The following is a 72,089-nucleotide window of genomic DNA, read 5'->3' as shown; positions in this document are numbered from 1 at the left end:
ATAGCAATACTATAATAACATCATACTGTACAATAATAAAATATATTTTAAGATTACACACTTTAGTAATAATAAAATAATTACAAGATTAAATGCCTGCAGGGAAAAAAAAACTCAGTGAAACACCACCCTGCAAACCCTCCCTGCACAGTTAAAAGCCCAGTTCTTCCCAAATTCCCATTTCTGGCACTATCACTTTCTTATCCTCCTGTAGTACAGACCCAGGTGTTATTCACGCCTTCGATTCACAGAGGTGATTTATTAGGAGATCTACTGGAATGCACTTGCCAAGGGAGGATGGTGAATTTACCTTTTCCTGATTATGGCCCATTCTTTAAGAGCTCAGTAAATATTTTCCTCATCCCTTTAACACACATTTGAAGGATAAACAACCCAAAGGAGGGAAATCAGTCAGATTAAAAAAAAAAAGGCCATGCAGGTTTCCATCAGTCTAAGTGTATATTTTGGCAACAAATAAAACAGATTGCAAGAATTGCCAAAAGACAAATGCACAGATTTGGGGGAAATTTGTCTATTAGTCTGCTCAGAGCACAGGACAAGCAGCATCCTCACTGAACTACAGGATATGTATGTGCCCATTCTATACATAAAGGGTCATAAATAAAAGAAAAAAAGGAGTTTGCTCCTTTTAGATGAGATAAAGCCGAGGCCACCTTTGGTGTTTGTATAATCTCAGCATTTTAGCACTTAACAACTTTCTCTCTTGCAGATGTGTGTGCAGGGAAGCAAAGCCCAGCCCTGTCCACAGAGTGTGGATTGGGAAGACAAAGCTGGGAACAGCTCACTGAGGGGCCCATGGACCAGGAAAAGGTATTTTCTGGCCAAATATTGAAAACCAGCCTTTTAGACCTGCCCTCATCCTATTTTCAAGCTTGCATTTGCACACACATTCACTCATGGAGAGCAAACTCACGGCTTCTACCCACCACCCAAACCCATCCCATTTCAGAGACTTTGAAATTACAGAGATTAGCAGCAGTAAAGCAAATTCTAACCAACCTTTTAATGATCACAACCCCTTCTGGATCCTCCCTACAGGATTTATGCTCATTATTCTCCATGATACTCCCCACAAAAGCCAAGCTTGCTTCCTTCACACCCTGGCTAGAGCAGCATTCCTGGTCTCTCATCATCTTCTCAGCTTCTGTCCAACTTCAGCTTTTTTTTTTTTTTTTTTTTTTTAATTAAACAGTATTTTGGTCTAAAGATGGAAATTAGATGCAGATATTAGCACAATCTTTCTCTTTATGTTATCAAAATCCATAACCAAGTGCTATTAGATGCAGATATTAGCACAATCTTTCTCTTTATGTTATCAAAATCCATAACCAAGTGCTACCTTCACGCTTACCACTGAAAAACTCTAGCAAGGGTTCAAAGTTGGGGGGTTTTGATTCCTTATTTCTTCCATCAGAACCAGAGGATTTCTGGTGCGAGGACCATGATCAAGGAACACCAGCTCACCTGCTTGGTTGTAGTCTCCATCAGAATTTTATTTCCTCAGAGCACAGGAACACTTTATAACATCACAAAACCTTATGCACGGACCCTAATGAACATAATCCCAGAAAACTCACATGAAACCCTCTGTGTGAGCCTGGAATAATAGCAACATGACTAAAATTAAAAAACAAGTTTAAACAGCAGTTCTTGACCCTCGAGTCTAAGCAGATGAGCAACATCCGTTCACCAACCACTCGGAATTGCCATCCTCTACTCCAATGCTTTCCACAAATCCCTGCTGGGTGCAATGGAGTTGCACTGCTGGAAACACAAACCTGGAGTAACCACCACCCAAACCTGACCACTCCCCAGCTCACCCCGTCCTTTTGCCCCGCTTGCCCAAGATAATCTCCTTTCAACAGACCATCGCGGAGGGTTAACAAAGCTCTTGTTACCTTCTGCGGGAATTTCAGCCCCAAAGTGTTTAGGAGCTTAAAAACCAGAAGGCAAACAAGCCGAACATTCACCACAGAGCTTGTAGCAGCCAGCAGGATTTACCATGGGTATTAAGGAGATTGTGGCGTGCATATGCCAACACCACAGCCCGCTGCCATCCCACCCCTCCAGCACCGCGGGATTCGGAGCTGCAGCTCCCTTTGTTTAAGCCCTTGCAAAGAAAAAAAAAAAAATCAAAAAAATCCCTCGAGTTACTAAAATATCCCCCTCTCTCTCTCTTTCTCTCTCTCTCTAATTTTTTTGCTATATTAGGTTGACACATCGGTGTCAGAGCGAACCCTCCGCTCTCCAGATGCTCCACCCGCTCCCGCAGCCCGCGCTGCGGAGGGGAAGGTGGCAGGGAGCCAGCTGGAGCGCTCATCCTGACAACATATTTTTGCAGATTATGCAAAAGCGGCAACATTTAGCTTTAGAGGAACATCACAGCTGTTCCCCTTCCCCTGTCAATCCCAGGCTCCAGCCAGCAACAGGTTTCATTCAGGAAGGGCCAAAAGTGGTCTCCAAAGTGGCGCTTTCCGCGCACGGGGAACGTGAGAAGTTGAAGAGCCACCCTTCCAAGGACAGAACCAACTCTCCCAGCCAGCAGAGATATCACAGGCTGCCAGGAAGGGACCAGAACAGAAAACTGATCTTTGTCATCACTTTAGGTGCACGTGCCAGATTTGCTTCTTGATGAATTATTAAAAAAAAATACAGTATCAGGCAGACTTCATTCATTCATAGTTGTAGAAATGCTCAGAGCCCAGAAGGCTCCTGCTCTAACCCAGAGGCTGAAATGGAGCCCTTTGACAACAGTGGCACCTTCCTGGCTCTGGCCGTGCTCCCAAAGAGCACAGGAAAATTCTGGAGGCAGAAGTCAGGGTGAAACTCCTATTAACAGAGACAGGGTGACTCCACAATGCATATTTTAGAAGATATTTTAATTTTAAAACAGGAGTGAGCATTGCACTTGCTGGTACACAAACTATTACAATGCTCCAGTCATCCATAACCTGTAAACTCTTTGGTTCATGGCTCATTTTGGACCAAGTGCCTTCACATGGTGCTAAAACCAGATTTTTGCCCATCAGCAGGAGGCTCATCTACTTATTAATGCATTGCTCCTAACAGCAGTACATGATGATTTTTCTAACATATTTCTAAAGGCCCATATGGGGAAAATAACTTGTGAAAAACTTGAATATTAAGCCCATAAATAAAATTAAACTTGACATCTTATTGCACGATAAACCAAATGGAGGTGACACTGAATGTGTAGGTGTGTTCAAAGGGAACAGAGATGCAGCAGAAGAAGCTGCATTCAGTGTCTCAATATTTCTCCAAACACCCTTTAAAATCAGCAAAAAAATTCTTCCCAGCTTCAGACAGTTCCTACAGTAACTTTTCCCCCTGCATAGAGCCTACAAAGCTTCCCATGCAGAAAGAAGCATTAGAGTCCCCACAAAACACCAAAAAATCAAATTACTGTGAAATCTGCAGGTAAAAGTGAGATCCCAGCCTCAGTTTCCTTTGGTATAAACCTGTATCTTCAGTGGGGCTTTACAGCAGGAGTTTATTCGCACAAATTGGGCCAGAGGAACTTGGAGCTGTGTCCTGCTGTGGTCCCCCTGCTCAGCTCAGGCTCTCCAACCATTCCTGCTGACACAGCTGAGCCTCCATTCCTCTCATTGATTATTTTTTATTGCCCATTAGTGCCATTTCTGGATTTCTGACACAAACTACCTCCAGGTCTCAGGTTTATGGCATTTTACAGTGCTCAGCTGCCATGGGGGACAAGACCACTGCAAGGGAGGGCACTGGGCCTAAAATCTTTAAACCAGAGCAAACCTTCATTGATCTTTTTATCTTATTTTTGTTATGATTTACCAAGAGACCTGTGAAAGAACCACGAGCTACCGAAAGATGAAAAAATATTGTAGGACTTGAAGCTTTGTGGCAGAGCTCCTTTCAGTGAGCTGCAGAACAGAAAGGACAATCACAGCCTCCTGTGTAATTCTAGGAAACCTTTGGACACGACTAATCATTTGAATGGTATTTTTTTCTACTAAGGAGTTTATTCCATGGTTGATTGCTCCTGGCGGCCAGAAGGCAATGGCTGCTCTAGAAAGAGCAGCTGATAACTGCTGATAAACCTGAACTAGATACTTTTTGAGGTCTCTTCCAGCCCAAACCACTCTATGAAGAAAAACCAAGGATAAACTCTGCTCACCTCATAAGGTTGGACTCAGAGGAAAACCCACTTCACTTTTAGGTACCGTTTATACATTATTTAGGTCTGATTACATTACTCATGGCCAGCTTAGAGTTTGTGTGCTGTTCCTGCATTTCAGCTGCATTTGCCGTTCCACAAAGTACGTCTGACCCCACTCCATGGAAAGAGGGCTACTTAAAAAGCCAGAAAGTTGCAAGTTAAACTTCATTTCTCCAAAAGAGAGTAGGAAGGGTGGCTGTGAAATGGAGCAGTACATGAGAGGAAAGGGAGCTGCACAAAGGTTTGGTTTCAGTTGCAGATTTGCAGGACTATTGATGTCCCCACTGTGTATGGAGGCAGAGCATTGCCAACAGCTGCCCTTGATGGGCAAAAGGAGTAATGAATTCTTTATCACAGAGGGACGTGAGTTCTCAGATCTAATCTTCACTGATATTGGCACAGAATTTTCGCAGCCTCTTCATCTACCCGTACTGAAGTCATAGGTTTAAAATAATACAGAAAGATTTATTTTTATTAGAGGCTGTGAGCCTGGTTGTCAGCTCCAGTTTGCCCAGCAATGGACATCCAGAAAAGGCGGAGTTCAGAGCCAAACCTCAGCACTGATATTCAATGCAGGTGATGTCAAATACCTCCTACAAGGCACAAAAAAGGCACCAGGCTGGAAATCTTGTGCTAAATAAACATGTCACTTCAACATTATTGAGCATGAAACACGAGCCTGGCACTGCACACTCCTAATATGTGTCAAGGTGTGCTGAAGGGCTCAGTGCAATGATTTTCTAAGGGTTGATATCAAGCACCAGGGAAAAAACCCATCTCTTCCCTTTATTCCTTGAAATGCACCAGGACTGAAACACCCTGTGAGTGGATTGGAGGGGTTAAATTGTTATTTCTGCTCAAATGTGTTGCAAAAGACGTTTGAAGAGGCTGTTCCGTGAAAGGAATGGAGGTGGTCTGGTTTGGTTTTGTTTTTTTTTTTTTTTTTTCTTTATTCAAAAGTTAAAACTAAAAATTCCCATATACTCTCGCTTCCCTTTGGAGGTCTGCTGGGCTTGGCTTATTCCTCTGCTTTGATATGCAAATGGGCAGCTTGCTTTCCTGCAGGGGACACTGGCTGGGGGCCAAGGAACACAGAGGAGATGTCCTGTCAGGAGAGCAGCCCGGCAGCCTCGAACGCTCCTTGGGCAGCTCCGGAGCCAAGCTTGTGCTCTGGCTTCAAAATAAAATACCTTTGTTAGTAGTTTCTCTTTCCAATATAAATGTTTATGTATTTACCCTTTGAGTCATCTCTGCTGGCCAATGGCAGGAGCACAACAGTTGAGCTGTTCCTTTTGGGCCAGAGTGGTGCTAAACTCAGATTCCCCTTTGAAGATACTCTTTAAGCTGCCCTTCATTTAAATCATAGAATGTGGGTTATTTAAGGAGCATTTAAAACCATCCAGCTGCAGTCGACAGCCTTATTTTTAGAAATGTGATAAACTTATTTCTACTGGGCAGTTTTCTCATCACTTTTCCATCTCGCCCATTTTGGGAGCATGGTAGAAGAGAAAGCCCATTTTAGTTTCTGTGTCCTGGTCTCTTTAAGTTTCCCTCTCTCACTTTCTTGTTTTTCTGCCTTTTCTTTCGACTGACATAATGGAGTACCTATAAAAAAAGATTAAATGGGACCATAAAGTTTTATTAATGCCTTACATCACTGATATCGTCTCTGTATTGATAGTTCCACTTCCATTATTGCTACTTAGGCATTTAATTAGTGATTCATACAGTATGTTGTAAACTACAGTATTAGCGTTAACCATCTATATAAAAGCCCTCATTATGTAAAAACTCTTCCTGATATCATAATTGGAGTATAGTTATCCACTTTAACTGACTTGAATTAGATTATTATAGATTAATTTATAAAAAGTTACTTGTAAAGGACATTGAAGATCATGGAATATTAAGAGTGGAACTTCATTACAATAAAATGGACTTCAAGAACAATGGCACTGTCTGAGTTTTATATAAATCCATTAAAATCTTCTAGTAATATGAACAATAACTGTGTTATCTGGCAACTCAGTGATACTTAAGGATGGAAAGACAGAAGGTAAAAAAAGAAGTGTGCAGAATTAAAAGGAGAATGTGCACTTAATCCTGGATAAAGCAGCAGAGAGATTAATTGCTCTTTGCAGAGGAAATTTGGGTAAGAGCATAAGATATAACAGGCATCTCACGTGGAAGAAGTGCATGGAAAACCATACTGTCCAGAGCATGAGGTTAAATATCAGAATCAGTTGAGATTAATATGAACCCTTGAGAAAGCTTTGATCCTAATGGAGTTGTTATTAAATCACAGTAAAAAAGAACAGAATTTGGGCCCCCTCCCCAAAAAGCCATTTATGTATTTTCTTGTGTCTGCTGTCACTATCTTCATTATTCCACTCAGCTCCTGAAATTACATGGTCTGAAGCCTGATTTGCTGACCTGGCAAAGAAAATGCTGAGTTCAGGCCTCAGTTTGGTCCCAGTGCAAGGGAAGATGTTGAAGTTCCTGTAAACTGAGTCTTCCCACACATCACTTCCTTGCCAGTGGATCCCTCCTGGTGCGCAGGGGATGCAGAACCTGTTTTTCTGCCCCAGCTCTGTACTTCATCCTTTATGTCCAAGCCATCCACTTTTGCCAGAGCCAAAAGATGAGCAGATACCTCTCTGCTCTTTTCTGCTGAGACATTTCCCAGAAAATCATCTCTAGTGGCTCTATAGAGGCTTGGCACCATCAAACCCAGTGGGAGGATTTCAGTGAGCTCTTGGAATTTGTGGCTGCATGTCTCTGCAATCAGCCCAGGCTTTTGGGTGGGCAGAGCCATTTTTCCCCTGCAGTTTTGCCCTTTTCAGAAGGATTTCACTTTTCTTGACAGATAACACAGTAATATTCTCTAAAATTTCCCAAGTCCATTTCTGTGTGGTTCAGTATTTGCCTGCTTTCCAAAGAAGGGCTCTTCTCCATATGTCAGATTTAATAGGCAGAGCATGCTGTGGGACAGCAATATCACATTTGTCACCTGGATCCTTGCAGGGTCCCTGAGTGGCCAGGCTGCATTTCCTCTGGGATGCAGGAATTCCAGGAGTCATTTCACTGGGTTAATCAACAAGCCTGTCCAGCCTCTCTAGCACCTGTCATGTGAAGTTGATGGTCAACAGGAAATTCCCTTCAGCACATACCTATCCCAAATGGGCCAAGAGAAGCCTATCAGAGCTGTCAACCCTTTGCACTGATTTCCCATCTGATATATCAGAGCTTCAGACTACAACTTTTATCTGGCTTTGGACCATTGTGCACTGAAATAAAAAGATTAATATGCAAAGGATGCCAAATAACCTTCCCTGGCACAGTGAGGTTTTTTAAGCGTATCTCTGTGGGATGCAACTTCCTTGGGAGCTGCTTCAGGAGTAAAGATCATGAGGGAAAGCTCCAAAAGAGAAAATGAAAGACAGAAATCGTCACTTTACATCACTTTACAGAACAGACATGGTTCTCCAACATCAACCTTCATACCCACACACCAAGGGGAACCCCCTCGAGTCAGACCTTAGTGGTGTCTGTATGGCTCCTGCTGCAGGAAAAACAAATCCTCCAGGATCTGGGGTGGTGGTTCCAGAGGTTAATGCCTCTGGAACAGCTGGAACAGGACCAAACAGTGCTAACAAGGGCAGTGAGGAGAAGGGACTGGGCTGGAAGAGCACTTGTCATCTCAGGCCACTCCAGAGCTCTAATTAACACCGAATGTTTTTCCAACACTCATTTCCCTGCCCAACAGCTCGTCTCTCCTTCTGATTTTGGCCAGGCTGACTAACGGCACTTCCATTACATCCCACCTTTATTAAAGCTGTTTTAAACCACAGTTTTTTCTGTCTCTGATGTATCTCAACCCCCAAAGTTTTGTTTTAATTAAACTAATTTGACATCTTTTCCCAGCTCTCTCTTTGCTCTCTGTTTCACTTTTCTTCAGCTATTCCAAACCCCTATATTTTTTTTAAAACCTGAGTGCAGTAGAGAGATTAGAATCCAGCTCTCTTTGCCCATACTGTTTCTTGCAATCTCTCTCAGGCCATAAATTTTGTAGGAAAGCAATAGGATGCAAAACACATTAGCAGTAACGTGCCGAAATCCCTGTGCTACAGGGTAAATAGGAAATGGAACAGCACATTTACAATTTTGGCCAGCAAAGTACCAGCACTATTCATTGATCTCATTAAAGACCAATCTACATTCAGGGAAGAATAAGATTGATGAGCCGTTAGAGTCTTTAAACACAAAAAAAAGTTACCAGCTATGTGCATGTGTAAACAGCCCAAAGAGAGGCATGAGGGGCTCTCTGTTCCTTCAGCCTAATGGCAATAATCACTGGGTAATGGAAGTGGTGCCTCCTGCCATTCCAAGATTTGGAAATGAACCTTCTCTGCAACTTTGGAATAACTAGTGAGCAGAAAAAAGGTGATATGTTAAAATTTCACTTATCCTGGAAATTCATAATTTAATTTAATTATTGTTTTGCAGTAAAAAAGAAAGAGAAAAATACTTTCCTTGAGATATTTCTCATCTTTCACTTAGCATAAACAGGTCTAAACTGCAGCATCTTCACCCACGCTCAACTCAGGCATCACAGGTGACTCCTCCTAGGAACTGGAATTGTTATCCCAGTTCTGCCACAGCCTTCACTCCCTCAGGAAAATATCTTTTTTTTCTCCCTCTAATCCGAAGTTTCCCCAGCTGAAAAATGGAAATGCTGATACTTGCACAGCTTTGGAGCCCAGAGATGTAAAGCAGTCCATTGGTGCAAGGTATTACTGTGTTGATGATGATGAAATAAGCTTTCATACACCACTAAATTATTCAGGAACATCTACTTTGGTTTCACCCCTGGCACTCCCAGAATGCACCTCCAGTGCCATTACTCTGCAGGGAACAGCAGTGGTGAGTAAATGCCTATGAAACTCATATATTAACCTCACTTGGTGGCTGGAATATTCATTTCTTTTTGAGTCATTTCAAGCAAGAAAGGAAAATCTTCACTCTTGGAAATCATCTTTAGCTGACACATTAAGGAGCGGAGCTGAACAAATAATTTCCAGTGAATAATGTGATGAATTTATTTTCCTCTTCTCTGTCCCCAAGCAGACTGGGATTTCCTCAAATGTATTTGTTATTCAAATGTATTCCACTACTATCCTTTGCAGTGTTTTTCTTCTGTGTTTACCGTGACTGAATGTGCTTAATATCCTTCTTCTTTCCTTCTGCTTCCAGCTCTGGGGTTTGTCTGGGGTTTTTGGGGAGCAGAGTGTGGGGTGCTTCCACTGAGTGCTTCCACTGATTATTCAGGTGTTATTTTAGGGATGCGAAAACATCTGATTTGCAATGTCCTGTTATCACAACAACATACAATGGCTGTGCATGCCTGTCCAAACTCTCATCCCAGGCCTCCCTGGAGAATGCACCAGGTTTTTGGGGGGATTTTGCAGTGCCCTCTGTGTCTGACACGATTTGTGTCCGACGTGGTGCCCAGGAGCTGCTCCTCTCCCGGCACCTGACATGTGGCAGAGCCCCGCAACTCCAAACACCCGAGCACAGACTCTGTGACAGAAGGAGAGGAACTGCCGAGGATTTTTTTCTCAGTTTGGACAGCCTCTTAATGTGTTAAGAGAGACATCTTGTCAAGGATATTTTCAGTTTTGTCGTTTGCTTTATCCCAAGCTCTGGAGTTGGCACGTTTTGGAACCATCCTAATGTATTAGCAAAAGTATGGCCTTGGCTGTTATCCTTAACTCTGCTGTAAACCTGGCACAGGACTCTTCCCTTCTCCCACTGTAAGTTTTGCTCCATAAAAGGTGGATTATATCACTTCTTGAGAGCTCTTCCAAGACCTCCCTGACCCAGGTATTACAGTCATTTGTAGGTGCAGACTTGGCTCAAGGAGAGACTTCCCAGCAATGAGTGCCCAGAGATGTATTTCCCAAGTTCAGTGAGTAAATCAAAGCTGGAGCTTGTACACTCCTGCTTAAGAAAAGTCTGAGCACATACTGCATATTTTAGCTGATTTTAGTACCCTCTGATATGTCCCATGGTGGCTCCTCTCTGTACCCAGAGATATTTGAAGTACAGGCTTGTTTTCTTCCTGTGACTTTGCTACTGAAGAGCCTGGCCATACAAAGGGAAATAAAGCAGCTAATCAATACTCTGGGATTGTGATATATTAACAGGCATCCCCAACCATTAGCAGAGAATTACCCATTAACAGATTAATAAGCAAAGAACAGCTGGAAAAAATATGTTGTTTTTGCTTGTGAGGCAGCGTTTTTTTCTCCCTACAGCTTAATTCAAAATAAGCAGCCAAATTTCAACAAACTTAGAAGTCTCTTATTCCAGAAAACTTCTTTTGCCTTTAATTACATCAGCAAATTCTCAAGAGCCACCCCTACCAGAACGAATCCTTGGCAAAATCTGCCTCTTTGGTGACTGAAATTGAAATAATTTCATTATTTAACTGAAAGAAGGGAATTTCAGGCAGTTGCTGGCCTATGCTCAAGGCAACCTCCCTTCTCCACATGCTGCCAGAGAGGCCACCTCTGGTTCTGTGAAAACTGGCACTTTGTACAGGTTATGCCGTTCTTATTTCTTATTCTGACCCTCCTTTTCATCTCTTTAAAATTACACGCCATCAAGTTTAGCCACACAGTTCCAAATTTCATCAAAACGTTTCTAACCAAGTCACCCAGAAATGTTTGGGGGGTTCCAAACCTGTCCTATTCCATGTGCCTCACCTTTAACAGGCGCCCAATATTCGAGTGAATGACTGCTTGAAACATCGTTTTTATAACAATTTTCAAAAAATATTTTCCTTATTGAAATAAACAGAGACTTCAGTGACTCCTTTCTGCCTTTCTTCACAGCCTCCACACCTCCCAAAGCCCAGGGAGTGGGAAGGAAACATTTCTTTCAGCGAGATGCTTGTTTCCCCTCGCCTTTGAATTCTTAAAAGGAGAATATTGTTTCATACTCTTCCAAATCTGCTCTGCCTTCCCCGACTCTCACCTTACCTTCTCTTCCTCCCTCTTCTTGATGACTATTTTCTTTCTTCCTCACTGTTTTTCTTTCCTCTCGTCCTCTCCTGCCTCTGCTGCTCTGGTTTCACCATCTGGTTCTGTTCTCCTTATCGCTCGCCTTCCCTCTGCCACAACCCGCGTTTTCCCCCTCTCGCACTTTCCCCATCCTTGTTTCTCCTCTCCTTTCCACTCACTCCTTTCCTGTCTTGCTTCCCCCAAGGTTTTCAAAGGGAAGCCCAGCCAGGGCCAGCTTTCCCTTCCTGCCTGCTGCTAATTGAGCAGTTCATGAATTCCCACTTCGGGCGACGGCTTTGCAACTTTCCAGTTCGCCGTTCAAGAGATGGGGATGGCACCAGACAAATCTCAACCAGAAAATTATCCTGGAGGCTGAAAGTCACAGTTCCCACTTGGGTTTTATTTTATTTAATTTTACCACTTACTTTTAAAAATTTCTTTGGCATTTTCTCTGTTTCTTGAACAGGCAAGTTGGACTTTAATATACAGTTAAAGAATTCTTATCAAGAACCTTTGTACATTTTCAATGCTGAAGCAACAAGTAACTAAATTGGGAGCCTTTTTGTTTCCTTATCAAGCAAATCTATTCCTGAATGCTAACAAGCAGGTCTTTATATACTTTGTCCACTTGATAATAGACTAATAATCTTATCATGATGTTTTCTTGAACTTGAACTAGGTGTACAAAGTTAAGGCTGGAAATGTGGGAAATTACTAAATTATATAACGTGGCAGAGGTATTACAAGGAATTTCTTATATTGCGCAGCGAAATATTGCCAATTATTGTAGCTGTCAATTTAACAATAGGCTTATTCACTATGGTGTTTGATTAATGTGAAATTATTCAGTTGGCTACCTTGTAGTTGGCCTATTTTTGTGTCCAATTAGTATGCTAATAATGGTAATTATGTTCTATACTGCATGTCTCATCACCTAGAGGGTTTTTAAAATGATAAAATAATGAGAATAAACAAGCTGATGCTGACATTCACTGGGCCATTCTAATTACTTACTGAGAGCACACTGGGGAATCAACACTCAACCAAAGAAAATGATTCTTGCTTACTTTGTTAAAACTACTCTTTTCAAAGAGCATTAATAGTTTGCTGCTGTTTTCTTTATTACAAGGGACTGCACTATTTTCCCTTTTATTTGCCCTGTTAATATACAGTACCAGGAAAAAGGGAAAAAAAAAAGATAATTTGATTATGTTTGACTGAAGCGATAACTGTTTGCAGGGGGGTGTCAGAAAAAACAAATAACTGTAATTGCTGAATTATACACCTTTGTAATGGCTCCCATTTATTTCTTGGCTGCGGTGATAAACATACCATCACCTTTCTCACCACGGGAATGGGGCGTTTTTCCAGGGCTGGGCTTACCGTGGGATGGAGAGCTGCCAGGGATGTACCCCAGGGTGGAATTCCCGCAGCAGCCAGACCCGCCGGCTCCACTTCCCCTCTATCCTCTTCCCCACACTTACACACCCCTCAGGGTTTGGGGGCTATGGCTGTTTGTAAAGATCATGCCCTACTCTTTCTTTTTATTTTTTTTTTAAATTTCTTTTCTTTTTCTTTTTCTTTTTCTTTTTTTTTTTTTTTTTCTGATAAAAGCTTTCACGTTGTGTGAGGGACGTTATAAATAAAAAAATAAATTATAGCACATATTATTGATTATAGGATCAGCTTTAAAAGAGTTCCTGGTACCTTGTGAACAAACACTCTGATATTTCTTTATTCTCCCTTCTCCTGCAGTAACAACATCCCTACTCACTGCTCCAGAAACCCCGACTGAGGATGGGACTCCGACATCTGTTGCACTGACACCGGAATAAAGAGTCAGAACTTTCCAGCTTCAGCACAAAAGAAAACAGAGCCAGGCACAGACGGTAAAGCTGGGCAGAGCGTGTGGGAATTCTGAATCCTTTATGGAGCAATTTGGGATTTGTGCACAGCTCTGTTTGCTTTTTTAAACGGAATTCAAGTGATAAATGATATAAAAGAAACAAATATGATAAAAAGAAAAATATCGTTTGAAGAGTCATTGTATCTGGTACAAGGGAAACTGTACAAAAACTTAGGATACTGGGCAAAATTCAAGGAAGGTGCAGACCTGAGGTAGACAGCTGCTCAGGTATGCCTTAGCCCTCAGATTAATTGATTCTGCAGAAGAGGGATGCTGAAATACCTCCAAGCTTTGCAATCCAGGCTGCCTTGGGAAGCCTATTTAAAACTATGAGCTGTGATTAAAAAGAATGTTTGAATGGAAATCCCTACAAAGACAATATAAAGGAAAAGACCCTCCATTACAACAACCTTGTGTGTTTATAGGGATGCTAATATTTTACTCCACATACAAGCAAGCTCCAGGACAATCCATCATAAAGCTGTGCTGGGGGATGGCTGGAAAAGCTGTTTGCCAACACGGAGCAGGGGCTGGTTTTAATAAAGGATGTAATACGTGACATGTTAACAGGGAGTCATTTGTGCACCGTGTATTGGTTACTCCTGTCCTGTCATTTTGAATTATGTCTCAATATATCCCACTGGCTAAAGGAACCGACTACCAGCAAACAAAAAGTTACTATAATCCAGGAAAAAACAACAACAACAAAAAAACGAGAATACAAAAGACTTTTTCTTTGCACAGTAACATATATTCAACTTGAAAATGGAGTTGTAGTGCTAAACAGAAAATCCATGGATGTACCTGTTCCCCTTTTCCACATCTTCCCACTCCAGCTGCAAAATCTCACCCTCATCTCATAGACTATGAGTTTAAATTTCTGTTTGGTGAATAATCCCCGTGTTTATTTTCCACCCCACTCTAGAGATGTTTATGCAATCGGAGAGGGTTTGAAGAGGCTCAGGAACATTTGGAAAATTGCAGTTTGAATTCTGCAGCATCCCTGCTGCCGCAGGAAATCTCCCTGACACCTCCTAATTATTTTGGACATGATTTTTTTTTTTTTAATTTCACAATGGCAAGCTACTGAAGAAAGGGGAAATTCTAGGAATTTGTCTGAGTTCAGCAGTTATTTGTGCCTTTTTCCTTGCTGGGAGATCGTCAGTATCTGTGCCACATGCTCCTAAAAAATGATCCCTTTAATAATTCTGGAGAAAAATTCTGAGCAACAGCTTCACTCCGAGGTGTGTTGAGAGAGCTCAGTGTGGAGTTTGAGTCACCAGTGCCCAAGATAAATTCAGCAGCCTCGTGGCAAATATAATCTTCAACTCTTTCTGAAAGCAAGACTGAAGGAGCAAGGAGGTAATTTAGAAGTGAAATCTGGTAGTGCAGGAGCTAATAATTAACTGCTGTACAAAGGTGATCTGGATCAACTCATCTGTAAATCCTGGAACTTTTAGTAAGAGTTGTAATAACTGATAAATTATGCCAAATGCAGATACATTCTGCTTGATAACCTCAGCAATTACCACCTCACAGTAAATTCTAGGGTAATGTCTTTGATTTACCATGGAATTTAGCATTATATACATCATTAGCTTTGTAAGTTTTTCCCAAATTAATTAGTCATTAGCAAGAACAAATAAGTACAGCCAACTAATAATAAACGTGTGTGCATTTGTATATAATGTTTATATAGACATTATTTATTTAAGCATTCTTACAGTATGTTCATCTTTGAGGAACAGGAGGAAGATCAGAAGTAAAGGAAAATCTCGCTCCAAAATCTTCAGATTTCAAAGCAATGATGAGCCATTAATGATTTGTAGGTACCCTGGATTATATTGTTCGATAGGCACAGTGTCAGAAAGCTGGGGACTTTTACAGATAGGTCAGAGTCTGATAAAGAAAAATACAGAAAAAGTGAACCTGGTAGTTCTGATACTTCACATCTCAGCAGCTACAGGAGATTGATCTGTAAAATCCAGATTGCTATCTTGGCATCAGCTGCTGCTATAAATTAGAGATTTTCAAATACTGGCTAGCAAGAGTAGCTGATATTTCTCACAACTGCTTTACTGATCACTATTTGCTAAAATTTCATAGATAGAAGTGGAAAACTTCCTGATTTTTTTTTTCTTCTACCCTGAAAGAATTAGAGAGGGGAAAGTGTTTTTCTCTTTGTGTTTGCTGAGCACTGCCTGATGAATTATCTCAGAGCCATTTTTTCTTTTGTTACCCACGGGTGAGGTTTGGAGGGTTTTTATTACTTACTTAAATTTGCATTGCTGTTATCAGTCGAACTTCTGAGTACTTTTACAACTAAGATAAGCCCCTCCATATCTTCCTCCGAGTCTGCTCCCTGTTAACAACTTCCCTAAAGTAAAAATATGGAGGATTTCAAAGGGGAAGGGGGAAGAAGGGAAAAAACAGTTAGGAAAAGTACAGAAGTAGCTCACAGTAAATGCAGAGAGGAGAATTTACCTGCAGACCATGACTGCATTAAACCAGGACATGATTTAATTAATTCTTCTCAAAATAAGGTATCCTCACATCTTTTAAATCCTTCATCCTCTTTAGGAGGCATATTTTGGGTTGAATTGACCTTTCGTACTGGTGGTGAACATCTCTGTTGGAGATACAGGGAAAACAGTTGAATTTAACACCCTCTCAGCTTTTCCAAATTGAACAGAGGTGTTAGAGCAGAGAAAGTAAGAGACAGGGTTTCCTCTGAGGCTCCTCTGCTCCCCTTCTCCATTAAAAATCAAAGGAGAGATAAACCAGATTTTTTTTTTTTCTATTCTTATCAGTATTCAGATGGAGCAGGAGAATGAAGCAGAAAAGAAGGGATGTGATCCTCATCCCCAAAAACCACCACCAGGACCTGCAGCCAGTCACAGGGACATTTATATTTTATGCCATTTTAAGCCTGGCCTCTCATGTATTTTTGCACTCTAACATCTGATTTCCCAGCACATGACATCAGCAAGAAGTGGAATAGATAAGTATCTTCCACCAAAACATAGTTCAGTGACCTAAATTACATATTCAGCAATGGGAACGCTGTGAGTCCTAAATCTCACAACCATCTCTCTGGGATCAAAGGCAGTTTCTGCTACAGCAGCACTTTTGGGATGAGGAGTGATCCCTTCCTGAACTCAGTCTCCTCTCTCTGCTTCCCAAGATCAGCCATAGCAGCATAATGGGAAAGGCAGTGCAGATACAAACAAATTACGCAGGATCCAATAATTAACAGGCAAACTTTGGATGTTTTCTTGTGCAAGAGTAATGCAAACATCAGGGCATTATGTTCCTTCTCTGGGTTGGTTCCTTTAGAACTGTAATTAAATCATAAAACACACTTTTGAATATGTATTAACGTATAAATTCACTCCTGATTCATCTGAACCTATACTGCTCACTTCAAAATGTGTAGCATATTATTAGAGTTAATCACTTAATTATTAGCTAGGTTGGGCTTTTCTCCTTTCAAGTCTGAAGATGTAATGCACTAAAAATAACACTTTTAGTGGACGTGACAGACAAGCTCCTGGCCTCCACTGACACATCTGATATTAAGATACTGAATTTATCCACCAGGATTTTGGAAACTTTTAGGGCTGTCCCAGCCAAGTCAGTTGGCTTCTCATCTCTGCAACATGTGAGAGGTACAGGAGAAGGTTTGGGCTGGTGTTGCTTAATTCCCCCTGCCCCGGTGATGAGCTGGGTGGATGCCCCAGGACAAAAGCCTCCAGAATGACCAAAATGGGCTTTTCCAGCTCAGCTCTGCAGCTTTTGGGCCACCAGGGCCATAAAACAAGGAATCTTGGTGATACCCAGCCTTAAGTCACAGACTGATACCAGCCCATGCTTTACCTGCAGACTCAGGGCAAAAGCCTTGGCAAGGAAACTGCATGGAGCAAATTTGGGTTTATTTTAATTCCAGAGCATATTTGTTCTTAAGATCTTTCCATCTCTTGGCTTCATTGGTTTCATCTTACAGGAAATACTTGGTCAATTGGACATTCTCCTATATTTCCACTCAGCCCTGAAGCCCAAATTCTCTCCCCTCTCCCCATCCAAATCTATGGTAATTAATTACACAGTTAAAACCTCAACTGCTCTTCCTTTGCTGGAGCCAGGCAGTGATTCCCACTTCCCAGTGCTGCTCCTAGACACTACTTCAGTGCCAGCAGCTCCAACCTATCCTTGGCTGGGAATTGCTTGGCCAGGGGAAAGCTCTGCAGCATCCCATCTTCCCTGCCAAAGTAATTTGGGCCAGGCAGGGAGTACCCAGCACTCAGAAACCTGGGACTGCACATGCCACTGAAAAGAGAAAATAAAGTGCTGCAGCCATTAGTGAGTTGTCATTAATTGTTCTCCTGGCAAATGAATGAACGAGGGATCTTGGAGAGAAGAATTCCCATCTTCTCCCAGTAATAATTATTTCTGCCTGCCTGACAAGACATCTCGAACCAGGAAATCCACACAGAAGGGAACAAATCCCTGTTTTATTTTGAGTGCTGTTTAGGCTTGGATGGCACTTCAAGCATGTGCCGTGGGTTCAGTGGGAACTGCCAGGAGTTTTATTCCCTGGCAATTACTTCTTATGCACAGCCCTTCTGACACAGGATAAACAATTGAATAGAGCCTCTTCTGCATTATAAAAAGCCCAATTCTCAGCTATGACAGCCCTCAGATCCCTACAAACTCCCTGTCCAGCTCAAAACAATCCCAAACTGAACAAGATACAACAAAATAGGCATAAATTCCTTACACAGCAGTTTAACTTTTATAACCAACCACAGTTTCTTTCCCCCAGTTTAACACGGAAAGATTTGTAGCCCTCACTTTAGGGACACGATGAAGAGCCTTTTTTGGGGGGGGTTAGGAGAACCTTTTCCCAAAGATTCGCAATTATTGTGGTTTATTGATAGGAATGGTCCAAATTTTGATAATTTTCTTGGAAGATGCTAATTAACAGATCAATGCTGTGCCCCCATCTGACCTTCACAGGAATTTTCCAAGGGCTTTTCCCATCAGCAAAGTACAAAGGTCTACACATGACATTTCATCTGGTTTTTACTCCAACAAGCAGGAAACCCCAACTGCTAATAAATGCCAACAGTGACAAAACACTGTAAAATACTGGGAAAAGACCTCTCCTTACCTGAATATTTCACATTTAAAAAAAAAAAAAAATCAAGTAGGAGGTGGAACCAGTGGGTCAAAAGTGTAAAAATCTCACCTCTGAGCATCTGCTTAAGCAAACCCTGGGGCCAGGCAAGCAGAGAGATGATGTTTTATTATTTGTGGCCTGCTGTAAGTGGTGTTTCAGGGAGCTGCAGGCCCAAGGAAGGGCATCCAGCATCCGTGTGAAGGACGTGTGTTTACAGCTATATTGAATATTGATCTATGCATACTCCACTGGCAATAAACTTCTTAATATGTACTTGAAAATCCCAACTCATACATCCTTCCCCTGAGGGCTCAAGGGCAGGGGGAGGTCTGATTGCTCTCTAGAAGGGGAATTTCTTCGTGTGTCTGTTGAAGGAGTTAAACAGGGTGTGCTACATGATCTGCCCTGAGGAGGGGAAAGCCAAGAGCAATCCTGCGGGTTGGTAAAACCTATCCTAGGAACCATTGTGCTGAAATTTAAAATGGATGCACAAATTTATTTCTTTTTTAATTCAGCACTTATTCTGTGAACATTTTAACAACATTTTAACTACTCTGAATATGAGGATTTTTTTAAAGGGTCAAGAAACTACCAAAAAAACCCAAGAGAAGGAAGAAAGGGAAAGAAAGAAAGAAAGGGAAAGAAAGAAAGAAAGGGAAAGAAAGAAAGGGAAAGAAAGGAAGGGAAAGAAAGGAAGGGAAAGAAAGGAAAAGGAGGGGAAAAGGAAAAGGAGGAGAAAAGGAAAAGGAGGAGAAAAGGAAAAGGAGGAGAAAAGGAAAAGGAGGGGAAAAGGAAAAGGGGGGAAATGGAAGAGGGGGGAATGGAAGTGGGGAGAAACCAGAAAAAGAAGAGGAAAAGAAAAAATAAAGAAAATAAAAAAAATAAATCAGGTGTTTTGACTTGCAAGAGCATGAACAGCTGACCACTCAGTTTTATGTGGAGGTACAGGAAGCCTAAAGCAAATCCAAGAGTCTTTAACACCAGCTCTGCCACCCCAGTTCAGAAGTTACTGTATAAGCAATTCTCCCTGCCATTCCTTGGCCCTGGGAATCAGCACTAATAAATGTCAATAACAGGACTGACCAACTTCCATCTTTTATCAAAGGGCAGTGGATGTGGATCCTCAGGTGTCACTTTGGTGTGGTTTTTCATCAAAAATAGAGAATCACGTAAAATCCTGTGCATGTGCCTTTTACTGCAGGGGGTTCTACATCTGAACAGGCTGAAGATATCAGAGACTTGCAAGTAGATTCAGACATTTGTTTCCATGCTGACAAGCTCCAATCACATTTCACACTCTTATCCAGTAAGAGAAAGTAGAAAAAAAGCTTTTTTCTTTCCAGTTTCCACTGCAGCATCCCTTGTAACTTAATAGCAATTGCATACCTACAAAGAAAATATCACCACAGGTATGAGACTAACTAGAAAAAAAAGCCATTTGTTTGTTTAATTGCTTCTTTTTTGGTGTGGATCTCCCAGGAGACAACATAGAACATACCAAAATTGCTGATCACCATCTCAGGTTTGACATTAGCCACCTAACCACCATTTTATTACGAAGTCGTCACAAAATCTGTTCACATTCATTTCCTAAAACTACTGTAGAAGTTGGGTCTGGGTGGAGACAAGTCTCCAGCCAGAGCCTCCCCTCTGGCAGTGTCCTGTCCTTTTCCCAGCTAAATCCAGCTCTTACTCCCTGTGCTGCCCTTTTCCTCTCTCCCAAACCAAACCAGGTTCCAAGCCAGATTTAGCACAAGAGATGCAACCTCCAAGCCAATTTCCAAAGTTCTGGTGACTTTTGAACAAGAAAGGGAAATAGGGAGAAGCCAACACAAACTCTGACACATCCAGAGTGAATCCCACAGATTGATTAAGCATTTTGGTTAAATGTTTCCTCTGCCACTTCTCCTAAACTCTGCAGGTAGTCATTATTGGGATTTTGCTTCATCTTTCTTAATCACTTCCTAGAGCATCTCCCCTTGCTCCAAGAAGCAGGATTTGGATGCTTTGGTCCATCATTTGTGGTCAGCTTCCTACAAGTCATGGAGATAGCAGAGGAAGAGGAGCTGAGACATCCCCAGAAACCACAGGGCCCACTCTGATATCCATGGACATTAACTTTTACAGAGTTAATATTCCCAGTCTTTCCCAATTTTTATGCTTTCACAGTTTTTTTCCTGCCTTTGACACAATCCCAGATAGATTTGTTGGTGTTTTGGCTCGTGGGCAGTCGCACCTGACACAGCTTGGCACAGTCACAGCAAAGATTGAAGTTTTTGAAGCACAGCGTCAAAAATATGACTTTAGAGGGAACAGAATTCATTCCTGGGAGTCACACCCTCCTGCCTTTTCTGAGAAGCTACAACAGCAGGAGAAAACAAATGCTGGGAAAAGCATGAAGAAAAACAGGATGCCTAATTCCTGCCTTAAAGCACCGTGTTTAGGTTGAGGTCAGCTCCAATGGCAGAACACGATGATGAAACAAGTTGACCTTCTCTGGCATAGACATGATTTCTCAAGCAAATTAACCTTTTTCTCACCTACAGACAGAACAACAAAAACAAAACAAACAACCCATAAATCAACCAGTAAACCTGTTGTTTTAGAAAAGACAGAGTAGTGAAGTAGAATTCCTCCAAAATGCCCTTACATCATTCATAGAGACAGAAAAACAATTACAAAGCAAATCAGATCCTTTCTTTAATTGATTGCACTCAAGTTCTTTCCTCAAGTAGAAATGGTGCCAAAAAAAATAAAGTGAAAATCAACGAGTATTTCAATTCCAGGCATCAGTGAAAACATAACTGCCTCTGGATTGCTGGATTGCTTTCCAGCAGTTTATACAGTACAGAAAAGATTAAAACAGTCCCTGTTAATCCCTTCCAAAAATGAAGCTTCAGAATGTTGCCCTGGATTATTACACAAACATAAGAGATCATTAAAAATGCAACACGGAATTTTGGAGAGGGTGTTATGGGTGTTCAGTTTTTGCTGTTTGGGAGTTTAAAACTTCTCTTTCAGCAATGAGAGGAGCAGAAGAGTTAGAGGAAAGGTGCAAAAAAAAAGAAAACTCAACCAAAACCCTCTTGTCACATCTGTCACCAACCCTGGCCATGCCCTACTGACAGAGCTTCAGCAGGAGCTGGAATGATCCTGTTCCACGGTGGTGACAGCTCTGAAACTCAGGTAGACTCAGGCTGAATGAAGAAAAACCAAATTAAAGCCCTGGAAGCCTGTTTTCTTCCACATTTAACACTAAAAGCAAGGTCAATCCATGCTGATGAGGAGTGATGCACCTTTTCAGTTATTAATGATGTAATAATTCAATGTTTTGCCCATAAATCTTTAGTTTGGTGACTCCAGGTCCAGCTTTCTGCTGTCACTGTTCCAGCATATCAGCCCAAACACCACTGAAAATATCCTCACACACTCCCTGAAAAAAAAAATGTCGTATTTGGACTTATACAGTGCTCCTCCGATCCTGCTGCAGATTTTCTTGGGAAAAACCTTCACTCCTTGGTGCAAACTGCACCTGTCACAACACCTGCCCTGTGCTGGAGAGGCACAAAGATGAATTGCCTTGATTTTGGAGCTTATGACACTGCAGAGCCGACCTTGCCACCTTCTAGGAGTGCCAGAGCTCAGCAATGAGGGAGAAAGAAAATGGATTGAAGTCAGGATTCTTCATCATTTGAGATTCTAGGAGTGTAAAAGTTTGTCCTGGGTTGTAGTATAGGATGTATTCTATCACCATCTCCAGTTAATGGCCCATCAATGGCTTGTGCATGACTCACAGATAACTCCCTCCGGGAGTTATCTCTCTTTAATGGGCCATCAAGGACCTCCTGGATGACTCATCATCCCATTGGGAGATGTTCCCCGCAGGGGGAGGAGCCAAGCATTCTCGCCTGGATATAAGCTGGGATTTGGGACAGGACAAGCAGCCCTCACCCTCACTGGATTTCCAGAGAACCAGACCTACCAGACCTTTCTACAGGATCACTGCTTCAGGAAGACCACCTCACCTGGACTGCTTCCATCACCCTGATTAGGTTGTATTCTGACTCTGTCAGTGGTTTTTCTATTTGTATTGTTGCATTTATTTTATTTTATGTTTTTCCTTTTCTTCTCATTAAATTGTATTTCTGACTTAGAGCCTCTCACTTGGTTTGTTTTCAAACCACAACAAAGTTACAGCAATTTGCATCCCTAACTAAGAGTGCTTCTCTGGGAGGGCTGACATTCCCATCCCTCTGGCTGGGGGGATACGGCTCTGGTGCCCAGAAAAGCAACTCCTGAGAAGAACCAGAAAACTCTTCCCCTCATGGCCCTTCACTGCAAGTCAAAATTCTTGTCATGATTGGTCCAGTCTCTTCCCACAACTTCCTCAAAAACTTGTTTTCATTTGCTATTGCCTACATTTTTCTAGGTACAGCTCCTAGCCCCTTGTTTCACGAGAAACTTTTCCAACTCTCTTTGCCTCTGCTTAGGATTTCTAGCTCTTATCTTCCAAATAAAACAAGGCAGGGGTCTGGATTGAAATCCTATTGACACGAAGTGGTCTAATGCAAAGTGCAGCCAAACCCAGAAATACTTTTACTGTGTCAAGCCCCCAAGTGCAGCTCTCAGGGCACTTTGGCCAAGCTGGGTGTTGAACTAATGACTGAACAAACCCCCAAGCAAAAGCCACCAGAAAGTGCTAATCCTTCTCCTGGAGAAAGTTTATCATGCTGGGGTTAGGTTACAGCCATGGCAGAGAGACCAGATAAATCCTTTTAAATTATATTCCACTAAATGATTATCCATTAAGTGGAAGAGGTATCTTCTGCACTAAAAGCTTTGCTACTCAATAGAACTAATGACAAATTAAAGCTGACCGTGTAAATAAGCAAGATGGGAGCTGATCTGATTTTGCACTTTACTGAAAAAAGTGACAGATTAATCAATTCAAATTCACTACAGAAATATTTATTGTGAGACCCAACAGTTACAATTAGAGCTTTCTCCCCCTCCAAACAAACACTTACATGTGAAGAATACTTTTCCAGTTTGATCAGAAAGCACAGGTTCTGATTACAAGTTTCCACCTGAGATTAAATATGAAATAAATAAAAAGATATTTAAGTTGTTTTCATTTAACACAAGAAATATTCCTTCTTATTTTTTGTCAGCTGCCTTTCTCGGAAAAAGGCAGTAGGTGGAAGACAGAAAAAGCATGGAAGGTAAAGACATGTTTTCATGTTGCATTTTATAAAAATTTAACTACCAAGGTATCTCTTCTATTGTGCTTGAAAGAATTTCTGAAAGGCACTTGGCATTTCAATTTTATTTTCCAAAATACAAGCACTCAATTTATGATAAACAAATGTATGTGATCATTCAATAGAGAGGAAAAAAAAAGAACATTACACAATAAAAAGCTTAATAAGCTATGACATTTATGAGGTCAATTAAAGTCAGTATTAAATGTGTTAATTACATATAATATAAGAACTAGATAAAGGCATGGAAGAACAAGACAAACACACTCAGGAATTTTCCATCCTGATAGAATTTTGTATGCACTGGGAATTTATGCATCTATAAAAAAGTGTTTTTAATGGGAATAACCTTCAGGAGTTTCCTGAAAATAGTTTTACAGGTCTAGAAAAGTCCAGGGCTCACCCAGAGTGTTTCAAGCCTTCTGCTGATTAACATGAAGACTTTCTGCTTAGCAATCCAAGTTGGTTCTTTCCTAAGGAAATTTGTGGAAGTATCAGAACTCCAGCACTTGAGACCCACGGCCCAGTTGCTCAAAATCAGGCAGATGCTGAAATGTTCAGCTGAGACCACACCAAGGGGAAAGACAAATCTGGAGATGGGGGAGAGGATATGAGATACATTCCCTGAGAATCTGGGGAAAAATTGTGCCTTTACTGTGCAAGGGGTCTCATCACGTATTTTTTGGGTCATCTGAAGCATGTCTGGAAAGAAGGGAGCTTTTTGTAAGGAATAATTCCTGAGCAAGGCTCCTGCACTGGCAATTATGAGTGCATGCAAGTGTGGGGGAGACTCTGGGCTCAGCCCTTGAGGATTTCACCAGGATTAATGTTCAACCAGAAGTTAGAAAACAAGTAGATTAGATTTTGGCACAGTAAAGTTGGGAGAGTAAGTGCAGGGTGAAATTCAACATGATAAAGCTGGGGAGAGAAAGGACACAGAGGAAATAGAAAGTGTTCAAAGATAAATTAATGTATGCCCGGGGGTTGTGTGTGCCACCTCCCAGTAATTGCACAGGGAATGTTCAAGTTGTTTTTTCTGTATTTTTTTTCCTATAAAGCCAGTGTGAAGGAACATCAAAATGTAAAAGTAATCAACAGTGGAAGAAAAGGCAGACACGAGTTATAAAACATCAAATACAGAGCAGGGTTGGAACAATTGCATAATGAAGTTGAGAGCATAAAAAGCGATAAGAAAAGCAAAGGCAGCGAATGAAAAGAAACTTTACAGGGAGGTAAAATAAAATTAGAACAGTTTTCAGGTCCAGGGAGGAAACAAGAGGCTGAAAAAGCAGACCAGGTATCTGCCAGAGTCAGGACAAGGTGTTGTTACCCATAGAAGTGCTAAAAGCCTAAAATACTGCTCTGTGATTTGGAACGTAACTAAAATTTAAATCGCCTCACAGAAGGTGGCATGGAGGAGATAAATCCCAAAGAGTTTTCTGTCCTTAGGAACCCCTCAGGCAGCCTGAGGAGGGCTCCTGGGCAAACACCAGGATAAGCTGAGCTGGTCCTGAGGATCAGGGAACAGGAAAAAAATCCTTGGACAAGGTCTCCCAACCAAGGTGAGCTCAGGCAACCACCACCATCCCTCAGAGCCCTGCCAGACTTCCTGAGCCATGTCCTCCCCCAGAGACTCCTAACATGGAATAGGTCCCAGAGAAACAGCCCTAGGAAAGGACACAAGAGATACCACTGACTTTTGAAGAAAGAAACTGGAATTTGGTTGCCTTGACGGTTCTCAATTCCAGCTGGAAGGAACAGAGTTTTCACTTCATTCTCAAGTCACCAAGTCCCTCCCTCCTGTAAGACTTTCCAGTTGCTGGACTGATTCATGTGACCTCCCAGGTCAGGTAGACCTTTCCTATGTCCCAAGGATGTAATAATGTCACTACAGATTCTGGACATATTTTCTTCCTCAGCCCTTCCCAAGGCAGAGCTCTTCACTCCCAGAGCCAGGTGGAGCTTCCCAAGGACGCGGGGGAATTCTCACAATTCCTACCCCCAAATCAGCTAAGGGCACCTCTTCTGCAGCCCCACATCAAACAGTACCTGAGCTGCACCCCAATACCATGGGGGATGAGGGTGCCTTGTGTTTTCTATTTGTAGCAGAAAACATCCTTTGGCTCAACATTATTTTCAGCACCAGAGCCTGAAGGACACATTCTCCCTGTTTTTAAGATGCTGTTTCAACCTTTCCTTCATGTCATCTGTTAAAATGAGAGTTCACACTGAAACCCTTACCAGAAGCAGGGATTCAGTCATGGGGTCTAAAACGCCAGTGACAGATTCAGAAGCCAGACAGGGACAAATGTTTCACTCAGGCTCTCCCCACAGATCAACCTTTCTGCTCATCTAAAACAAGTATTAGTGGGTTTGTGCTCTTCTTGGGCAGTTACAGCACCATCAGGAGATGGAAATCAGAAATAGGACAGAAGAGGCAGGTTTTATAGAATCCCAGGATGGTTTGGGTGGGAAGGGAAAGCTGAAAGCTCATCCCATCCCCTGCCATGTGCAGGGACACTTTCCACTATCCTAGGTTGCTCCAAGCCCCATCCAACCTGGCCTCGGACCCTTCCAGGGATCCAGGAGCAGCCACAGCTTCTCTGTGTTCACTGTGCTTATTATTTGACTTACAGGTGATGTTCAGCCTCTTCTGCTTATAGATGCAGATGTTTTTTTCCTACAGGGACACAAGTGTAGTTTAGTCCTTGAGAGCACATGGGGTTTACATTTTATATGTCAAATAAACACAGTAGCCTCAGATATGATTCAAACACCCCCCAAGGCAGTTCTCTGAGTACCCTCATCCCTCCCTCTCTGCAGGCTGTCTGGTGCCAGGCATTGCAGGGAGGGATGCTGAGCTAATTCCAGAATTTATTCCCCAAGTACAGTGTCTGGTCTATGGTTCTGCCACTAGGAATTAGCAGGACACCAAACTAACCAGAATTTGTGTTTCTCAAGTTGAGTCTCTTGCACTTTGAGCCTTAAGATCTTCTTAAAAATTAGAAAGACACAATTCAGTGTGTTGGTTTTAAAGTATTTCAGTGACTAAAAGAGAACCAGGAGGCAGCTGCAGAAATTTTGTGCCATATTCATATATTTCTTCGGAGCTGTAAATAAACAGCAGCTCATTCATCTCATATGATTTCCCAGAGGAGGAAAAGAAAAAAAGGAAAACTACCTGGTCTAAGAGTTCTGCATCTCTCTTTCTGCTGCCACTAGAGGGAGAAGCCTATTCCTGGCATCCTTTTGGCTTCTAGGCTGCCTTTTGGAACACAATCGGAATTATATCCGTTACAGGGAAAGACTTTTGTCCCTCTGTGATAAGCAGGGATGAGGCAAAGGGAGAGCCTCTAAAATGAAGTGGGATAAACATTTCCTCCCCCCACTCTCAAATAAACTCCAATGACAATCCTCAAACCTTGTGAATTTGAACACTGCTGCAATTGTTCTTCTTTGTTGGAACACAAATCCTTCCACTGTGTTTACTCCCGTTGCATCCAGGGCAGAGGAGGCCAAACAGGAAGAAAGGGGAATACTGCGTTCCTATCAATATAGGAACAAAGGATGTTTTCTAGTGGCTTGAACTAATTCTGATTGAGAAACCATAAAATTGTCAGTTAGATGTAAGGAACAGTGGAAATTCATTGTGGGCAGGAAAAGATCCTAAAAGGAGCATTTAAATAAACCCAAAATCCTACAGTTCTGGATTTGCACTTCATCTTGTTCTAATTCAATTAGAAGAGTCATACTGGTGAATATTTCTTATGCCATAGTATTTTAAACATTTGAACTAATAATGCTTTGGATAAGTGTTTATAGCAGTGGCACAGTCATTTCACTGCTATGGAAGATACTGCAAAACAGCTTCAAATGTGACTGAAAAAGCATTAGCACCTTCCCTAAATATGAAATGTCTCAGACATGCAGAATAACCCCCAAAATGTGCTTTCAGACACAGGCTGCTGCTGGCCAACAATGTACAACCAGACCTGCCTTTGTGACACAGAATCTGATGAACATGAGAGACTTAAGGGGTAAAAAAGCCATTTTTCCAGACAATGAGGCACTTGTAGGCTCAGGGCTCGACCACATCTCTTCTGGAGTACTCACTGTCCTTGTTCTCTCCAAAAAAGAGCAGAAACACTGGTCCCTAAGGTCATCAAGGATGAAACTTTGCCAATCTTAGACTTAAACTGCAGGTGCAAACATCACCATATTCCGAGGATAATCCCAAAGGATTCCTTCCTGTCCTTTAAAGGGTCTGAAAAGCGGCTAAACCCACCTAAATATAAAAACCTTCTCATGGTTCAGCTGTCCCAGTCTCCTGCTGCAGGGCCAAGTTATCCCTCCTACAACCACTGTGTTTTATCCCAAATATATAAAAGCATCCTGCCTTTGGTTTTGACTGGAAGAATTCCAGTCCCCACTTGCTCTTTGGTCACTGTCCTACAGCCTTGACACAATTATCCTGGATATTGCTCCCCACCAACACAACTCAGCCTAAATTCTGCCTCGTCTCATCATGCACTAAGCAGGAAAACTAGTTTTTCCAAACGTAATCCACTTCTCTGACAACTAATAATAAAAATTTTAAAAAGCAAGATGAGGAAAGCAGCAGAAGGCTCCCAGGCTCAGTGCAGGGGCTGCCACTGAGGCTTGGAGAGAAGCACATCCTCTCTCATCAGCTGAAAACCTGGGGAGCCAAAGCATCAACTACAACATGCTTTTCTTTTCCTGGTCCTTTACTTGATGTTTTTTCAGACCAGCTGCAATACTTCCCTCACTGAATGGGAGGTCACTTCAGCACTGTTTCTGTAAAAGAGGCTGGAATCCTAAATTGGTGTTAAAAGTTCAAACTCATGACCCATCACATCTACAGTGTTTTGTTGTCATTGTTGTGAGAGTGACAGGTTTTGGGATTTAAAAACTGCAGCTATATTTGTGTGATCCAAGTGATTTTCTTCTCCTGTGATGATTTCATAGCAGAAAGCTTAAGACAACATTCCAGATTTTCCACCCTTTGGTGTGCATGTGTCTATGTACATGCACACATATATAGAAAATAGAAAACATTCCCCAGTAAGTTTTCCTTTCTGAAAGGATTTTCACCAGCCTTGCAGAGTAACAGCATATGCAATATGTGTGTCACTCAAACATTTCCCTTAACTGCAAAGTTTGTGTCAAAATCTGTTCTGAAACAACTCCACAACGTGCACTTCACATAACCCTGAGCTGCAGGTTAGGCTCCACTTTAAGTATGAAATATTAAGTGAGCTCATAATAGCTAAATCACTCCATTGTCATTCCAGCACTAACCCAGGTTGGCAGAGCTCACGCTCCATGATGTCACCATTTATACCTTGCTGCAGTTGCCAGCAGAGCCCAGTTTGCATAAATTAGCTTTGATCGATGAAAAGTGTTAACATCTTTTATTTTTACCTTGGAGCACACTTGGAGTGATCTTTTTCAGGGTTTAAAAAAAAAAAAATGCATACGGGTGGCTTAAGTGCCAGGTTAGAATATATTGCAGTGCCAGCCACAGGAGAATGGTCAGGGCACTGGAAGTTGGAGGGAGTGGGGACAACAAACACCCCTGGGCATCAGCAGCACCTTGATGACATCCAAAAAAAAGCCACCTTCCAATCTGCAGGTTGGAAAGAATTTCGAAGCCAGCCCTGAAATAGCAAGGACAGCTGTAGGATGGATTTCACCATCCCTCCACACATTAAACCCCATCCCACTTTTGCATCAACTCCCACTGAAATAAATAACTCAAGAACCACGCAACATAAATAACAGCAGAATGGTTTGGGGGGGAAATCATCTCTCCATCTTCTAAAAATAGCTTCCTTTTGGCTACGCTGCTCCTTTATGTCTTTCCTTGAGAAAGCAGGGTTGAACAGAATACTGATTGGGATTCACTGGCAGAGGCAGCCTCAGGAGCTGTGTGAGAGGCACATTTCTCCCCCAGCCTGCTGGTTTTTCAGAAGGACAGGGTATTTCCATCTCGTTTTTCCCAAGGTTGGCTCTGTGGCTGCCCATTCCCTGCTCCTCTTCATCCATGTGGCTCTCAAGGATGTCTCTGACAAAGACATGCTGTGGGGTGGCTGAGGTAATGAGCTCCCCCACCAAACCCAGCACAGCCACAAAACTCCTTCTGGGCTTGCACAAAATTCTCAGAAAGACCTACAGACACATGTGGACGTGCAGATTTATCCACCCAGCCTTCCACAGCCCTTCCCTGGTCAGCTCTTACCATAAATTCTTTCATTCTCAAATTTAGTGGTTAAAACCTCACCAGGGTTAAGCTGAGGACTCCTGTTCTTGCTCTCTCCCGTTTCCAAATCCTAGTGGATCAAGTGAAATATCCTTCAAATCAGCAAGTATAAACTTTGTCACATTGAGTTCACACAAATCATGGGATCACAGAATGGTTTAGGTTGGAAAGGATCTTAAATACCAACTAATCCACCCCCTGCCATGGGCAGAGGCACCTTCCACTATCCCAAGTTGCTCCAAGCCCTGTCCAATCTGGCCTTGGACACTTCCAGGAATCCAGGAGCAGCCACAGCTTCTCTGTGTCAGAGGCCTCACACTCCTAAAATCAGCTCTACTCCACTGCTCAAAGAGCTTTTGCCAGAAAGCAGAAGAGATTGTAAAAAAATTTTTCATTTTTCAGTTTTTCAGTTCCAGAGGTATCTTGAAGGAGAAATCCTCTCCCTGGGCTGAAGCCACAGAGACCTGGGATGCTGTTGGGACTTCACCCAGAGGCTGTGAGCAGATGTAAAGTTTGTTTCCCATCCAACCCCTTGAGCTCCTCTGGGGCAAGAGCTTGGGCACCCAAAATTCCTTATTTTCCCACATTGCCATGCTCTCAAAATTCCCTAAAACACATTGAAACAAAGGGAAAATACCTGTGCTGGTGGTATCTGAGCTTTACAGGCTGAGGGGAGCCACGGGAGTCAAACACACAAAGCCAAATAAATGGAGAAGAGGTCAAATCTAAGACTATCCCCATCCAAGGTTTATTTCGGGACCCCTTCTCCAGCACTACGAGGGGAGCTCCAGCCCTTTCAGAAACAAGCTGTTCCTGCTATTGCTGGCTTGGGACAAAAAGCACACTGCTGCTAACCTCTTACATAAAGTAAGCAGGCAAACAGCTGAATTGCTGACCCTGCCTGGCCTTTTCCCCAGGATTTGTGGGTTTGCACAAAGAAGCCAACATTTTACATGCAGCCCTTGATGGAGTTTGGAATTGTGCAGAAACCCTGTTTGGAGTGCACACTCTTAACCCAATTGTTTGTGTACAATGTTCCTCCACTCTGATGCCAAACACTGGAGGTCCCTGGGTTATTTTTTTTTTTTTCGATTTTTATTTTTTTTTTTTAAAGATGCTCGGTCATACACAACTTTGAGTGCCTGGATATACCTCCACTGTCATTAGTATTGCAATGTAACACAAGTCTGCTGTCAGGCATGATTTTTTTTTCCTAAAATCTATCCTTCCTTTCAGCTGAGCACTCAGAGCCCACTAGATGTGAGCTCCAAAATTATTAAACACTTCTTGGCTCCGAATTTTCTGTGCAGGCAGAGATATATATCAGGTTTATTTTATGAGTGGGAGATGCTTAGCAAGAGCAGTTGACTCAGTCTGCGTTTTGAGTAAACAATTCTCTTCATCTTTACATGCAAATTGATTGATTTAAGATTTTTGGAGGCTTTTCTCTATTGCTAACAGATATAAAACATTCATAAGGAAATGCCACTTCCCTTTGAGTGGGGGGGGAAAAACCTCAGGCAGGAGGTGCCAGCAGCTCCTTTCATTAAGCCAGAGGCTGCACTGACTTTCCCTGCCCAGCAAATCCCAGTGCCTCCAGCTCTGCTCCCATTAGATCCATGAAAACCACTCGAAAGCCTGTGCTGCAGCAGGGGAGCTCAAGGACCACACACTCCCCGTTCCCTGTGCCCTGGATGTTTAAATCATGCCCAAGGAAGCAAGTCTTACACCTCGGAGGAGGAGAAAGTGCAAGTGATCCGAGAGCCCCACTGGTGGGTTACACAAGGGGAGGATGAAGGCACGGAACACCACAATGCCTGAATTCAACAGCAACAAAACAGCATTGAGGCATCACAGCACAAAAATCCCCATTGTGTGTTTGATTTCCAGCCATCCCAGCTCCGAGCTGCTAAAAAACTACAGGATATACCATTCCCTCCTCCCCAGCTGTCCCAAATTCAACCTTGGCCTTTTTGTTTTAATTCAAAGACGCATTAATTGTTGTGAAGGCACGAAGTATTACCTGGAATAACACTTCAAATGCAAATTAAGGGCTGTGTAAAATTATTGTAGTGCAAGAGTACCATGGTTTATTAACAGCAGATTTGCAAGGTTAATTTTCAATTATGTATTTCTTATTAGTTTTCTAGCTGTCTTGCTATTATTAAATTTAAAGAGGAAGATACTTTCAATGTGTCCAGCTTCTGTGGCGTTATTACTGATAATTATTCCTATTTTCCAATTTGTGTTACTCTCATGTCTTGCAAAATTTGTAATTAATGAGCAAATAATTATAGCAGCACTTACTAGAGCTGCTTTAGTTAAAGCTGTGTCAGCTTTTGTATTAGGATCCCCATTTTTCAAGGGTTTATAACTCAAGCATAAAAATTCACTCTGGGCAGAGCCTTGTCATAAGAGCTGTCTGCTGAGCATGACTTTTTTGTTTTTAAATATTTCTAAGCAGCATTATTTTGTTCTTTTTCCTTAAAGTTATGGACATTTCAATATAGCTTAAAACTTCCAAGGGCATGAAGTTTACAGCACTGTTTTTTTATGCTCCAGCATCTTGAAAGTAAAGGCACTTTATTTTAAGGAGAAGGCATTCACCTTTACAAATAGGAAACAAGATGCCTCAGCATCTCCAAAGCCCAGAACCGGGTTTGTGATGCCTGGTGGTCATTAGCTTTAAAAACAGACACAGAAGAGAGCTTGACATTCAGGGATGTTTGCTCTGATCCCACCCAGTTAAAGCACTCAAGCGCTGCCTCAATAAAGGCACACGAGTGGTCCTTAGGAGTCAACAGGGCTGGCCAGGCTCTCTGGGGTGCCCAAACCATTCACTGCCCAATTCAGCAGAACAAAGCTCAGCTTTTGAAGGGAGTTTTCAGCTGTCCCCATTCACGACACCTCTGCACCGCAGGGATCTCTCCTTCAGGATGCTGAGAGCTCTCGGGGCTTGAACAGCTCACCACCTTCCCAACGAGGTGCTCAGAATCACACCGGGTTAACTTGGCTGGTGTCAGGTTAAAATTTGGCACAAAACCCGTGCTTCACTTCTTACGGGGGAGAGGAAACCCAAAGGGAAAACAGCAGACCCCAAACCCACAAGTTTGCCGTAAAATAAAATTGGAAAGAGCAAACATTCTGCAAAATTTAGGCTCTGCAGGAGAGCCTGTCACAGCTGCTTCTGACCACAAGAATTCCACGTGGTCAGTTATCCAGGAACACTGGACATGTCCCCTCATCACCCTTCATCCTGCAAAGTGCCTTGGAGCAGCCACCCGGCTCCTGGAGAGCCACTCTTAGAAATCTGGAATCATTAGGGTTGGAAAAGACTTCCAAAATCATCAAGTGACTCTCAGAGTGTTTGACCTTAATACTGAGCTTAATTAAAGCAAGACCACCATAACTCAGCCAACAGGTCAGCAGCACTGTGGAAATCAGCTTTAATGGATTTCACACAAGCTTTGAAGAGCAGGGTGGGTTTAGACGGTTCCAGAAGCTTAAAAAAACAGGGAAAAAAAAAATCCAAGTTTTACTGGGAGGCATAGTCAGAGATGAGGTAAAACCAGAGAGTGATGAGACCTACCTGCATCAGCCACATAAAGTCAGATAACACAAGGTTTGTCCTCTTAAAAATCCAGGCTACTTATTCCTTAACCCTCTTCATCAGGATAAGAGGCTGGACCTTCTCTGCATCTTTTATTTACCTTTCTATGACCACCATCAGCTAAGGTTTTTCACACCCTCATTTGGGATAATTATCTCCTCATGTTTGAGTTAATTTCTGATGAGAGGGACGCAGTTTTTAATCTGTTGGTTAATCCAGATCTGTGTCATTTGGAGCCCTTTACTGACTAAGGATCTCAACATCCCTCCTCCCTGGTGCCATCCTCATAGCCAAACCATATTTTATAAGCCTGTACATCACTGGCAAACCTCCCAATCATTTGCAAACTCCCCTGTGTTACAAGAATTCTGGTATCTTTATTTTGCATACATGCAGAGCCTGGTCCAAATATGGTTGATAAATACATATTGTATAAATAATATAATAAAAATAATAAAAAAAAACCTTTGCCATTTAAACCAACTGTTCTTCCTCATTTTAGGGGTTTGTTTATCTTGCAGGTAAATATCTTCCCTTACCAACCTGTGTCATGAGTTTCCCCCAGTTCAGATTAGTCTGCAAAATCAAAGGAATCTCTATGTGCTGATATTCCCTCTGTTCTGATGGCCTCCTATTTTGGCTAAAAACATGGTGCTGCTGGATTTGTCATGGCTACATGGCACAAGGTGTATCTCATTATTCTCTCTTGGCAGCTTTTTATGGCTTTTATTCAGCTGTAAATATAATATACATTTTTTGAATATCTGAATTAAGGGTAGAGTAGAACTATGACAATCAAGAGCTGGAGATTTTATACAAATTTATTTATAATTATAAATCACATTTAGAATGCAAAATTACACAAATGTCTTCCACAGACCACTCATTTCCTAAAGAAATTATTTCTTTATTTTTTAAGGATAATGCCTAAACATCCATATATTTGCAATGGGAATGGAAACTTGGTAAAAAAATCCCAAGTGAAATTTGGGAACCCAATGGGACCAGTTGTGTGACAAGGAATCTTTCCAGTTCTACATCAGTGGAAACTGGATTAGTGACTTGACCTCACTCCACATCACCAGCCCGTGTCACACTGGGAGGGAATTCCAGCTCTGCTGAAGTCACCAGCAGATTCCTGGCTGGATTTGCCCAGACCACAATGCTCCAATGTGCCAAGGGATGTCCAGGAGGAGCATCACACCATCACAAATCCCACCTCACAGTGCTGCTGTACCCACATCACACGTCCAAGCAGCTGTGCCAGAACTTGTGTTACTCAAATATTCCAGGGTAACATTCCTGGGAAAACCCAGCTATTTGTGTCTAATTCTGATGCTTTCAACCATCACAAATCCAGGGATTTTCCCTTCCTTTTGGAATTTCAGAATAGAATAGACTGTACCTTGGAAAGTGATGAGGACTTTCTGACTACAGAGCCTCTCCAAACAAATAATGTGATAGTAGTTCCTTGGATTTCAAAACAATTATTGATTTCATAACAATTACGGATTTTGAGTACAATCAGGACTTAATCAAATTTCTTTTACACATTTTGATACCTTTTCCCTGCTCTAATCTCAGGTTTTCCCTTTTCCCCTATTTTGGAGCCTGGTTGTTCTCTCCTTTTCTCCTCTAACACAAAATCTCTGCCCTGGGGAAAAAGAACAGTGGTTGTTTTCTTGACTTTCCAACAAAATAATCCATGAAGTCTCAGTTTTTATGAACAGCTTTAGCATAACATTCCTTCTACTTGATGGAAGTGACATCCAGACCATCTCAGAAATCTCCATGCTGCCCATCCTTCTGCCACAAGGAATTCTCCACTGAGCAGTCCTATTCCCATTGCACTTCATCCCCTCAAAAAGGAGAATTGTTTCCTAAGGAGAAAAAAGGCATAAAAATATTAACTGCCAATTCCCTGCTCTTTCCTTAGCTCTGCTTCTACACTGAGGTTAAATACAACTCTGGAATCAAAACTAACATAGAAAATTACTTTTCCCTAAGTCAGAGCAGCTCCACGGGCAGTTTGCTACCCTGAGCCTCTGTAATTCACATGACAGAATCCCAAAATCACTAAGTTTGGGAAAGACCTCCGAGATCATCCATTCCAACCATCTTCCCAATCCCACCATATCCACTGAACCAAATCACCCACATTTCTGAGCCTCTTCTCATTATTTTACCTATAAAAGCAGCCAGCTGCATCTTCCTGTTGTTTGGGTTTGTTTAATTCCACCATTTGAAAAACTGCAAAGGGAAGAAACTCCAGGATTACAATTGAAAAACTCATAAAATGATCCTCTGAAATTTACCACGTTGGAAACTTCCTGTCGGTGTTTTTAACCATGCCACAAAATTCCTTAAAAGACACATAACTTTTGGTTTGGTATCATGAAAAACTTTTGACACTTAAAAAATGGATATTCTGCTGGGTGGACACTGAGGATACATTTCCAATTTTATACATTTAGGGTGACAGAAGGAAAATACGTTTTCTAGCCAATTATTGCTTCAATAGTGTGTACTCAGAATTTGCCAGGGTGTTGTGGGCAGAATAAAGTCCTATTCCTCAAAATCACATTAATCTGGGTACGTGGAAGACAGGAACATCTACTGTGAAGAGCAGGAGAGTAGTGGCTGTGGATGCTCAGCTTTGCATCCTGGCTGATAAAGGGCCAAACACATCCAGCAGGGCATCAGAACACTGGAGAAGAGATGAAGAAATTAAAAAGGAAAAAAAGGAAGGTGTAAGAGTGAGAAAAGTTGTAACTAAGAAGAGCTGAGTTAACTGGAGACTGGTTTAACAAATGTAGAATAGTTTTACACCTCAGGAGGGAATTGTGCTGGTACAACCTCAGGAGCAGCTGATGTGCTCCAGCTCCAGCTCAGACAATTGGATTTAAGCACGAGTTTAAGGACAAAGCTGAGCTGGGATAGTTAGCAAGATCACTATAAAAGCACAACCTTCCATCCTCCCGAACCATATGGGTTTGTCTTCCCATATGGAGTGACAAAATAAAAATGTAGTATAAAAATAGCTCTCAGAAAATGCACTGGCTGAAGGCTGCTTCCTGTGCCACAATTTGATTAGCCTTGTGGAAGGATTTCCATTTCAATTTCCATTTATCTCTGATTTGGAGCATGAAAAGCTGCTTTTATAGTTGTAAGCAGAGGAGAAAAAGGCATCAGAGAGGGGGAAAAAAAAAACCAAAACCATTGGGAGAGCTCTTCTGGCTTTACAGCACCTGCAGGAACAAGGGAAACGATTTTAGAGCAGCGCAAAACAAAGTGATGCATGGAGAGAGGATCTCTCCTCTCAATCTGCAAACCCAAGTTTCCCCGTCAGCATTACGAATTCCTTGCAGCTCCGGAGGATACTAAAGGAGCCCAAAATTGCCAGAGCAGAAATCCCTGGTGCAGAGGGAGTGATGCCAGCGAGGGTGCCAGCCAGTTGTGGGGTTTTTTTGGATTTTTTGTTTTGTTTTGCTTTGTTTTTGTGGGGTTTTGATTTTTTTTTTTGGGGGGGGGGGGGGGAAGGGGGGGAGGGGGGAGGCTTTGTTTTGTTTTGTTTTGTTTTGTTTTGTTTTGTTTTGTTTTTGGGGATTTTTGTGGGTTTTTTTGTTTTTGTTTTGGTTTGTTGGTTTGGTTTGGTTTTTGTACTTTTTGTTTTGGTTTTTGGTGTTTTGGTTTTGGTTTTTGGTGTTTTGGTTTTGGTTTTTTTTTTTTTCCAGGGAAAAAATACCCCAGCCCCTCCTGGAATGCTGTGTTAGGTGTTGAGATGCTCACTACAAGAGAGAGCTTGAGGGGCTGGAGCGAGTCCAGAGATGGGGATGGAGCTGGGAAGGGGCTGGAGCAGCAGGAGAGGCTGAGGGAGCTGGGAAAGGGACTCAGCCTGGAGAAAAGAAGGCTCAAGGGGACCCTGTGGCTCTGCACAACTCCCTGACAGGAGGGGACAGCCGGGGGGGTCAGGCTGTGCTCCCAGGGAACAGGGACAGGAGGAGAGGGAACGGCCTCAAGTTGCACCAGGAGAGGCTTAAACTGGATTTTAGAGAATCTTTCTTCATGGAAAGGGTGTAAAGCATTGGAATCGGCTGCCGAAGGCAATGATGGAGTCACCATCCCTGCAATGGCTCAAAAAAACCTGTGGATGTGGCACTTGGGGACATGGTTCAGTGGTGGTGGTACTGAGTTGACAACTGGGCTCGACGACCTTAAAGTTTTTCCCCAACCCTAATGACTCCATGGTTCTAAATTTTAGATTCCTTCCTGCTTCGCATGGGGCAGGGAACAGACCATCATCCAAGCACCTGGAGATTTGTGGGTGGCATCCAAGACTTGAAATCCCTGGCTTTGAAGGAGGAGGAGGGAAGATCAGCCTTCATGGGAGCCTCCTAACATCAAGGAGGAACGTACTCACTACTTGAAGACAAGAAGGAAATGTCCCAGCTGGGCTCCTCAGGGATTACTTCCCTTATGCTGGACAACCCTGGCTCTAGTGAAGAGTGAAGTATTTATCATTATTTGTGTCTTGTGCCAAAGTAAGTAAAGAAATAAATAGCAGATAACTACAAGAATTCACACACAACTTTCCAGGATCCTGGAGAAAATAATGCCTTGTTTTTCCAGCATTTCAGTTTTCCCCACATCCCTGGGTTTATGCAGGTTTAAGGGTTTCCTGCAGGCTCTGGCACTGCACACTCTGTGCACACTCTGGGACGATTTCTGTCCTGTTTCTGCATTAATACTTGTCAACATGGACGCCAAAGTGAAATAAAACTGAGAAAAAAATTGTGTTTGCAAGAAAAAGATGCCCCTTTCCTCAGCACAGAAGGGAGAGAGCAATGGCAGGGTGGGGCTGGGGAGGGAGGAGCAAATCCCGGCTCTGGTTCAGCCCAGAAGGAATGAAAGGTCCAAACTCTTCACTCCCCAGGAATTTGGAGTGAGAAAAAGCCAGACTGAAGTCCAGGAGCCTGCGCTGGACATTGGGCAGGCTCTGGACACACATCACACCACAGCCCAACATCTGCCACAGTACACAATAAAGTTCTTCCATTTGATTATTTTTTTTCTCTCTCTCTCCGGTTTCTTAAAGCTCTAGAAATGATTTTCCCAATCTGAGCAAAAGCTCTGCAGTCCCCCTTAAAAGATATTTCATAATAGCTACGAAATATTAAAATCTAAATAGGAAAAGGAAATAAATCTAGAGTGGGAAAAGGCTGTAAAAGCCTTGGCAGAGAAAGAATTAAAAACTAGATTTTCTCTAAAGAATTTATATAGAGAAAAAAAACCCATCCAACACTTCGGAAACAATTATTCACGAAGTTCAAAGTTCTCGTTACCCTTTGCTTGGGTAAGATAAGGGGTGACAAATAGCACCCACAGTCACGAGGAGTTTAACCCAATTACTCCTGTCAGCAAAACTAATTTTACAAAGCACATCTCTGCCAGGAAGAATACCTTCCTCGCTTCCAATGCCTTTTTTTACATTGCTAATAAGTCTCTTAGCAGTCGATTAGAAGTGCCTCTTCAGCCGGGAGCGGGCGGATCGCCCTGAGCGCAGCCAGCGGTCCCTGCTCCGGGAAAAAACTGATTGGAGCCGAGGGGAATTTCGCCTGAGGATCTTCCCTGCAGGTGTTTGGTGCCATGGCTGTAACCTGTGTCATTACAGAGGCTGCTGATGGTTATTACACGCTGGCAGCTTTTAGGAGCGGGATCTGGGACTGCTCTGACCCTTTCCCCTCGCTGACATCCAGAAATCAGAGGGTTTTCGGGGCTACATGACCCGCCTTGCCTGACAACTGGATAAAGCCCACAGACCTTAAAAACTTGTCCCAAATGATGCAAAAATCTATCTGAAACATCCCGAATCCTGTCACCCGCTGAGCCAGGTAAACCCTTGAAGGCAATGTAAGTTCAGAAGAATCTAATTTCAGTTAAATAAAAAAATAAAATAATAATAATAATAATAATAATAATAATAATAATAATAAAAGATGGAATAAAAAGATGGATGAGAAACAAGGATGATCAAGGACAGCCCTCTCCGGGTGGGTGCCACTTTCCCCTGCTCCACAGATGGGGAACATTTCCCGAGGAGATGCTGAAAAGCCCCTGGCTGTGCTCTCTGGAAGTGAGCAGCAGCAGGGAGATGAGCAGTGGGTATGGGAGACAGAGAATTTTAACTTTTTGACTCAATCTGAGAACAATCTGAAAAAAGATTCTGTCTCTTTGTGGATAAATACAATTTTATCAACTCTGCTGAAGGCAATGAGAAGACCCAGGCTGCCCCTGGCATCTCACCTGCACCTGGAAAATTAATGCAGTGACTTAATCCATCCAGAGAAATGCTCGCTTATCCAAAGAAAATATTTAGGTGATGGAGAAGAGGATCAGCTTCCAGCTTTGGATATTCTGGGCATCTCTGTGATCCATGTGTAGGAACCTCACTGAAGAACAGGGACTGGAGGTGTTTGTGTCCATCCCAAACATTTTAAGAAATCACCTGACATCTAAATCCAGCGCACAGAAAAGAGGCTAAATTCATTAAGTCAAGTTATTCCGTTTTAATTCTCACTTTTCAATTTTTGTGCCAAAGGTTTTGTAGAAATTCATGTCAAAGAGCCAAGTAAATATTTTCTTGTGCTGTGTGGAAGATGATGTCAGGCAGTGATGGGAGTTAAATACTGACTTTGTTAAACTGTTTGTACCTCTGATAGGATTGACTCATTTTGTGAGATTATAGAAAATGCATTCCATGATTATATACACCCCATGGAGGTTAGATTTTGCATCTCACAATGTTATTTAACCAGGAAAAAGTGGACTCAGTAAATAAAAAATCTGCAGGATGTGACTTCATCATGCACTGTTGACACCTGCTTCTATGATTTAAAGGATGTTACTAAGGATATCAGGGTTGCTAATGTAAATGATGAAGAAATCAGAGGTCAATCATATAATAATAAATATTAGCATAGGTTTCCCAAGGCCAGAAGTGGCTGCAATGGTAATTGGAAATATGATTTTACTCTTGAATTATGTGATACTGAAAACACTTTGTTCTCTGCTGCTTTCCTGGAACTGCTCCATTAAAGCCAAGGAGACAAACTCTCCAATTTTATTTAATTCAGGAATTAATGTCTCCTTTCCATGAGGGTACTTTTCCTTTCATGTAGGCACCCCCCTCACCCTGTACATGAAGTTAGAGGGGTGTCCCTTGTGTTCTGCTGCTGATCTGAGGGTGCAGCACTCCAAACCTGCCATCCCTGTTGGATATTCAGGATAAGGTGGAAAAAGAGGAAAACTCCTCCAAACAGCAGCCCAAAGGAAACATCAAATTCTTCTTCAGCCACAAGCAACTTCCCTATGGAACACCAGCATAAAATGATCTCAAAGTGCATTAATACGACAGCCAGTATATTAAACTTGATGAAAGACTGGTCCAAACAATATGGTTTAAATTGAGAGTACCTGAAGCTCATGGCACTATTTATAACACCTCTGAATTACTCTGGACACAGAGAAAACACCAAAATAATAATAAAGAAGAGGACTTAGGGCTTCAGCTTCAGAATAATTGACATTTTGGAGTTATACAGCAACACTTTGTGCTACAAAAAATCAGCCCAGCAGCCAGGCTGGTGCTGGGAGGAAATTCCAGAGAGTGAGGGGCTGGCAATTGCTTTAAAGCAGAGTGTCATCCTTCCCCACCTCCAGATACCCCTCCCTGCACTGCAGGCTGCTGTGCCAGAGCAGACTGAAAGTCAGAAGCAGCTGCATGAAAATATTTTCAGTGATAGGAGTGGCTGGGTGCTGCCTGTCTTACCTGGGGAATCCTGCCAGCACCGCAGACGGCTTTGGAAATGCTGCTAAATCTCTTTTTTTTTTTTTTTTTTTTTTTTTTTTTTGCAAGGCAAACCCCCCTCTAAACTAATCTTCTAATGCTGCCTGAACATTTCTGGGCTGTTTTCCTTTCATGCCTGTAACTCCTTGCTGACGGGCAGCTCACAGAAGTCGTGCTGGAGCTGGTGTCAAATGCTGGAACTCTCCGCGTGAAGAAATCGGGATACGCCGCGAGTGTTCCAACGCGGTTACACAGAAGTCTAAAATTAGGTCATAAATTATATAATCTTGCAAGGAAACAACAAATTTAATGACTGTGCCAAACCAGAGATAAAAGCTGAGGAAGGAAATAGCATCTTGCTCATTAAATATTAAGGATCAGATCCTTCAAACGTTTTCCAGTGATGAACTCTGTGGGAGCCTGGCATCGGTATTTGTGTGTGTTCTATAGAATGTGCTTATACATCATATACAAGTGCTGGGTGTGATTTATGGAGCACACACACACAGTAAGTATATTTATAATGCATAAATACACTCCATCAAGAGCAGAGAAGGTGATTAGTGAGAGTTTCCTAAGAGGTTTAATCAGATATTTTGATGGCTTATTTCCAGTGCTGCTCCAAAAGCATTTTTCATTACAGGGCACTGGGAGAGACCAGGTAGAGGCATCTCCTTTTCCCACTTACAGCAGCAGCAGCGGCTTTCTCATCACATCCTCAGTGGGACTGAGGAACCCTGTAAAGGAAGAAAGATTACCAAGATGTAACAATGGATTTGAGAATTCCCTGCAACCTTTGAATCCCTCCCCTAATGCTGCTGTTCCCCAGCCCTCCTTCTCACCTTACACGAGACAAATCTGGTTTGATCTGTCAGAAACAACGCAAGGGCGAGGTCTTGTGCATATTCCCTTAAAAGTTGGAAGCAATTCCCTCGGGCCCGATGGCTGTGCTGATGTCCTGAGTATGTTAATGAGAGGGAATGGGGATCTCTGATGGAAAAAGGCAGATAGCACTCCCGTCCTTGCTGTCGTCAAAGCCTCTCTGATAACCATGTCCTTTTCTTCAAAGATTTGAGTCATTTGTGGATTGACTACATAATCCTTGTGCTGGAGCCTGGGAAAACTGCTGTTGATGCCCTTGGCAAATTCTTAGCCTAAAAAAGCATGAAAAAGAGGACCAAGTAATTTCAATTCCATAAAATACATTAAATGCAGCACACAGGTATGTAAATGGGAAACTCCATAACTGTAATTTGCCCATTTAGAGCCTGATCTAAGGGCTATAAAAGTTAATTTGAAATCTTTTCATTGATTTTAATGGCCTTTAGATCAGGCCCATATTATTCACTGCATATCATGTTTGTTTCAGTGCAATAGTGTATTTATGTAAATTGTGAATTACGTGTGTTTTAACACATGTAGATCCACTGCTTACTGTACCAGGGCAAAGCTTGTGAAATTTACTGGTTTTAGCAACACACATAAAATACAAAAACAAAAATAAAGTCCCAAATAACAATTAGACTTTTTAAAAGTGAGATTAAAAAAAAAAAAAAAAAGAGGAGGCCTTATTTCATTATATACTAATACGACCTAAACATATTTTAAGGATCATGAAATCCAAATGGAAATTTGCACAATTCCTCATTTCTGACTGCAGCAGCTCAACAAAAAAGAAAATTACGTGTAAATGATTCAAAACCTCTCAAAGAAACAGCACTAATTTTTTTCTAATTTTGGGGAAGAAAAAAAAAAAAAAAAGGGGGTTTCAACCCAAGCTCAGCAAGGGATAACAGCATTACAGGCACTGCATGGAGAATTTAGCCACTCATAATTCCAAATCCTTCTCAAATGCTTTATTGCTATAAGGTGGCTCAGAGCAGCCTCTACACAACAGGACTCCCATAGCATTAACCATGAGAGATAGGCTTCCAGAAAGAAACTATAGCAAAGTAATTGTAAATCTCTAATGATGCATAAAACCGAGCTGAATTGGTCCTGAATTCTCAGCATAAAAGAAATGAACCATCAGAAGAACCAATTCTGGTGGCAGTATAACACACCCCAGTGTGGAAAGTGTTTATGGTGTTTGCTACAGTGGAAATATTCCCACTAATATGCAAGGGATAGGAATTCATTAAAAAGGCCTGAATGCTGCAGCTTCTTGGGATGCCACGTGTGACACTAAAAACAAATCGTTAGCCCAAATGAAAGCCTCTTCTGGGCCAAACCAGGTCGTTGGCTCAGCCAGTGCCAATTTGCTGTAAAATTAATTCAGTGGGATCTGCAGGGTTTTAAACCCACCTTGCAAGACCTCCAGGCTGGTTTTGTGCATCTTGGGGGGTTTGGCAGCACCAGGCTGAGCTTTATTGGAACTTGTGGCCACTAAGGTGTCCCCTGGACTGCTTGGACAGACCAGACTGAAAAACTGTCTCCCTTCAAAAAATCCCAACAGGGTTTTTGTGCCCAACAGGATTTTTGTGCCCAACAGGACACCTGACCTGGCAGCTCCAGTGATGGCCTTCAAGGGGACATGGCTATAGACAGCCCAGAGACCTGTCTCTGTTAAAACCCAAACTCTCCATTTTGCTTTGGAAGTTTAGCCAATTCCCCCCGGGGATAAGCACCCAATAAAATATTTAAAACCATAATTAATGATGCCATTTAATTAATTAACAATGCAATCCACAAACTCTACGTACCTGGCTCATTCCAGAGGCCTCCATGCACAAACCCTCACCAGTAAACCCATCACTGTCCAGGGGCACCTTGCTCCAGGAATGGATCAGATGGATTATCTGGGAGAGGAGGAATGCAAGAACAAGAGGAAGAACAAATTCCCCACAGCCTCATCCAGGAGCTTCAGTGTGGCCATAAACACAATTTTTTTCTTTTTTTTTGAGGTGAGGAACAGTCGTGCTTTTGCATCCAGTAGATCTATGGTGTTTTTTTCTTTTTTTTTTTGGCACTGCCAAGAGGTGTGGGATCACGGGATGAAGCTTTTCTGGCACCAGGGCATCTGTCCACTGAGAAGTAGATTGACAGGGCTGGAATGGCTGGGTTTGTTTGTTTTCTCATTTCACAACTCGGAAGAGCCAGACATCTGAGAGCTGGGATGCTTCACTGCACGGTGTCAAAACCGGCGGCGGCACAGATTTGAAATCTGCATACGTGGACAAAAAGAGGGCGTATTTGAAATTAATTACAATTTCTAGGCACTACCCAGAGAACAATATTTACCCATAATAAGCGTGCACCAAGGAATGGCACATTTACTGCACGGTTTTTAGTGAGGCTGCAGATTTCCACGCTTGCATGTAGGACTCTAAGGCTTTACCAGGACTTTTCATTTTATAAAAGCATTTTAAAGGATTCTCTTAAAAAAAAAAAATTGAATATCACTGATTGAAAGTCAGGCTAAAATGAAATGAAATGTGAGTCACCCACTGGGACTTCCTTTGCTTGCAGTTGCCTTTATCTGCATCACACACAACACAACACAACAGTTATAAAACATCCCATAGCCCTGTATAGGTGTTACAGACTTGCCTATAATCCTCATGGAAATTCTGGGAAAAGAAAAGTAAACAATTTTAAAAGACAAAAATATATTATACAATAATAATAGTAATAATAATAACAACAACAACAACATTGGTCTCACTCTGTTTCAACTGTAGATAAAGAAATAGGTGAAAAAATGAAATTCTCCAAATAAATATCCTCCTTGTACCTAAATACAGCAATAAGGGAATGGGAAAAGAGAGAAAAGAGGGGTGACCCACAGCAGGTATAAATTAAAAATTAATTAATCCACTCTGCTACAAACTTCCTTCTAATTGGTGAGGTATTTGGCACTGTAACCATCCTTTTATCTACCTCTGATTTAGGGGTCCTACCCTGTGAGCAATTTATGGATGCTTATTTTGGAAATAAAGATCCAAACTAGACCCATTTCCCTGAGGATCCTACAGCAGGAAGTGCTGTCCAAGATGCTCCAGCTGACACCTCTCTATTCCAAGGTACCTTTTTTCCCAATCAAATCAGAACTCTAATTAAAGGTAAACAAGAAGCCAAAGTGAGATGAATGGTTTATAGGCGCTTCATGCTTCCCTACATTGATTAATAGATAAAGAATTCATCCCTCCACCAAATTAGTTGACAAACCCTGCTGCAATTACTCCCTGCACACGATGATCTGTAGGCATAGGGAACTCCAGCAGGGACTGAGCTCCATCTCCCTCCTAAGATATTTTGTGCTGGTTGGCTGCACCCACCAGGTATTTACATTCCACAAATCTCGTCTTTGTATTCTGAGTTTCTCAATGTGGTTTTCATTTGAAATTAAAGCAGGGGTGGTCACTCACTCATGGAATGCCATTACTTGTGAATCAGTTTTGCAGCATGGGCGGTTGCCCTGGACTCTGCGATTCCTCAGCTTTGGGAGTTTAATTTTTCCTTTTGTTTTCCCTGTTGTCCTGCACGTTACTCTGCATTGTGAGCAGCAAACACCATGCTCTTCCACCTATGGGTGAAATTTTTGTGAAAGTAGAATGTTTGCCACCTCAAAGTCAACCCCAAAGTTGATCCAGAAGACATGTGACAACTCCTAAAGCAGAGCACTACAAGAGAAAAGCACTTCAGGGCTGCATTAAATATTGCCTGGCCACCACGGACCAGGCTGGAGGCATCCAGAGGTGGCCTCCAACTTTTGGAGAATGCATTGGTTGAGTTATTTTAAAGAAGTTTGCAATTAAAATAATTAGTGTTTTTTTGGGTAGGAAGCAGCAGCTGGGAAGGGGATGGACACAGGGCTTAGTCTTGTTCTTTGATTACTTTCCAGTTCAAGTTTTGCAAGGGGGATCTAGCCCTTGAGGCGGGGATCCCTGTGCTGGAAAAAACGGGAATCAATAAATCTATACGGAAAAACATAATTTCATTTTCCTTCTTAACCAGGAATTGAGATACACACATTTCTCCCTCCCTGCTTTTCCCTGACTTAAATATATCCTGTGTTATGTAAGTAATTGTTTTGAACCCACTCTAGGACACAGCCAGAGACATGACTCCAATAACACATTATCAGTAAAACAAAGCAAAACAGTTTCATGTCCCTGCTGGGTTTGTATATCCACTCTTAAATGAGCAGATTGTCTCATTATTCACCCTGATCTGGTCATTGTATGCTTAGTCACAGCTGTCACAACAGGTGCCCGAGCAGCCTCCCCCTCCGTGGCACTGCCTTTGCTCTCTGGAGTTTGTTGTCACATTCCTCTGGTGACTTTGCTGTTCCCTCTCCGTCTCTTTCCAGGCTCACCTGCATCATTCCTCCTGGAATCACCCAGGGCTGGCTAATTCAGGGTATAACAAACCCTCATCGTGGCCATCAGTCCTTCACAAGCTGGTGCTCCTCATCCCACCACACAAAACCAGTTTATCCATCAGCTTTGGCCATGGTTGTCTTGCCTGGACTTTCCTTATCTCTCTCAATATCTCCAGTGACCAGTTCTCCTCATGGAATTAGATATTCCAGGAAAAGGCAGGGCTAGGGGCTGATTCCTCCACTAGACCAGACCATGCCAAGCGACAGCAGGAGTCCCCAGTGAGTTGAGAATTTCCGTGGGCTCTTGTCCAACATTATATTTAACAAGAAAATTCTTTGGAAACAGCTTTTATGCCCCAAGATATCATCTCTTCCCTTTTATTTCTCTTTAACGTCCTTTGGTGGTGGTTTGGGGTTCCCAGGGTTGAGTGCAGAGCTGCTCCCCTCCTGTTCCTCTGCTCTCACTGCAGATTTATACATCACATTTCCCCACTGAGCTTAGCACTCACTGGGGATCTTTTACTGCCAAAAATCCTGCCAGTTCTTCAATTATCAGTGCTGTGCCACTGTGCACTAACAAACTTTATCTGATACAGCAGCATATCAAACATTTTTAGTTCTGTAACAAATGTTTTCTTAGCTGGAAGCAAATCTCCTCTGATATTAAAGTACCTCCAAATAGAGACAATTTAATATGATTTTTTTTTTCTATTGTATTTAAGGAATATATTGCAGGTTGAGGGCAAAATATACGCAGTTCAAGCTCTTTTATGTTTTGTAGACATCAGAATTTAGGGCCTAATTCCTGAAATTATGTAATCCATCAGTCCCACTGAATTCCAAAGGCTGTTGAGGGAGAAACCAGACTGAAAGCCAGGCATGTAACCTGTATCAATCCCTTGAAGCACTAAAAAGATTTCTATAATTCTCCTTCAATAAAATTACAAAAGAGAAAGGAAAATATCCAGCTCTTGATTTACAGAATAAATAAATTCAGCGCACTACTACTACCACTACCACCATTTGTTTTCTCTCTAAAAATCCAGAGTTAAGGGCTAAAACAGGCATTTCTATCTCAAGCTTCATCTATTTGGGATTGAAATCTTCTTTTGCTCTCTAATTTACCCTTCCTGCCCTGCATTCCCTGTCCTGCAGCCCAGGATATCTCTATAGAAACACGACTCCTTACAGCTGAGAACAAAGTCCTACCAAAATCTTCAATACTCTGCCACCATTTTTAATGCAATTTATTGCCTGAAAACCAAAACTAGAGGCAATATCATGTTCATCCAGACTTTTCTTGGTCACCTCCACTTTAAATGATTCATCCTCTCTGTTGCTACATTTTATGGCTCTTTGGGAGTATTAATTAGCAAGGGGAGCTAAATTGACTTGAATTTTTGCTGCCTTAAAACTGAGCATGGAATTCATTCCTCTCTTTTTCTCCCTCTTTCCCCCTGTTACTTAAAAAGGAAAATAATTATTTCTGGTGTTTGTGGCTTGACCTTTTCCAGGATAGGGAGTGCCCTAGGCTGGAATTGGGTCAGTGCTGAGCTAAATGGGAACAGCAGTACCTGAGTGCACCTGAATGCAGGTACAGATTCGTGGTCAAGAAAACATAAATCTGTGGAAAAAATGTAAGCAAATTTAGAGGGACCAACAAATCTGAGGTGTGATTTGGTGGGGAACAGACCAGAACAGAAAGTTGGTATCCTACAAAACCAGCAGTGCAAAGGATCTGAAGGAAATGAGCTTGGCCACTGCTGCTTTTTTTTTTTTTTTTTTTTTTTTTTTTTTTTTGTGGTGGTGGTGGTGGTTAGGGGGTGTTTTTCTTTACCTTGTTTTGATTGCTTTATTTCAAGACCTGGCTTAACATACATTCTCCAAAAATTGGTGTCCAGGATAAAAGAAACCTCTATTGCTTCAGATATTCCTTCACCAAAGGAAGCAGGACACAGCTCCTTCCACAGGGCAGGAGGCAGGAGTTTTGGACCCACTTTCATGTTCAGCATTTCTACCCTCATAAAACCTCCATTTTCCATATTATTAAGCTCTTCCTTTTCAAAGATCCCCAAAAGGTGGCTGTATCAACTACCCAGCCTGGAGTTCAAGGCCTTTATGGGTGAGGAGGCATTTCAGAGCATAACAACAACAACACAAAACCTTTATCAAAGATTGTTGGAGAATTGGAATTACAGCGGCTATCAGTCAATAATTGTTGGAGTAAGTGATGGATAAGGGATAACCCTTCTCAAGCAATTCTGCTGTGGGAATGAGAAAAGCAGCTGGAAGGAATTCATAACTAGAACCTCACAGAGCTCAGAAAAATGTGATGCATAAACAGATTATTATTTCCTGTGGATATTGATGATAAATGAACTGGATTTGGTATGTCTGGGAAATATCACCACCCTCCAAGCCACCTCAGCTCCCTGTGGCTGGAGGCAAAAACCTCTCCTGTAACTTATGAGAACTCAGGGAAAGAAAAAAAAGAAAGCACTGAGTATCTGGGTCGTTAGAAATACAAAAGTTGCACATTCCTCTTGCACATTTTTCATTTAATTAGTATTTCCTGCGGGCTTTCAGTGTAATGAGTCATTGATTATTGCAAGGAGTGCTTTGTAGGGTAAATTAATTCATTTAAGAGAAACAGTAAGAAGTGTTAAGTAGCTGGATAAATAAATAAAAGGCAAAGTGTTTTGGTCATTTGGTTGCAAGTCAGGCCCAGGGGACCCCCATTTCTCTAAATCAGCTACTCAGTGTGCACACCAGTACCTACCCTCCCCTTTCCTGAGATCTTTACCTGTACCTACAGCTTTTATGAAATACGAAAAATCCCTATAAATGAAGCAAAAATAAAGAAAACTGCTCCTCTGCTGAAAATCAGATTCCCTTTACCAATCTGATAGCTAATTATATGAGAAAATAGATGCAAAAAAATGGAGTTTTGACCCAATTTAGAGAAAACTTCTATTTGCTGTATGTTCATTTCAAGTAATGAACAGAATTCCTGAAAAGAAAATAAAGCAGAAAGAGTACATTAACATTTAAGGTCAAAAAGAGAAAAAGATGACATTTGGAAGAACTGGTTGTACCTGTGATATTAATCTTAAAACATGGACATGGGACAGGACTAAGGATATGTAAGGATATATTACCTGGCTTTTCACAGGGCTTCCAAAAAGATATTCTAAGGAAGAAGTCATTGAAACATGAAACCTCTTCAATGCAAATAAAGATGGAAGAGGAGTAATTTTCCTCCTTGGGACATCTCTGATTCTTCTTAGCTGAAGATACATTGGTATTTATCAATATATTTATACAGGATGTGATTTACCAATCCAGTCAGCAACGGGCTTTTGAGAATTCCACACAGGGGAAATAAAAGAAACAATATAATTCCTCATGACCTTATCTTGAGCCTATTCCCACCACAAACGAGCCAGGATCACAAAAGATTTGGCACCACTAAAATGTGGGTTATCGTCTGTGAAGATCCCAAACTCCCTGCAGTGTTAAACTCCATAAATCCAGAGGAAAGGTTGCCTCGTTTTTGGATTGAATACAGAGCTACAACATCCACACACGTTGTGTATCCTTTGGTGTTTTTTATTGTTGAGAAGTTTTCCAGTGTGCTGGGAGGAAATTTCTCTCCCTTGGTCTCATTTTGTCTTTACAAAACTTGTCTTTTTCTGCCACCAGCCTTGGAAATTGAATTTTAGGTGTCAGCCAAAACCACTCCTTGGACACCCAAGCACAGAAAGGTAACAATCACCTCAGTTTCCAAATATTTCTTCAAATTGAACCACGAAGAAAGAGAGAGAGAGAAAAAAAAAACAAAAAACCTTTATACAGAAAATTATTCACAGAAATCACAATCTAAGCAGGGGAAATGCTAAATTTGTGAAGTAAATTAGTCATTTATAATATGCACTCAGATCTAGCCTGAGATGTGCTATTAACTCATTTTAAGCTGCAAAACTCTGGGGACAAGAGGCACATTTTCCATGTTGGGACTTGCAGAGTCAAATTTAAACCCATTAATGGTATTCAGCACTCTGAGGTGGCCTCACTGAGCAAGGCAGAGCCCTGACAGAGCAGATTCCATTTATCCAAGGTTCTTCTTCCAGTAAGGAGCAGTTATCAGGCTACATAAAAGCTGGTCTAAAACCCCTCCATTTCAAATAGGGTGTGTAAAAAGTAACAAGGAGTCCTTCCCTCCCTGGAGATCCCTGTTTTCCCAGCAAACAGGCGGATTGTAAGGAGCCATTGTGTATTATTTTCTGCTGGTAAATGACTTAGTTCCCATGTCTGCAACACTGCAGAGGACACTCCAGCCTGGAGACAGATCTCCAGCTGGACTAACCCAGCCTTGCTCTCCCTCTCCCAGGGAACACAGGGAGCTCAGGGAGTTTCATTCCTTGGCATGAAAAGGATGGGAAAGAAAGGCACCTTTCCATCATCAGCAGACAGGTGAGTAGGGATGTATTTACAGACATGGATTTTGGGGTGGCCTCAGTGACAGAAATTTACTTACTGGGGACTCACAAAGTTGGGGGTGTCTCTGAAAAGAAAGAAGAGGTGAGGAGGCCCTGGCATAGGTTTCCCAGAGAAATTGTGGCTGCCCCATCTCTGGAAGTGTTCACTTGGGTGGGATTTGGAACAACCTGATCTGCTGGAAGGTCGCTGTCCACAGCAGGAGGGTTGGAGTGGGGTGATCTTTGAGGTCCCTTTTAACCCAAACCCTTTTGTGATTCTATGATTTCGATTTTTGACCTGGTGCTGATGATGCTGTTGTTGAAATGGATGTTAACATCAGGCTTTTTTTTCCCCCAGATCTGTTTGATTACTAAAAATAACATAGGATCCTGCAATAGTTTGGGTTGGAGGGGACCTTAAGGATCACCTAATAGCAGTATGCAGTGAGAACATTCACAAAAAGAGCTGAGTTCTGCCCTATTATTATCTGCGTAAAATATTTTTTATTTTCTAGAAATTGCATATGTTGATCCTTGCAATGCCTTGCAAATAATGCATTTATCCATCATTTAAACCGTACATTATAATTTATAGGTTAGTTATTTTATTTTGGTGTCAATCAAAGTGGGAAGCTGTATGAAAGAGCTTAGATTAGGAGAAAGAGATTTTTCATGGTAAGCTTTAATAAACTAACGCTGACATTATGAGAGCTCTAAAAAAACCCCTGCCATCTAATAATTAGCTTGCTCCTGTTTATTTAAATGTTCCACTTTGTGTTTGTTTGTAAAAAGTTAATCATTATAGCAACGTTCAGCCTCTGGAAATAGGTGAGTCTGCTCTGGCTAAAACCTGCAGCACTGAGCAGTGAAAAGAGGGACGGAGATTTCAGCCCTTTTTATTGCAGAATAAAACCTCCTTCTAGAGGTGAACAGGAGGTTCTGCCCAAATAACTCCAGTATTAAGCAGGGTGAGGATCATCCCTGTCCTAGCACAGCCCTGTGCAACCTGACCTTGAATGTTTCCAGGGATGGGGGATCCACCACCTCCCTGGGCAGCCCATGCCAGTGTTTTGTAAAGGAATTTCCTCCTAAATCTGTCTTGCCCTTACTCCACCAGACTGGAAGATGCAGTGGCTCCCAGGGATGATCCTGCTGGGCAGCCACCTGCTCCCTTGCATTCCACAGACTAAAATTCATTCAGAATTTATTCATCAGAGTTATTATTGAGGAAGCAGCTCTCCCAAGATCCTGAACCCCAAAACATATCCACATTCTCTTATCCCAGGGGAGCACATTCATCCTGACTGCTCCTCTCCAAAGCTTCCCAGCAGGCACAAAGCAGGATGCCCTGACTCCTGAGGGTTGCTCAAACACTCTGTGCCACAGATGTTAAACCCTGACACTCCTGAGTGCATGGCAGAGCTCTGCCAGCTGCTGACAAATGAGATTTCAGGATGGGCCATGTTCAGTCGTGGATATTTGGACTTGCTACATCCTCTCCTGCTGTGCCCCAGCCAACCATGGCCATATGGAGTGGTGGGAGCGCCACTGGCCACACGTGCTGGTGGCCTGGGGTCGGCTTGGGCAGCAGCCCTGCCCAGAACCCCTCCATAAATCACCCACTAAAGTCGTGTCTCTGGCCATCTGGAAGGCGCCCAGCTGGACCACAAGCTGGATCTTACACCTCTCGCAACTGCAGCGGTGGGCAGAGGCAGCAGCACGGGATGCTGAATGTTCTCTGTGGGAATGAGATGTTCTCTGTGAGACTGGGATGTTTTCCCTGGGAATGGGATTGGGATGTTCTCTGTGGGATTGGGATGTTCTCCATTAGAATGAGATGTTCTCCATTGGAATGGGATGTTCTCTGTGGGAATGGGATATTCTCTGTGGGAATGGAATCATGTCTGTGGGAATGGGATACTCTCTATTGGAATTGGATGTTCTCCATGGGAATGGGATGTTCTCTGTGGGAATGGTATGTTCTCCACTGGAATGGGATGTTTTCCATTGGAATGGGGTGCTCTCCATGGGAACTGGATGATCTCTGTGGGAATGGGATGATCTCCATCGGAAAGGGATGCCCTCAGAGCAATGCAGGGCACCAGCCCAAATCACCCCAAGGCCTAAACAAACCTTGGTCTTTCCACAGCCCTGCAGAGGAATGAGTCCATCTCACCTGACATCAGCATTCCAGCATACAGGTGACTGGAAAGCAACATTCCCTATTTTGAAGAAGAAAACCCCTCTTAGCCCCACCTCTTCCACCTTTTTTCCTGCCTAGAGCAAACTGTTGTTGCTGGTGGTGTTGTTGTTTTCCTGCAGAAAGGAGCAGGATAACCTCTGTCATTTAGAAATACCATTTGCCTTCTTGCTCCCAGATGGAAACTCTTTGGTTTCTGCTATCCCTAAACACACAACTAAATCAAGATATGATCTGCTAACGTATTTAAAATGATGTTTGGCCTGAATAATTTTTTTTGGCGTCAAACATCAATTTCATTTCATAATGAATACATGCTTCATCTCATAACATTTCATTTTTCATACATTTAGCAAAATTGCTTAACTGATACATTTTTTTCCCAAACAGCTTCATTCCTACACTAAAGACATGCAAATCAAAGACTTGCACTATTATATAATGCGCAGAATTCCCTACTGTTGGTTCAATTGCTAAATTCTTAAATATTCATAATAACTATATGTTTTTACAATAATAATTCGGTATCCTGGTTCTTTTATTAGGAAAAGCATATAAAGATACACAAGCAGAATTTCACAGGTCTCTCTGTTCAGTGATTTTTATTTGTCCCCTTTCCAGAGGGGAACCTCCCCAGCACCCAGCACATCCTTCACATCCCGGGAGTGTTATCAGGAACGCCGGTGAGGCACATCCAGCCTCCTTTCCTAAGCCTAATGCCCTCTGCAATTCTTGTCTGAGCAGTTGTTAGCTGAAGACAAGACGACTTATTTCCATTCATTCCCCGCATAATCCACCTTATGAATTTCCACTTCACCTACCCGAGCAGCCGAGGAGCCAGAAATACAAAATATTTCCCACTGTGTTTTAAACCCACATCCTCCTGGATACACGATAAGAGCTCAATAGCTTTGACACTGCACTGTTTTCATATTCATGCCTAAGTTATGGATACAGCAACAGATCAGCACTTCTTTGTGCTTGGCATTGGCTCTGCTTCGCTGCCTTAAACTGTCTGAGTCAAGGCCACGTTTTAATGCCATAGAGCTCTATTCAAATACCAGTATGACCACATTTTAAAAGCCACCCTGTACCACTTCATTGCCGCAGATGTCCTTTACATCTGGCAAGGGCCGTTTCTCTGCGTGTCAACAGTAATTCAGTTTAACAGCTGTCTCTTTTGACAAGCTTAGTGTCAGACTCTAAAATGACAGGGTGACAGTTTTCCTTTTCTTTAACAGAACATAGTGAAAATTAACTGTTTGAATGCAGGAGCACCAAACGCCTCCCAAATACAGTTTGGAGTCAAGGGAATAGGGTTGGGAATTGTTGGCATTAACAACCTGAACTGGAAACATGCAGGGTCTGACAAATCCTGGCACTGCCCCTGGAACTGAGGTTTTTACCTGAAATCAGAATGCTCAGCACCCAGAAAACCTTAAATTGGGTTGAAGTAGATGTCGGGGGGAAACTCTGGGAATTTTCACACTGGCATGATGAGTGATTTTCCTGAATTTCATAAATACACAGGACAATATTCCATGTATTTAGTTAAAGTGCTTCTTAAAGCAGCAGCTAAAGGTACCCCATGTGTCCTCTTTCCAACATCACTCCACGCACACAGGTTTTCCACAAATTTCAGGCCTCCAAAAACACTTCAGCATAATTTCAGTAGGCCTACAACTGTGCCTGGAGTAATACTGTACATCTTCATGACTGAAACCTCTAACAGCAAAACCAGCTCGTGGACAGTAACAAAGTGCCACCATGATTTATGAACCACCAATAAATGCTACCAAGACACCTCTTTAATCTGGTGCAAGAGTGAGCTTTACGAGGCTGCTTGTATTTGGCTCACATAAAAGCGAATTAAAAAAATATAAACCTTACAATATGTGTATTTAAACTGTATACTCATGGCAGCTGTACACTGGGTCACCTCCTTGTGTCTCTGCTCTCCAGGGCTGAGCAGTGAGGCTGGAAGATGTCTCCCCAATTCAGTTCTTGGCCAACCTTGAAGCTGACTGCAATGACATTTGATTCCATCTCATACAATTAGTTTTAAATGATTACAAAAGATTTTCTGTTGTTTGTTCCTGGGTAAGCAGGTACAGCTAAAGCATAACAGAATAAGCAACAAAAACCTAACAGGTTGAAAGGATGGAAAAACAAGCATAATATTTAACTTCTTTAGTAGTTGCTTCTGTTTGCTTAATGTTGTCATAAGGAATTTTTTTTTTTTTTAACCAAGGTGGCAGAACACTGGCACAGGCTGATCAGAGAGGTGGAAGGTGCTCCATCCCTGGAAACATTCAAGATTATCTTGGACAGGGCTCTGAGTAACCTGGTCTAGCTGAAGATGTCCTTTCTCATGTCAAGAGGTTTGGACTGGATGGCATTTAGGGCTGCCTTCCACCCCAAACCATTCTCTGATTCAATGATAAATATTTGCATGTAATACCCATAATTACAACATGTGGCCACCTCATGATATTTAGAACAATTCACACTCAAATGCATACAAATAGCTCTAAAAACCACACTCATTTTTACCACCTGGAAGGGAGATTTCCCATTTCTCAGTCTCATAACACAGCCCAGCTCTCCTTCTTTTATTCAGCCCTTTTAAACACAACTGGTCATGACCTGCAGAAGCCACCGATTGTCCCAGCACTCTGTATCCAGGTCTCTCCTGCAGGAAAACCTTGTCCCTGTGCTGCAGGGGCTGGGACAGAGATGCTGACAGTGCCACCTCCCTCCCCACTCCTTCCTCACCCACACAACCCGTGCGCTCATTTCCATATCCCAGGAATTCATACTTTCATAGCCAGAGGTGAGTCTCTGCAAAGGGAACGCGTTGCTGGGGTTTTATTAATATATCATGAAGCTCAGTTAGCTGCAAACACATATTTTTAGCACAACATCAGCCCCATGGGACGTGCAGGTCGCTGCCTTTGGAAGGGTGGGTTGTTATTAGTATTGCACTCAGAGCTCATCTACACAAAACCCAGAGAGTCACTTTAAATACTTCATATCCCTAAAACCTCTCACATGCCTGGAACACTAATAATTCTATAACTTAAGCTGAACAGAGTACTATTCAGCTGTAAATTTTATGGCTACCCTCTCCACCTCTTATGAAGTGTAAAAAGAGGCTTCATATCTGTCAGTCTTTGCTCAGAAATGACTTTCGCTGATTACTTAAACTTTCGTTAAATAAGCTTTCCACAAGCTGTAAAAACAGAACACAGTAGGGAAAAAATTTGCTCTCTTTTAAAAGTGCTGTAAAGTCTCTTTTTGAATGAGTAATTAGAAATGTGTAAACTCATTTATGGATATGTGAGAAGCACACACAAAAAATTTGACATTCCATGCAAGCATTTCTGCGTGCTATCAAATTTCATTGTATTTCACAGAGACCCAAACTATACAGACCCAAAATACACATACATTAGTGGACATGGGTTATTTGCCAAGGAGGAATTTACATACAGTACAAGTAAAACATCCTAATTTAAATCCATGACAATGGATACTCACATTCTTAAAGAGAAATCACAGCTGTTTGTCTTTCCTCTCATATTTATACAGATTGGAAAGCTGTTGACAGAGCACGATTTGAGCTGGGCCTTTCCAACTGCTTACTGTTATTTTTATTGCCATTGTCAGCTATCTTTTCCATATCAAGATTAAACTTAGTTGAAGAGGTCCTGATATCCCAAACCCACACAGGAATACCCAGGTGGTCAGGCAGAGAGTGGCAGTGACAGATCTGAGGTCCCACGGCTGGTCCTCGTCCCCTTGGATCCCCACAAACCCTTTTAGTTAAGCCAAGTTTCCACCTTCATTTCCCACACACACACCAGCTGCCCATCCGCAAACCAGACTCCCCCCTAATCCCTTCATTTTTTGGGGCCCTTTCCTCTAATTATTTGTGCTGAAAACTTGCTCTGCCTCCAAGCCTCACCCTCTGCTCTGTGGCAGGGGGTGAGCATCTCATCTCAAAAGAGGAGAGAGAGAGAGGCAGAGTTGAGATGGGTGGTGTCCCTGTGTGATTTCCCACCTCCCTGGGAGAGGGGACAGGGCATCTGGGGGCCACGGAGCTGGAAAGCATCCCACCTCCAAACTGGTAGGATGTTTGCTCGGGGATGTCCCGCTGGGCACACGTACTGTGCACTATAAATAGTAATGTCTTCCATGCTCCTCTCAACGGAGAAATCCGCAGGAGGGGAAATAGTCTCAAATCTGTGTCATTTTCAAGGCAAACAGGGCCAGCCTCATTCCCTCCTCGGCAGGGAAGCAGGAGGTAGGGGGTACTCAGCCCCAGCCCTGTGGAGTTGGGGAAAAGCAGGGCCCAGCTGATGACTCTGGGAGTGAAGAGCTGTCCCACCACCCACTGCCAGCCTTTCCATCCCAGTGAGTCCCACAGGTATTTTCCTTCCCCTCCATGAGCAAACTCAGCCCCTCTCCCAGGAAGATGATGGCTATTGTGAAAGGTTTAGGGGGGTGACATGAGGAGGTGGCATTAACAGCTTCCCAAAGCATCCCTGCTGGAGGGGACTGCCAGATGCTGCTCCCCCCTCTGAATCCCACGGATTTCCAGCATGGAAATGGTGCTGAGGAGAGCAAAGAGCACCTCAGTGCTGTCTCACCAGACGATATTACTAAAATACCTCTCCCAGTAAAAATACCAGGTTTGTTATTATTATTTTAATCCCCCAGAGAGTGACCTGTACCCCACCTGCAAAGTCCAATAATCCTGTTGGTAGCAGAGCAGTGCCCCTGCTCCTGATTCCCACCACTGCTCCGAGCCAGTTCCCTGGCAAAGCATCCCCAGGCCCAGTTTGGTGCCAAATCTGTTATAAAACCAACCACGGTGCAAATGTTTTCAAGGAGGAGAACAAAAGTATGAGAAAGGAAAAGGCTTCACACGTCTTCAGTGTGGAAAATGTATTTAGTGCTCCCAGAACCTATTAGATGGGGTGATCCAGGCAATTTATTGTTTTGTCAATACCTTTTATTTTGATTTAATAACTTACAAACCCCACGGTCTATCTGTAGCGCCGCCTCAACTTTCTTTACACAACCCCACTTAACTTCCAAACACTTTAACTTTCAGGTCAAATCTCTGTCATATTGATAAATGGGTCTATTTAAATTTTTATCACTGAAGAATTCTCCCTGGTGTGTTTTTCACTATCAGATTTCACGCCCAAAATAACAGGATACTTATTATTTTTTGTTATCCACCACACACATGAGAAGAGTCACTGCAGAAAGCCCAGATGTGGTGGGGGAACAGCTGTAATTTGTCTGCGATAATCTCGTTCCTACAGACATTTCATACAGAGGGTGCTACAATATTTGCAAGAATACTGTGTAAAAAAAAATAGGGGAAAGGCCGATATGGAATGTATACACTAAATTTAGTCTGTCCTGTGCTAACACATAAACAGCTCAGAGTATTTTACCCTCCCAAGGCATTTCTGTGCATGATGTAGAGGCCCTGGGCAAAGTTTAATCTGATTTGGCCGTTGCTTCATTAAGCAAACGAAATAAAACTGCTACAAAGTCAACAAGTTTTTAGATATTATTGGAAATAATCACCTGGTTTTCCTGCCAATAATCAGGACCAAAACTACAATCCTTATAGCCTTAAGTAGGCTACAGATGTGTTTAACCTCTCCTTTAAATGGTATTAAAAGCTGAATTCTGTGGCTACTGTAAAGATAATAAAAACAGATACTGCAGGAATAGAGAAGTGTTTAATGACAAGTCACAAAGAGTTCTACTGAAAGGAAAGCAAGAGCAAGAAAGGTTAAATAAACAGAAACCACAGTGCCTCCCATCTTTCTTACATTACCTTTCAATACCTCTAAGGGAAAATTTCCACTAGCCATGATTTGACTTCCCAGATCTGTGCATTAAATATTTACTTCTAACTATAAACTTGTAGGAGATGCAAACAAAAACTAATTTGCATTATTAATGATGCAAGAAATGTGATGCTTAGTCCCTTAAGATTCATAATAAAGCAGGAAATGTTAGAGATTTACTTTCTTTTTCATTTTAAAAGGCAAGTTAAAACGATAAAACTTATTTAATTAACAGAGAGTCTATTTATGAATTAGTTGTTTCTGCCAGCAAGAATGTTTTTAAAAAAAAAAAAAACTGTCTGAAATGAGGCTGAGACTACAAAGAGTCCATTTTCAGCTTGGGAGTCTCAAGGGAAAAATCAAAGGGTTTCTTTCTTTCAACAGTTTGGGTGAGATGATATTTTGAGATGTTGACAGCTGCCAAACTGCAGAACCGGTGAAGAACTACCAAATTGAAGTCGTTTTTATCTTTTTGAATTTTCCTCAATATTCAGCTCAACTTCCTTTAACAGCTCACTGCTGAAATTCCTGCTTGGTTAAAGGGTTTTTTCTCTTCAGTGCTCGTGTCAACTGCTCTGGGATAAACATGAACTCTCTCTCTTCCAAAATCAACCATAAATAATAGAGAACCATTATTATTACTTCTAGAAGTGTTTCTCTTTTAGTAAGACATTAATTGGCATCCTCTTCTCCCTTATGTGCCCAGTGTGGAACCAAATTTCAGTGGTTCATCATCTTTATCATCTTTATCTCACTGAATTTTCTCATTCTGTTTACTTACATGATATTAACAAAACAGAACCAACGGTCCTTAATAAACAGGGTAGAATTAAAATTCAACATTTAGAACTTGTTTTCTCTTCTTCTGACAGAAGCTCTTCGTAAGATTCAAGTCAGCCTTTAGTTAATAGAGTAATACTAATAATTACAATAAAAATAATTAATAACAATAAAGAATGCTTTCCATGTGGCTCAGAGTGGTTTTAGTTTTCCATTTTCTTGCTAATTCCTGTTTCCACTGCTGAAGCCACCCCTCCTTTTTGAACCCTTTCATTTGTGTCAGTCCCAGGACCAACCTTGTTGTGGTTTCTCCTCTGCCTCAGACATGTTTCCTCTGAAAACCTCCTCCCCCCAGATAATCAATCTGTGCTTGCCTGTCTTCACCACATATTCATTGACCAAATCAAAGTGGAACAAACCCATTCCTCTCATTGTTCAAGGTTTCAGCCTCAGCTGCAGCCTCTGCTTCGGCTTCCTTGAGTCTTTCTGCATTCTTCCCTCTCACTGTCACATCTGTGTCCTGAAGAAAAGCACTTTCATCTTCCTCCAAGCCACCATTTCTTTTTAAACTTGTCCTTTAAGGTCTGTCCCAAGCAGACTTTAAAGGAAAAGTTTGTGGGCTAAAAAAAATCTGTCCCCTGTCACCTCCTGGGCACCCTTCCTTGACAGGGCTCGGGTGGCCCCACCTCATTTTGGTTTGTTCCCACCAAAACCAGCTCAAACAATCCCAGACTGAGCCAGGAGCAGGTCCAGAATTGTGTTCAAGGAGGCAAAGGGCAGAGCCTCTGGCACTGCTTTAGCACATCCAGTTTCTGATGTCTTTTGTCTTTACAGCACCGAGCATGGATGAGCATCTGCTGAGCCTGATCCCCACTCAGATACAGAGGACTTTCTGGAATCCTGCTCTGCCTCCTAAGATCTGAGACAAATGTTACTTGAAACACCGAGAGTGACTTCTGCTGGCACAAACACCTCAGAATAATTTGGCTTAAGTTCACTTTGAGTGACTTTCTTATAAAAAAAGAACCCCACAACTTATCTATTTAATTAAAAAATGTTTCGAGAACAGAGGTCCAAGTATTGATCACTGCAAGCATCAGGTAGCTTTAAAAAAGGGGGGTTTATGAATTATCATAAGAGCTTGATGTCCAGCAAAGGTAGTGTGATGAGAGAGAATAATACCCCCAGGTGTACCACAGACCTGTTCCCATCCATGCCCTATAGACTCATTTACAATCATATGAGGAATTACAATGGATTTCTATAATTTTTTTTTCACATTTTTTAGTGCAAAGGGCAGCACATAACTCTTTTGGGACAGCTTCTGTCAACACTAAAGAAAAACATTCTCCCCTTTCCAGGTAACCTTCCCACACTGTTGAGCTCCTGAACTGGTAAGACACAATACACAAAATCTTCCTTAACTCTGGAAATTAGACAGTCATAAATACAGAGATTATTAATTCAATGCTTTTAGGATTAATAAACCACATGAAGACTCTCCAAGTGATGCCTCTAACTCAGCAAACACAGATCCAGCTGGGCAGCCCACACCAGCCAGGTGGGTGTCCAGGAGGGAACCCAGCCTTGTCCTCTGCACTCATTAATCAATTTTGTTAATATCCTCAGAGGGTGACCCTTCTTCAGCACAGATTTGAAGCAGAGCAGTGCCTGTACCTCCCCAAGCCCAGAAGAAGCTCCCCATGGCCAGCAGAAGTACAGATCACCACTGGATCCAAACATTCCACACCCACAGGAGTCAAAGTCAAAACCCCTTCACCCCCCACCCCGAGCTGGACATTTCCATTTGAAATCAGCATCTGTCACTCCCCCAAACCAGGTAGTTTTCTTTTCTGTCTGAACCTGAATGAAAAAACCCTGAATCCCCAGGTGTCTGACTTCAAAGTGGCAGAGAAGGGAGCTACTGGGATGGTGTTGTGGCATTAATGCTGCACTAGAAAGGAAGAGCAGATGGGCAGCGAGGAAGCAAATCCTGTTGAAATGTGATTAAGTGACACTGAAGATAAGGAAAACCATGAAAACTAAAGGGCAGGTAAGGAGATTTTAAGTGCAATATAAAAGGGGATTTGTGGCACATGTAATTCTTCCTTTAAATGTTTATTAAACATAGCTTCTTTTTTTTTTTTTTTTTTTGCTTCTCAATTATAGCTACAGATCATTTTGTTTCTCTCTGTGCTGTCTACAGGGATTAGCCAAAGCTGAAAGTTCTTGATGCTTTTGTATCTATTCAATGTTTGTTTTATTCTCTCCCACAAAATACATTTCCAATTACAGATGACAACAGGAGGCAGAAAGGGAAAAACATACCATAGAATATCTCCAGCATTCCCAGAAAACAAAAGCCCATAACTTCTTGGAAGATGACGGTTTCACTTCAATTACGCTCCAAATCTTGATATATCCATCTCAATCTTTTACCAGGCAAATCTGGTCACTGATCATCTTGTTTCTTACCCGTTGTTTCCCAAATTAGAAAGTATTACGGGATGGAGAACACTGACTTTTTTAAAAAAAAAATTAAATTATTTATAAATTATTTGCACTGATGCAACCAGTCACAGCTTTCAGTAAATTACTAATTGTGGGCAAATCCTTGTTCTCAGCACCAACAGAAATAGGTTTTTTTCTTACATCCCACAGCATTTTGTTCTTAAATGCCCACAACCACCAAACCTTCACTGTGCCAGTTTTCCTGAGAGCTCATTCACAGCCCTAAACGACCCAGAGCCTCCAGCTCTCCTGCTTCCCTATGGGACAACCTGCTCCAGAGGTGGCCTTTCATCACATGGTGCTGCTTCATCTCAGCATTTTTATCTTTTCTGCTGCCTCCCAAAGAGGAAGATTTAATTGAGCCTTTAATTCAGTAGGATTCCTGGTGGAGGGGGAAGACAGGGAAGGAGCAAGCACAGGAGGGGTGGAGGGATGGAGGGATGGAAAAAAACCCTCATGCCTTTTTTTGGCCAATCCTATATATTTTCCCATACTTTCCCACAATCATAAATCCAATGGGCTCTTTGAATCCCCTTTCTGAGCTGTGCTCTCTCTCCGCTCCAACATAAAGTCGGGATGAGGAGGGACAGGGAAAGGCAGGTGAGTGCAGACCCAGCACTCGGGAAGAGGAGACCTCCTCACCAACCCTGCCAAACCAGCACTGCACTGAGATGAATATGCACCATTCCCTGCAAATAAAATCTGCATTTTTTTTTTATTTGCATTGGAAATCCTGGCTCAGGCCTGTGGCTGGGATTGGGGTGGTGTTGCTCATCTCGTATTGCTTGCGGCCAGTTAGAAAAATCACATAATCCACCGCAGGTTTAAAGCATAATTTAAACCTGCCAACTCTCATAACTTCCAAGAAGGCAAATTTACCATAAAAAAAAATGGTTTCCACTTACTTGATTTTATATTCAGATCTCTGGCACACGGGCCTGCCACCAAAGAAGCCTTTTATGCAAGCACATAATCAACGGAAGCCTTCATTTTCACTGTGGCTGGATTTAATGCGATAATGAATATTCCAGTGTCAGCTCTGGGTAAACGGATGGGGTTTCACCTCAGATTCCCTCCTTTCAATATCTCATGCAGGCACACGCTAGCTGAGTGGTAAATAATTTAGCAGCACCAGCAGAAGGACACCTGAGATGTGTTCCTGAGGCGGGTGGATCCGCCTCGCTCGTGTCCTGCCCCGTGTTCCTGCTCTTGTAAACAGCAGCCGTGGAAAAGCTTTATTACCTATTTATATCTGGCCCTCGCAGAGGAGAACTCTTGGAGAAATGCATGGCTTCAGCCAGCTGCCTGTGGAAAAATCTCCCTTGGGTGGCCCGTGGGCACCCGGGAGGGTCCGTGGGTCCAGCACACACTTCTGGGCAGGGAAGTGTGGTGGTGCATCCCAGACCAGTGCCAGAACCATGAGGAATGCACATTCCCTAATCGGCAACATCTATTTTTATGGTCATTTGCAGAGCCACAGCTGATGTTCCACATTCATTTGAGAGTCTCTTTGCAGTTTGCAAAGATTTACCAACCCCATACGAGGCGAATTCTTTCATGCTCATTTTCCAGACACCAAATGTGGCAAAATTAATGCTACTGTGAAATCTCTCCCTTCCATATTCCCCTATTTGTCCCCAGGTTTGACCCTTATTACCCAACCAGGCCTGCCTGGGGGAGCAGTTTTCCAACATAATTTTTAGGCATCTGCTCTTTCTTTGGGCTTCTCGCCTATTTCCCAGTCATTGGCTGATGTTTTTCCTCTCCTTTTTGCCAGTTTCAAGTTTCCATTCTGACACCAAATGCTTCCCTCTTTTCCTACCGCTGTTAACACGAGGCAGATCAAACAAACACAAAAGTGTTTTCTCAAAAAATAATCATTAAGCGTATTGTGGAGTTTGGTTCCAGTGACAGCTGAATATTTGTTTCATTAATAAGTCATTTGCAATTAATTCCTGGAGTCATTTCTAAAAGAACATTGTGATGTTGCCATGTTTTTAAAGTGGCAAAACACCAGTCACTCTTTGACAAAATTTCAGTGCAAAGTGCTCAAAGGCATCCGCTGGAAAAATCCAGCCTCCAATGAGGAGTGATGTGGGAATGTGGCTCCCATTAATGGTGAGGCTCCTCTCAGGACATGAAAATACCTGCAGGATTTCAGGTTTGAATTTAAGGTGCATGGGTGCTCATGCTGCTCCATTCAAATGATTAGTAATGGAATTACTATTCATTACTGTTATATTGTAACTATATAACTACTATAACTATAACTATTGTTATGGTTTAGGGGTTTTTTTCCATTTAAGGCTCATAAACAATTTCCCTGTGCTGGAAACAACAAAATCTCCAATACAAATGGTTCAATGTCTCTGTTCTCGATCAAAAGGCTGGATGAACAAATGATTTCTTATCCTGCCTTCTGAAACTGAAGATGCTCCAGCTCACAAATGTTCCCGAGGCTCTAAAATCACACCAGGGTGAGCACCTCTTTGGAGATCCAGGAGGATCTATCCTCAACCTACCAAAGTCACCTTCTGCTGGGGGTGGAATAGGCACCATTTTCATTGATATTTCATCAAGATTTAAATAGCAATTTGCCATCTTTCACAGTGTTCTTTCTAACCTTATGAACTGGCACAATTTGGGAATAAATAACACAAGAAAGTGCCTCTAATCCTGGGCATCAGCTCCACTTTCTGTCTAAATCCCAAGTCCTGACACATGGCCAGCAAAGATGAAGGACGTTTCTAAGCCATAGAAACAATTACAATTGTTGTCATCTCACCTTGTCAATAACCTTCCCCCAAAATTACAGGTTAGAGAGGTGTCTGTAATCATTAACAGCCTGGAGGAGAAGCACATTACCAAAGCAACAAACCTCTAATCAACAGAGTGGGAGCAGTGCAGAAGAGAAAAATAACTCCTTAACAAGCCAGATGAAATAATATTTTTTTAAAAAAATAAAGATCTTTCTTGGTACATATAGTTACCACCCAACAGTGGCAAAATTGACGTGTTGGAAAAAGTGAACATCATAAATTTCTGCCTACTTGAGAATGTAATTTGCTGGAATTACACTTTCAGAGGGAAGAGCTTGCAGGTTTTCATATTCAACAGCAAGAGGACTAAATCTGTCCATGAACTGACACAGCTCTGAAGTGACACAGAGAGCTGGCAAAAAAAAAATTAAAAATTGGCAAATATTTGGCCTGAAATAAAAATTAAGAAAAAGTATTTTTAAAACTTAAAAATGCCCATTCTCAGGCATCTTAATGGAGATGAACAGATGAACTTGTGGTCTGGAAAGCAAAGTTCTAGATCCAATCACAAAAATCTTCAAGTGGAAAGGCATTTACTTAATCATGAAAATCAGGTTAAAATTAATCTTTTAAATGTTATTGCAATGCCATAACTTGCAGGCTAAAAATTTAATAAATTTGGATAAGAGAATCTATAAAATACCCCATAACAAAAAATGGAAACCATCTATTTTGCACTTTCTATCAATACCCCAGGAGTTGCTACACAACTATTTCTATGATAAGATGTGACTTTGCCTTGAATGCAATTTTCAATCTATTAACTTGATCCAGTTTTCACTGAAGGAAATGAAAAGATTACCATTGACTCCAGTGAAAGCTGGATTAGACTCTGTTCACATTCACAGTGGGGAGGAAAAAAAAACCCTAATGATTATTTATGCTGGAAATTCCAGTTTAAAAAGCAAAACTGGTGTAAATGGGTTGAAGAATTTGAAGAGAAAAGTGAGCACAGTTGATATAAAATATAATTCCACTAAAAAGTAGAAGATTACTAATTACTCTGAATGCCCTTACAGAGAAGCTATAGATGTAATTAAATGGCACAAATATACTTTGAAATCCAATTATAGCAATGGAGCAATGATTGCACAGTTGCATGAAGAGTTAAAATAAAATATGATAGCAGATAAATGGGTATATTAGAAAGGCATTATTAGATTTCCTTGCATTTATCCAGCACTGAGTGCCACCAACCCTTCAAGCCAGAGACAAATAGGAGAAAACAGATAGAGGAGAGAGATTGAGTTTTCCTGCTAAATATAGACAGCAACAGCAGAGATATTTCCACTAAAAAAGATAAAAGGAGAGATACCAGCTACCAGATACATGGCCTACAACAAACCAAAATCCTGAGTCTTATTCACAGTCCTGCAGTTCCACCAGAACTATCAACTTTTGTGAACACAAAACCATAAAAGGAGCAAAACTCGAAAAGGATTTACTGCAGGAAGTAGAAAAACCCCCAAGAAAACACAATATACCAATAAAGAGCCAATTATTGCACCATCAATATTCAGCAGTGGACTATCAGGGCAAAGCTATGCAGATTCCATTAGGAAAAAATACAGCCATGCCTATCCTTTGGCAGGAGAACATTACTTAGAGATGGGAAAAGGGACTTGCACTTTATTTGCGGGTTTAAATAATAATTTGATACTTTACCCATTATGTCGAGGAATTAACATTTAGAGGAAACAAATACATGTCCCTTTCTGATTTAAAACTAAGTCAGTTCTTGCTCTGCTTTCTCTCGTCCTTGGAATTCACATTGCCTTAAAATATATGGATATTTATGGTATGAAGAACATATTTACAGTATATTCAAGGTTTGCCAGCTTTTGAAATCCAAGGGAAATATTCACCAATTGCCAGCAACTTGCTCATCTCTTTTACCTGGTTTTAAAACCTGGTTTTAAAACCTTACCTGGTTTTAAAATTGAAACATAAACCAGGCGCAACTTGCAAGAGGTTCCTCACTGGTGAGCTGGTAAAATGTTTCTTTGGGAGCTTCCCCATTAATAAACACCAGAAATCAGCCCCATTTCCCAGTTTATCCCCATTTTGCATGAGTGAGGTCACACAGACTCTGTCTGCCTCTCCCCAGGTAAAAGTCGGGCTATTAACTTAACCAGAGAGGGGAAAAAATGTAAATAACTCCTAAAACATAGTCTCTTACTCTGCTTTTGCTGCAACACTACAAACAGAAACATCCACATGCTCAGCTCTGCCTTGGCTAAGCAAATCTCATAAATGTCTGAATTTCCCATTATGGCCATGATTTCTAGAGGGAGATGAAATCTTTACCTCTCTGTAAATTGATGGGAGTCTCCCTCCTCCCTTCAGATGCCAGAATATGGAAGTAGAAGACTCTCCCTCTGAAGGCTGTATTTTATAATACTCTGATGAGATGCCTTTTGATTTAGGGTTGGCATGAAGGAAGAAAAAAACCCCGTGGAGTCTGCCAGCTCATCTAACCCAACTTTAATCACTTACTGTGTAGACAGCTATATCTGAGCCACTCATCTAAAATCCCTTTAAAGTCAATGGTGAGAAATAGATGTTTTTAGGATGCAATTAATTGATTGGAAGGAAGAGGGATCTATCACATATGGAAAAGAATTATGGCCCAAAGGGTTCTGCTTTTCCTCATTTGCTTTAGAGGAGTTCACACATCTGCATTTGAACAGTCACCCAGGACAGGTGAGAAGAATATCTCCAACCACTATTAGCAAATCTCTCGCTGTTTTTTTAATCTGTTTTCCTGTTCCCCTCCCTTCTGTTCCCACACCCAGTCTCTCCTGAGATATCAGTTCAATTTTTTTGCATTACAAGCCCATTAACCCCTCAAAGAAATGGGTTCATACATCTGATGCTAATGAAAACTTTCGGATCACACACACTGGAGCCAGAAGATCCATCAGGTTTTAAAAAGACACTAATGGATATTTTCACATCAACTGTCACAGAAATATTCAGAATAAGAGAAATAACAAAAAAAAAATTCCTACAGCTGTGCCACTCCCCCAAGGGCCCTTCAGCTCCCAGGACCATGGGTGGTCACCATCAAAATGTATTGAAAAAGTTATGGTGGGTACAGAGTGTTTAAGGATTTGGGGCGAGGATTTTCATGGAGACAAAGAAAAATATTCCCCCTCAAGAAAACGTGGGAATACACACAGCAAACTTCTGGAGGAAGCAAAATTAATAACTATAAACTTCCCTTCGTCAAGTGAGACCCGACGGAGCCTGATGAAGGAAAAACAAGTTTTGCCAGAAAAAAAGGAAAACAAGTTTTGCTTAAAACAAGCTTTTCCAGACCTGAAAGTGATGGAGCTCCCCCAAAACCTTCCTTTTGCTGCTCTACCACCCAAAGCACAGCCCTGCTCTGCAATTTTGCCCTTGCTCTGACAAGCTGGCGAGCCACAGCCCATTTCCTCTCACCCACCAAGGAGCACCATTGTGCTGCAGGTCTTTGAGGAATCTGCTGCTCACTCTTGACATAAGGGAGTCAGTTTTGTTTCATGTTCCCCTCGTTCTGGGCATTCATCTTCAAAGCACCTGGCACGAAACCAGGGAGCCTCAGAAGCCTATCGGGGCAATTCAAAGAGCTTTGCACAGAGCAGGAGGGGGCTCCTGTTCAAAGCTGCAGCTTTGCAGCTCCGCCAGAGAGGAGCAGATTCAAACCCAAAGAGGTCACTTCACCTACCTGTAGTGGGATCTCATATTCAGAAGGCTCTGACTAAAAATAAGGGGTATTTAGCCGGTGTGATAACTGAAACCCTCGAGGAAATGCTCTTTCTCTCTGCCTCACACTCAGAGAAACGTCTCCTTTAGAGAAAAACCTCAAAACTGTGAGAGACATAATGGCCTCCAGAAAACTTACTCACGGATTAGCTCCAGCTGTAGCATCCTCCTGGTTCCAGCACAAAAGTTTCCAATGAGCTGGACCACCACAGACTTCTGTTCAAGCTGCCTGAAACAGGGGAACTACAATAAACATTTGTTCAATTTTGCGGAGTAGCAAAAAACACTGATTTATTTCAATTACCCAATTTAATGAAATAGAGAGGAAATATTTTTTCTTTTTCTTGGTTCAGAAATTACCACAATCAGAGCTGGAAGCCCCTGGATGACATAAGGGCTCTGCTTGGATGGGCAGTGTCTAAACACAGAGTAGTTCAGAGATGCTTGCCCCAGAATTTATCATTTTCACAGGAAATATAGAAAACCTCAGAAGAAAACATTGTTGTCTGAAATTTATACATGGAGACCTGAGACAAGGGGAGATGCAAGTTCAGGTAGAGGTGTTTAATATTATTGATAGGGGTAAGAAAAATCAGAATAGGATTAAGAGAAAGAGAAACATAATAGTTTTATGGATTATCTGCAGAGTCTTTGTATCAGGGACTCAATATTTTTAAAACCAATTTGGACTAAATCACTGTGACATCTGATTTTATGAGATGCAGCAAGGGTTCCCCTATTTGCTACTGGGAGAGGGCAGTGCCATCTCTGGGATTTAACCCCACTGTCCTGAGTCAGCAGGGTCTCTCTCCCTGCTCCCAGTGCCATCACACACCTGACGTGGCCACATCCCTCCTCTTCCAACATCCACACCACAGCCACAAATCCCACCTCTGCGCAGTTTCTCCCTCCTGTAACAGCTCCTCAGTTTTTGCTGTCTCCGAGGACTCTTTTTTTTTCCTTTTTTTTTTAAATACTAGATTAACATGCACGTCATCCTGCACAGCTATCTCAGCCTCCTCTTATTCACACTGTATTTTTATTAAAAGCTGTAAAGCCTTTGGGACTGCCTGTGCCTGAATGGCACTTCACAGATACACATGCATTACTCCCCATATCAGGTTTTACTTTTTGTTAGAAGTCCCTGGGTTTGTTTTTCTTTAAATCCTGTATTTAAACATCCCCTCTATTGCCACGCTTCATTTTGCTGCAGAGCTGACTGTGGTGTTTCAGGTTCACTGTGCTCCCTCCACGTTTGGGTTATAACAGCAGGCCAAGATGGATCATAAACTTTATGTCCGATTTGCTTCTTACATAACATCTTCAAGGGGTTTTTTTCACATTTTTCTACTTAGAAAGTTCATTATTCCTTTAAAGCACCTGATCAAGTATACTGGGATCTGTGGGTTAAGGCTAAAATTTAATTCAATTGCCAAGTTATTCCTGTGCTGCACATACCCAGGTACAGCCCAGTTTGGACAAGGCATCTCTCCAGAAGAGCTGAGCACTTTCAGGCCCTTTCACACCATAAGGAACACATTCTGTGCTCAAACCTGCTCTCAGAGGGGTTACTACCCCCTTTTGCACTGTGTTCCCTTTTGCCCATGTTTTATCCTCACTCCCATTGTTCTTGCACTGGCCTCACCTGGAGCAAGGAGGCTGCAAATCTTCCTGGCTCTTCGCTGAAAGAGCAATTGATTTATGCCCCAAATATCTCCCAGGTTGCAAAACAGAAAAAGAAAAAAAAAAAAAAAAGAAAAAAAAAAAAGAGAGAGAAAAAAAAAGTACAAATGAAGAGCCTGACACTATTTTTCTTCCTGCTGTGTGCAATCGAACCAGAAAGTCTCCCTCAGTCCAAAGAACCTGCAAATTACCTCAGCATACCTGAGCCACCAGCAGCCACACAGCATTGGGAATATTTTCCTCTGCTTGTTCTCCTCCTGCTGAGCTCCTCCACTGGTCTGGGATGCTGCCTGCTTCCACAGTGCCTGGTTTGGAAACAAAAATCCTGCATGTGAATGAAACACTAAACCTTGGCCACCAAAATATGTGAATAATTTGAAAAACTTCACATCCCTTCAGATATTGAGGAGTTGATCCCATCTATCTGCGGAGTCTGAAAGGGAAATAGATTTAACACAGCCAAGAAATAATCACGGGAAAGCATTTTTGGATTCTGCCAAGGATGAAGTAAGGCAGTCTATTTTCTTCAAAGCAAGCTGAGGCCACTGCTCACCACATTCGAATACATCAATTACAGAGCTTTAATGGAAAAGGATTAAAAAGTACAAAGGTAAAACAAACAGCATCACTGCAGTGTACAGGAGGATGAAACAGCTTCCTTCTGTGGTGGGTATGATTACAGAATTGCTAGAAAAAGAAGGGGAGGAGAAATGGAAAAAAGGGTTTGTGTACCTTGACCAGAATTGCTGTGACAGTGACAAGCCCAGGACACTGCAGCACGTACATTGTGTAATTCAGTCCCTATGCCCCCAACCTCACTGACAGTGCTCAGATCTGAACTCCAGTTCTGTATTTCCTCTTTCCTTCTAGCCAGGGAAATAAATCATTTCATCAATGCAAAGCTTTAGATAAGGTTGTTTTTCCTGAAGTCTCTTTGAATTGTGTCTCTACTGTCCCAGGTCATTTCAAACTGTTTCCTCCAGTCCACTTCTATCCACATCCTCGTTTCCAAGATCTGTGCCATTCAGCTCCATCTTCCTTAAAAGTTTGGTATTGAGTTTTTCATATGCCTAATTTGGGTTTAATTCGAGCCTGGGGTAAATCGTTACAACTCAGATGAAGTCAATAGGAGCACAGTGACTTACATCAGCTTTGTGTCAGTAAATACTGACAAGATTGATCTCAAACTTTTTCAGAACAAAAGATTTCTGAAGATGGATTAAACAGCATAAATGCTGAGCTGTTTTGCCGGGCTGCAAATGGCATAACACAAGCTTTGTGTGACATCTCTGAAT

At 42.0% G+C, this 72,089-nt stretch overlaps 1 long non-coding RNA gene across 1 annotated transcript; it reads right to left on the bottom strand.

Moving 5' to 3' along the window:
* Window positions 1–44,271: 44,271 nt before the first annotated feature.
* On the bottom strand, window positions 44,272–71,744 carry LOC136374664 (uncharacterized). The gene is made up of 3 exons (XR_010745946.1): window positions 70,996–71,744; window positions 69,251–69,340; window positions 44,272–44,540 (listed from the first exon to the last, which is right to left on the bottom strand). It is a non-coding gene; the product is annotated as an uncharacterized lncRNA (long non-coding RNA).
* Between the last annotated feature and the right edge of the window lie 345 nt (window positions 71,745–72,089).

This window comes from Sylvia atricapilla, chromosome Z (assembly GCF_009819655.1).
Source record: "Sylvia atricapilla isolate bSylAtr1 chromosome Z, bSylAtr1.pri, whole genome shotgun sequence".
NCBI lineage: Eukaryota > Metazoa > Chordata > Aves > Passeriformes > Sylviidae > Sylvia > Sylvia atricapilla.
Note: the sequence above shows the minus strand (reverse complement) of the source record. Positions and strands in the feature narration are given on the sequence as shown.